Source organism: Acomys russatus, chromosome 28 (genome assembly GCF_903995435.1).
Source record: "Acomys russatus chromosome 28, mAcoRus1.1, whole genome shotgun sequence".
Lineage (NCBI taxonomy): Eukaryota > Metazoa > Chordata > Mammalia > Rodentia > Muridae > Acomys > Acomys russatus.
The window spans coordinates 40,629,671-40,701,759 of NC_067164.1; the positions used below are offsets into that span (position 1 = coordinate 40,629,671).

General features: G+C 47.4%; 1 pseudogene; it reads right to left on the minus strand.

Moving 5' to 3' along the window:
* Positions 1 to 23,654: 23,654 nt before the first annotated feature.
* LOC127210817 (ribosome production factor 1-like) lies at positions 23,655 to 43,702 on the minus strand (annotated as a pseudogene).
* Positions 43,703 to 72,089: the final 28,387 nt, after the last annotated feature.

A 72,089-nucleotide genomic window follows, 5' to 3' on the forward strand; every position in this document is an offset into this window, starting at 1 on the left:
CAAAAGCGCAAACCAAGGTAGTAGGTTAGAGCCGCCAAGGTCTCCAGCCATGGAACTTACTGCTTCTGTTGTGGCCGGCGTGTTATAGTGCTGGTTGGTTTTTGTCAACCTGACACAAACTAGAGTCGCTGGGAAGGAGGAACATCAACCGAGGAGTGCCTCCATGGGCGTGTCTGTGGGGGGCACTTTCTCAATTCCTAGTTGATTTTGGAAGGCCCAGTCCACTGTGGGCAGCGTCATCCCCAGGCAGGTAGGCCTGGGCTGCATGGGAAAGGTAGCTGAGGGCACCAGGGGAAGCAAAACAGTAAAGCCGTATTCCTCCATGCTTCTGCCTCTGCGTCTGCTGGAGTTCCTGACTTCCCTTAGTGATGCTTGGTGATGTGGAAATGTAAGACAAATTCGCCCCCCCCCCGCACCCATCCAGCCCCAAGATGCCTTGTTTATCACAGCAACAAAGAAGCAAGCTATGACAGTCACATTGCACCATGTGCAGGTTCGGTGTGTGCAGATGCACTGATGACAAGGTCGTACAGGAATTCAGGATCACTCAGTCCAGCAAGTGGAGCATTCACAGGAGAAAGCAGAGGAGGTGCAGAGGCAGAGGGTGGAGTCATGCGGCTACAGGCGCAACCATGGCAACCCCTAGAAGCTAGGAAGAGGCACAGACAGACTCTGAGAGAAGCTGCAGAAGAAGTCACCGGGCTGTCTTTAAGGCAAGGTGATCTTTCGGGGTGGAAGACACAAGTGAAGATGTAGTGAGGGATGCAATAGGTAGACCACCATCCAAAATCAAAATTCAAACAGGAAAACGGGTTTTAAAAGGAGTATTTTCATTGCTTTGGTTCTTACACGTAGGCTTTTGGTTCACTTGAGGTGATTTTTGCAATGTTATTTTTATGATACTGCAGAGTGTTGTGCCATAAGTGCTCTCAAGTGTTTAAGAGCAGTGGTTGCTCTTCCAGAGGGCCTGGGTTTGATTCCCAGCATGTGCACGGAGGCTCACAACCCTCTGTAGCTCCAGTTCCAGGGGGTCCGATGTCTTCAGGTACTGAACACAATGGTAGATAGACATACATGCAGGAAAAGCACACACACATAAACTCAGACAATGAAATAAAACACTTAAATAAAACTTGAAGAAATTCTCTCTCTCTCTCTCTCTCTCTCTCTCTCTCTCTCTCTCTCTCTCTCTCTGTGTGTGTGTGTGTGTGTGTGTGTGTGTGTGTGTGTGTGTGTGTGTGTGTATCTGGGCGCAATGCGGCAATTGTTAAAAAATTAAAGGTGGAAGGAATTATCATAGGACTCAGAAATTCCAATTCTGGCTGTCAGTCCCAAAGAATTAAATGTAGGGTCTTGAAGTATTTGCAAGCACATTATGGTAACATAAGAAAGGCAAGTTTTGTGTGGATAGACAAAAGCTAACATGGTATATGCAAATACTGGAATTCAGCCTTAGAGGAAGGGAATTCTGGGACATGCTACGTCAATGGAGCTTGAGGTCAGCACACATGAAGGGACAGATGTCCTGTTACAGAGATAGAAGGCAGAATGCTGGTCCCCGGAGCAAGGGCGGGGGCTATCATTTAATGGATATAAAACTGCGCTGTAGAAATGGACATTGATGACGGCTGCACAGCATGGTGTATTTAGTACTATTGAACTTATAGTATGCTTCATGTTCTTGTATAGTTTGCTACAATAAAAATTGAGAAGAAATGAATTTTAAAAAGATGACAGGGACATCTGACATGGATTTGATGGGTGCTTACGGAGAGCAGGCTGGGCGATGGCCTGGTGGGTAAGGACACTTGCTGTGAAAGCATGAGGACCCGAGGTTAGTTTCTTGGCATCCACATAAAAGCTGAGCTGGCTGCATGTGCCTGTAACCTTGGCACTGGGCAGGGCACAGGCACGCACATCCCGGGAGTTCACTGGCCAGTCAGCCTATCTGAAACAGTCACTTCAGTGAGTGGCCCTGTCTCAACAGATGGAGAGTGACTGAGAAAGACTTTATATGTCCTCTTCTAGCCTGGGCATGTGTGTGCGTGGGCACATGCACCTCTCACATGCTCTCATATGTACAAGCTGTGGGGAGGGGGGAGAGGGAGGGAGGGAGGGAGAGAGGGGGATGAAGAAAGAGAGACAGAGAGATAGAGAGACAGAGAGATAGAGAGGGAGAAAGAGAGAGGGAGGGAGGGAGAGAGGGAGACAGAGAGACAGAGAGACAGAGGATAGAATAGGACCAATGAAACCATAACAGACTGTCAGATAATAGAAGAGATAGACCTGACTAGGGACGTCCAAAGAGCCCACCATCTTCCAGGAAGAAGTCTGTGATGGTTAGGCAGTGGGCACACAGGTGGGAAAAATTAAACAGCAGTAAGAGTTCCCACCCCCAGGAACAAGGTGTGGGCAAGCTCAGCTGCCTGACTTGGGAGCTTCTCCTCACTTAGGATGCTTTGAGGGCTGAATGTAGATTTTTATGACCCTGTTCATGGCCTGTGGAAGATAAGAAGGAGCAAAGGCAGAGAGAAGGGAAGGAACTAGGGCAGTCCTCTGCCTGAGGAGAAAAGGGAGGAAAAGAAACTGCTATGTATTTTTTTTTCAACAAAGGAATTTCTTTTTGTGGAAGAACTGATGGTAAAATTTGAAACTCTTTTTACTCTTTTTCTTTTCTTCTCCTGGGGGCTAGTCAAAACGATACTTCCCCAAGACTGACAAATCTTCGTGATTTGTTTGTCATGCCTTACTGACACTCTCGTGTGTCAATATTTACAGAGCTGGGTCGATGCTAACACATAAGCAGACTAAGGCTTTCCCAGCTTCTCATCGGCATCAAATACCTCAGCACATTCAGAGTCAATGTTGATTTTGATTGTGATTAATGTTGACTTTGCTAATCTGTAAGCAACAGACAACGATCATTGGGTTTAATAAGAAAACAAATCTTCCTTCCTAAGTTTTTGTTTCACATTTGAGATTTCTTCTTATTTCCTCTTTACTCTGGACCATTTTTGAATACAGAATTACCTTACACTCAGTGCCTTAGAAAGCATTTCTTTCAGCAAAGGGCACAATGCCTGGCTACCTTTTTGGACATCTCTTATTGAAGTGTTTCCCATCTCTCCTAGAAGCTGTACCTTCGTGGAACCCCATTTATTAGTAAGAGAGAGGCTGTCTATAGGCTTGCTGTACATAGCCTTTATTATGTTTAGGTATGTGGCTTGTATCCCTGCTCTTTCCAGGACTTTATGGGTGTTGGATTTTGTCAAATGCTTTTTCAGCATCTAAGGAGATGATCGTGTGGTTTTTTTTTCTTTAAGTTTGTTGATATGATGAATTACATTGATGGATTTCCATATATTGAACCATCCCTGCATGTCTGGAATGAAGCCTACTTGTTCATGGTGAATGATAGTTTTGATGTGTTCTTGAATTCGGTTTGTGAGTATTTTATTGAATATTTTTGCATCAATGTTCATAAGATAAATTGGTCTGAAATTCTTTCTTTGTTGAGTCTTTCTGTGGTTTAGCTATCAAGGTGACTGTGGCCTCATAGAATGAGTTTGGTAATGTTTCTTCTGATTCTATTTTGTGGAGTAGTTTGAGGAGTATTGGTATTAGCTCTTCTCTGAAGTTCTGGTAGAATTCTGCGCTCAATCCATCAGGCCCTGGGCTTTTTTCTTTGTGAGGGAGAGATTTTGATGACTGCCTTTATTTCCTTAGGTGTGATAGGACTATTCACTTAAAGCTAGCCTCATCCAATCAATGCAGGGACACCTCAGGCACCTTCCAGATTCCAGGGTGCTGGGATTACCTCCCATTAGGACATTTTCTGCCTGTTGCTAGGCTAAGTCCGCCCTGTGTGCCTCATTAGCTATTTCTGGTGGGAGGAGAAAGGGGGAGCGGTTGAATTTTTCTGAGAATCGGGTGAGCAGGAAGCAGACCTCTTCTTGAAATATGCTCCGGAAGCCGGGCGTGGTGGCACACTCCTGTAATCCCAGCACTCGGGAGGCAGAGACAGGAGGATCGCTATGAGTTCGAGGCCAGCCTGGTCTACAAAGTAAGTCCAGGACAGCCAAGGCTACACAGAGAAACCCTGTCTCACAAACAAACAAACAAACAAACAAACAAACGAGATATGCTCTGAGGTGAGGCGCAGGAGTGGACCCTCGGCCACTTTCTGCAGGTACCTGAGGCTCCTCCCCCTGTCAGGTACGCGTGCAGCAGATGCGTTTTATCCTAGTGTCTACCTTTGTAAATTTGATTTAAACTCCCCCACCCACCCCCACCCCTTTTTAATATGACTCTGGCAGGGCGCACCTGAGAGCGATGCAGACAATGAGCCTGCGGCTTAGTTGTGGTTGTTAGTGTGGAATTTGACACTAGCATCTCAGCTGGTACGATTAGCATTTCGCCATCTTTTATCATGGCGCCTCATGCCCACTGCTGCTCAGCTTTGATGATGATGCCAGCAGTTGCTGCTTGACACTTAGGAAGTTTATGAGTCGGAGAGTTTAGCTTTAGCATTTTAAACTTTTGAGGCCATGGATGCATAGAGAAAACAATTTGCTTTTCTGCAGACCGTGGATGATTTCTGTCTTACGTTATCCTTTGGTCCTTGAGCTGATTTGTTTGGGTCAAGAGTGAGACCTGTGAGACTGCCCGAGCTTTCAGCACAGGTCTATTAGCTGCGTAACCTTGCGTGAATCATTAACCCAACTGTCCCTTAGCTTCTCCATTTGTAATTGGGGATAACAATACCTGCCCACTCGGAAGCCTCTGAGGAGATGTGTGTGAGCGGTGGTGACGAGTCACTATGGTTGCCGGCGTCTTCAGTCGCTAACTTAGCTCAGCGTGGGAGGGCAGATGGATGAGGGTAGCTATGGGCTGGGCTTGTCCTAGTTTCCCACCATGATAGATCTTTAAGAGGCATAGATCCCCAGGACTTTTATATCCGGACTTCTGTTGATAATGAACCCCTGGGCTTCCTGGAAATCTCTGTGTGAGGACCACAGGCGCACAATGCCATATCCAGTGTAATTTTGATCCTTTTGAGAGACATAGCATGGGGTGAAATTAAGTCTCTTGGATGCAGGAGAAAGTGTAGGTCTAAAGAAGCTAACTGAAAGGCTGGAAGTGTCCTAACAGCCCAGGGTCTTGGTGGTCATGACCCAGGGCTTTACGTATTTTAACTAACTTCACTATAGGCCCATGGGTTAGATACCATTTCCACCACTGCGCAGACCAAAACACTAAAGCGTATAGACATAGGCAAAGCTTGGGCGGGCACATGAATAAAGAGCATCTGGCCAGAAATGCTATGCTTTTAATTAGTAATCATGCATATGCAAATTTCTTGTATATTCTTGAGTTTTGGTATTTACCAGCATTGTTGTAGTAGGTTCTATTTGTAAAATAATATGAAGTGATTTATGGGGAAGGTGATGGATCTTTAATGTTAGGTTGACCTTATAAGTTAACACGGGAATTTATCCTGACATAGCCAGGGATACTGGGTCATGCCTGTCTTCCTAGCACCTGGGAGGCAAAGGCAGAAAAATGGGGAATTCAAAAGCATCCTCAATGAGACAGTGACTTTGAGGCCAGCCTGGGATACATGAAACTGTGTCTCATTAAAAAAGTCAAACAAACAAAAAACAACAGAAAATTAACTCCTAAAATGACACTGTCCTGAAATTCTTACAGCATGTGGGTGCTAGGATTTGAACCTGGGTCCTTGAAAGAATGGTTAAGAGTGCCCTCAACCACTGAGCCATCTCTCCAGCCCCAGGGCTGCTGTTTTTAGCTGTGCTTTTAAGTGACACAAAATGGCGGCTGTGCATATTTGTGGAAATACTGTGTGACACTTCAAAAACACCACACAGGAAGTTGTATGTCATGATCGTATTTCTAGCATTTCTGTGCAATGAGAATCAAAGTATTTTCTTCCAACTGTTTTTAATGCAAGTCCAGCTATTCAGTGCAATATCGATAACTGTAGTTACGCATGTGCAAAAGAATATCAGCCGGGCAGTGGTGGTGCACGCCTTTAATCCCAGCTCTTGAGAGGCAGAGGCAGGCGGATCGCTGTGAGTTCGAGGCCAGCCTGGTCTACAAAGAGAGTCTAGGGCAGCCAAGGCTACACAGAGAAACTCTGTCTGGAAAAACCAAAAACAGAAAAAATGTTAAAAAAAAGAAAGAAGAAGACCAACATCACAGTGTACGCCTCCATCTGTCTACAGCTCTGCAGCCCTGATTCCCTAGCCCTCCCCAGCCTTGGCCGTCGTACCTCCTCTCAGCACTGTGTGATCTTATGAATCAGTTTAGCTAAGTCCACACCGAGTTCGGGATCAGTGGTGTTTGTCTTTCTATGCCTGGCTTATCTCACCTTAATATGGTGCTCTTGGCTCTGTCCCTGTGGCCACAATAACAAAATTTTATTGTTTTTGTTAAATGGTGTTCCTTCAAGTGTGTGTGTGTGTGTGTGTGTGTTGTGTGTGTATGTGTGATGTGTGTGTGTATGTGGTGTGTGTGTGTGTGGTGTGTGTATGTGTATATGTGTGTGTATGTGTGTGTGTGTATGTGGTATGTGTGTGGTGTGTGTGTGTGTGTGTATGTGGTGTGTGTATGTGTATATGTGTGTGTATATGTGTATGTGTGTGTATATGTGTATGTGTGTGTGTGTGTGTGTGTGTGCATAGCTCTCATTCTCTTTATTCATTCATCTACTTACAGATGTTTTTAGGATTCTTGGTTGCCAGTTAGAGAAACAATTGGGATGAGTTTAAACAGTCAGAGTCACTCCCCCTCCCCCACCCCAAACAGTCAAGATGAAAAACATCCGAGGTCTGGAGAGATAGCTCAGTGGTCATACAGGCGTAAGTATTGGGGTTTGACCAATACTCATGCAGGAAGCTGGGAGCTACACACTTTTCCAGCTTTTGGAAGGTTGGGGTGTAATTGGGTCCCTCATCCTTCTCAATGGCTTTTAATCCATTTGAAGTGTTTTCAGGTAAACCAACTGTCACACGTTCCGTTGCATTCTCCAGGTAGACTCTGCTGAGGCCCGACAGCTCTACAGAGGCGATGACAGGCTGGGGAGGCATAGGGAGAGCTCTCCAGGAGAGGTCCCTCATCTGTAAATGGCACCACGCGTTATGTCAGAGGTTGCCATGGATGGGTCTCAGCAGTGGTCCTTGTGTGCTGGTAAACAGGCCCTAAGTGCCTCTCTCTGCTCTAAAGCTGGGAGATGGAACACCGACTCCTTGCGCCTCTATCTCCATTTTCCACAACGTTCCATTGGCTGGATGAGAGAGGAATGTAGCCCTTGCTCACTGCAATTTTTTTCTTTCTCTTCCTCTTCTTTTTCTACTCTTCTTCCTTTTAGCCTCCAACTACCAAACTGATGCTTTTCTATCTGATAGAACTTTTAAAGTCCTTCTTCTCATCAGTATTTCTCTCTGCTTTTCTAAACTCACGCCAAAATCGTCTCAACCACTGGGTGTTCCTCACTGGCAGTCTACCTTTGCTGTCCCTTACCGTCCCTGTTGGGTCCCCAGCAATGCAACATGGTGTGATTCCTGCCTGGTCACAGGGTCACAGCATCTCCGTGTCTAGCCTTGGGGCTAGACCTCTGCCCCCTGTCTCTTTTGCTCAGTGGTCTTCAGTCCCACTGGCTCCTGCCTGTCTCACTTTGCAACTTCTGTTTAGTGGTTGACATAGCCTTGTCTATGGTCTGCGTGTTAGTGCTTGCGATGTGCTCAAGATTACGCCATCAGGGCGTGGTGGCGCATGCCTGTAATCCCAGTACTCAGGAGGCAGAGGCACCTGGATCGCTGTGAGTTCGAGGACAGCCTGGTCTATGAAGTGAGTCCAGGACAGTAGCCAAGGCTACACAGAGAATATCTGTCTCAAAAAACCAAAGAATAAGATAATAGTAGTAATAATAATAATAATGATGATGATGATGATGATAAGAAGAAGAGGAGGTGGAGACAGAGGCGGCGGAGGAGGAGCAGGAAGAAGAGGAAGAGAAAGAGAAAGAAAGGAAGAGGAGGAGGAGGAGGAGGAGGAGGAGGAGGAGGAGGAGGAGGAAGAAGAAGAAGAAGAAGAAGAAGAAGAAGAAGAAGAAGAAGAAGAAGAAGAAGAAGAAGAAGAAGAAGAAGAAGAAGAAATGGTCCAAGTACTGAAATGAAGCCTGGCAGTGGAGCTGCTGCAGAAGGACCTTGGCCTGCTGACTGGATTGCTTATTGCTTAAGGTGCAATGGTCAGTCCTTCTGCTTTGCCAAGAATTGTGCCAAACAAGCTTAAGCTGGGGGGAACTGCCTTGCTCAGTGTTGGAAGTAGCCACGCTTGCATGCAGTGCTGGTCATCTACCATCTGTCCTCTCCTCCCACCCCTTATCCTGGGCATTGAACCTAGGGTTTAACATGTGTTAGGCGTGAGTTATATCCGACTGAGCTGTATGCCCACTCTCCCTCCTCCCCTCCCTGTGCCTCCCTCTCTCTTCCCCTTCTATTTCCTTCTATCTCCTTCCTCCTGTCCTTTCTTTTCCCCTTTACCCGGTATCCCTGTTCTATTTTCAGAGACGCTCAGGCCTACGAGGCTTGCAAATGGATGCATTCTCCAAGTGTTCACCCAGCACCATCCTCTATCAACAGGAAGGGCCCTCGCTCTCCAATTAAACATCACAGCGGACCAGCTGTGAATTAATAAACAATTGGGAATGACTAAGGCTGACACTCAGGGTCCTAATAGAATATTAAGGGACCTTCTCCATGCACAGAACCCAAGGCTGCCGGTCTGCGAGGCAGGCCAGTCTGTTCCACACAAGGTTTCGGTCACAGAACAGAGAATGTCCCCTGCAGTGGTGATGGCCTTGGTTTGTCCAGGCAGCGTCAATTATTCATGCAAGGGAGATAAATTAGGTAGAACCAGGTGCTCTGTTTCCCTCATGAGGCCCTGCCAGCGAAGACGAGGAAGGAACAGTCCCAGGAAGCCAGGTCCCAGGAAGCCAGGCTCTGTGTTGAAAGGCGGGTGCCCTCACTGGGCTTAGAAAGAAATTCGCGCAGGAAGAGTCCCCAGGAGGGAGAACCATTTCCCCTACAGCTTTACAAGTAGAAGGAAAGGTTCAAAGAGAATTGCTTTAATGGCATTTGTCTTGGAAAATGTGTTGGGTAATTCGGGATAAGCTGCCCTTACTCTCAGGGTCTAACTACCACTATTCCTGACACCTTCCCACATCAGAACATAGCTTGCTGGGAACTCACTGTCTTCAGCCTCTTTAATGACTGTGCGATTTGGCCAGTCTGATTTTCCTGTCTTCCATGGTTGCTCTGTCTCGGATGTGTTGAACATATATAATTGTCCTTAGGTGGCTTAAGAACAGGTGTGGTGCCAGGAGACAGCCTCTTCCAGAGTTCCTTCCTCAATGAGGAAATTGTGAGGGGCTATGATGAAGTTGTACAAGTCATATCCGTCCTGTTACCAGGGCAATGTGACTGTCTTTTTGCCTTATAAGGTTTTCTTTGTTATCTGGATGTGTCTTAAGGACAAGAACAAATGCCACTAAATAGCTTTCTTCTGAGTATTAAAATATTTTAAAACTTCTCATATCATGGATAAATAATCAGCTAGTGAAACATTTATGAAGCTCTTGCTATGAACGAGGCACAGCTAAGAGCGAGGCTGAGTTCTCAGAATTATAAAATCTGCCCCGGAGGGAAGATAAGAATAAAGTCAAGTGACGATCCAAGACTAGATACTGTACCTTTAAGAAATGGGACCTTCTTGTTGTGTGCTGGGGCATCTTCTGGGTGTATTCCAAGGAGTGGGATAGCTGGGTCTTGAGGAAGCCCTATTCCCATTTTTCTGAGATAGCACCAGATAGATTTCCAAAGTGGCTGTACTAGTTTGCATTCCCACCAGCAATGAAGGAGTGTTCCTCTCTCTCCACATCCTCGCCAGCATGTGGTGTTGCTTGAATTTTTGATCTTAGCCATTCTGATGGGTGTAAGATGGAATCTCAGAGTTGTTTTGATTTGCATTTCCCTGATGACTAAGGAGGTTGAGCATTTCTTTAAGTGTTTTCTCAGTCATTTGATATTCCTCTGTTGAGAAAATTTGCTCAATCATGTTCATAGCAGCCTTATTCATAATAGCCAGAACATGGAAACAGCCTAAGTGTCCATCAGTAGAAGAATGGATAAAGAAACTGTGGTACATATACACTATGGAATACTACTCAGCTATTAAAAACAAGGAATTCCCGAAATTTGTGGATAAGTGGATTGAGCTGGAAATGATCATAATGAGTGAGTTAACCCAGATGCAGAAAGAATCAAATGGTATATACTCACTTATATCTGCCTACTAGCCCAAGGGGCATGTCCCACGAAAGCCTTCACTTACCAGGAAACTGGGACAGAGGGGAGGACATCCTACTGGGACTCTAGATGAGAGAAGCATGGGAGAATAGCAAAGTAGAAGGATCCAGAGGGTCCTAGAAACCTACAAGTAGAACATTATGATAGGCAGATTTGGGCCCAGGGGTCCCACTCAAACTAAGGCACCAGCCAAGGACAATACAGGCGGTAAACTTTAAACCCCTACCCAGATCTAGCCAATGGTCAGAACATTCTCCACAATTGAGTGGAGAGTGGGATATGACTTTCTCATGTACTCTGGTGCCTCACATTTGACCATGTCCCCTGGAGGGGGAGACCTGGTGGCACTCAGAGGAAGGACAGCAGGTTACCAAGAAGAGACTTGATACCCTATGAGCATATACAGGGGGAGGTAATCCCCCTTAGGAACAGTCATAGGAGAGGGGAATAAGGGGAAAATGGGAGGGAGGGAAGAATGGGAGGATACAAGGGATGGGATAACCATTGAGATGTAATAAGAATAAATTAATAAAAAAAATTAAAAAAAAAAAAAGAAAAAAAAATGGGACCTTCACCGGGATGCACTTCCCTGGCCATGGGGTGGGCAGGAGGTGAAATTAGAGTTAGCTCTGGTGTGAGTGGGCTGAGTGGAGTGTGAAGAGAGTGTGTGGTCTCCTCCATGTGAGCTTAGGAGATCCCACACCAACTTCAGGCCTGCAGTGTTCTGAAGAGCATGTGGGTCTGCATCCCTCTCTCTGGAAGTTTCACTGGGTATGCGGATTGCAGGGCTATTACATCTGAGCTACAGAGCAAGTGTTTCTTTAAACCAAGACTGTGGGGGAAAGCCCTGCGGTTAGGGACAAAGACACTTGTCTTTATGACCTGTTCCCAACATCCTCTCTGTGTGTACATGCATGTATATGTGTGTACATGTGTATGTGTTTGTGTGTATTAGTGTGCATATGTGTGTGTGTGTGTGGAGGTCATACAACAAGCTAAGAAGTCATTCCTCAGAAATTATCCACCTAGGGATCTCTCTCTCACCAGTCTGGAGCCCACCAAGTAGGCTCCTTTGTTTTTGTGACATCTATTCTCCCTCTTTCTTTTCCTTCCCCTCCCTCCCTCCCTTTCTCCCTTCCTCCCTGCCTTCTTCCCTCCATCTCTCTCCTCTTCTTCTTCTCTCTTTTGTTTTATTTACTTATTTATTTTTGACAGGGTCTCTCTGTGGCTGCCCTGGAACTCGCTCTGTAGACCAGGCTGGCTATGAACTCACTGAGATCTGCTGCTTCTGTCTCTTAAGTGATGGGATTAAAGGTGTGCTGACTATGCTGGGCACATCTCTCTTTTTTCCCCCCAAAAAGCTTTCACGAATTCTGCTATCCACTCATCTGCTTCTGTGCTTGAGACAAATAGTAAAAGTACAGCAATCTGCTACCCACAAACTAGCCTGGGAAATGGACCCCTGCTACCAATAGCTACCACTCAGCATCCCTGGGGTTGCAGGACACTGCTTATGGATAATGTGAGGTGCTCCATTATCAAGATTAGCAGAGTCTGAGAGGTTTTGAAGCCCTGTTCATCAAGCCCTCAGGGAGCCCCGCCCCCCCCCCAGGAGAGTGTCTACGTGTTTAGCCTCAGCTAGGCCAGGTATGTGTGGGGTAAGGCATTGCACTCTAACTAATACCCGTCTTCCCTCATCCTCTCTCTTTCTAAGCAGCTGTAGTTAGGGTTGAGTTTTGTTAACTTTCTGCAGCATTGTTTTGTTACAGTCTTTATTCTTTCTGGGTTCATGGAAAAAAAGGGGGGAATGGTGCAGTGACTTTTCTGGACTCTCCCAGACCCTCACAGAACAGAGGACGGCACCAGGGGTCTTGAGTGAAGTTGTAGCTCTCATTCCTTCCTCAGGTGGGATGTCTCACTGTACCCTGCATTAGCTTTCTCCCACAGACAGCTTTCCCTTCATGAGACTGGAACCAACGCTGTTTCCCAGGCCTGCGCGGAACTCTGGCCATTTGCTCATGGTGCCATTTCAAGTTTCTGACAGAAATGTGTGAACCTCCTCCTCTAAGCTTTTACATGGGTCCCAGTGTCCCCCAGACGTAGTCATCCTTCTGTGGGGAATTTTTAGAAATAGGTCACTCTGCTTTTCCCATGGGGCCTTTCACGGTTAAGGGTAAGGGACGGATTTGACCTATATGGTGTTCTGGAGAAGGCGATGGGCTTGGAGAAACTATTCACAGACTGTATTTCAAAAAATGAGAATTTTGAAAATCCCGAGAAATGGTCACTGTTTGAGGAGGTAACTGTGTTTAATTGTATTTGAATGTTATGGGTGGGATTGTAAGAGGGGCGTGTCCCTTTTCTAAGGAGAAGGGAAGGGGGGAATCAGGGAAGGAGGTGGGAGGGGAGGATGGGGAGGAGAGGAGGGAGGGGGCTGTGATCAGGATGCATAAATGAATAAATGTAATAAAACATTACACAGGGTAGACTGTATTGAGACATCGCCTCCTCTCAGAACATCCACAATGCTTGTTTTCCTGTGTCAGTTAGAATGGATGTATTTGGATTTAAAGTGAGAATGATAGCTTCTTAGAGTTTGAGGGTGCTCATTGCCTGCCTGCTGGTACTTTTAGGGGGCGGTTTGTCTTGACTAGTTTGTCTCCTCAATTACTCCTAGTACAGTTCACGTTAACCCTTTAACTTCAGCTTTAGGATCTCAGATCTTGTCATAGTGACTAATTTCACCTGTGCCTTGAGATGCGTTGACATAAAGGTGATCATAAAGTGTCCTCACATATTTTAGAATTCCTGCTGCATTTGTAGCTGTATTTCTATCATGACTGACACATGCCTGGGCCATTTTTAACATTTCTGGATTGATCTTTCCAACAAGTTTGCACCCTTGTCCTCTTGAAGAGGGAGATTTTAATCCCCACTGCTTCCCAGTGTCTGTCTGTCCACTGCATCCCAGTGTCTGTCCAGTGCTTCCCAGTGCCCACTGCTTCCCAGTGTCCAGTCCTGTTCCATCTGTTCTTGGCCTCGGCATCTGCTATCTAACATCATGGTAGAAGTTCAGCTCCAGACCCAAGATGTCTCCATTCCTGTTCCAGCTCTGCTTGCCGTGGTTTCTGTGACTTTGGAAGATCAGCAATATACATGAGCTAAGGATGTGTGTGTGTGTCTGTGTGTATGTCTGTGTGCATGTGTGCGTGTGTGTGTGTGCGCGCGCGCGTGTGTGCCTGTGTGTGTATCTGCGAGTCTGTGTGTATGTCTGTGTGTTTCTGTGTGCGTGTGTGTGTCTGTATGTGTGTGTCTGTGTGTGCCTGTGTGTGGATCTGACTGTGAGAGCCACAGCTGTTGAGTGGGTTCTCTACTGGTTGCTATGGCCGACTGATGTCCGGACTCTCAATGTTTACAACTGTGTTGGGGTCAACGAGACAGGCGTATTGAAAAGTGGATGCCCATCACAGCAGAACTTCAAGGCTTCAAGCAAATTAGGGCCCAGAACACTCCCTTTTCTTTTGTCCCAGTTTAACGGTCCTTTTATTTTTAATTGAAATAGCAAAGTCAAGTGGGCCAGCTGAAACAGAACAGAACAGAAAATGGAGTCTATCAGTTAAAGAAACCAGCTGGCCATCTCTGCCAGACAAAACAGGGGGCCCATCAGACAGAGGGAGCTCACGGTCAGGGCGGGTGAGGCCAGGGGACCTTCAGCAAAGGTCAGTTTTCAGAATTATAGGGGAAAAGGGGGATAGCGTTCAGAGTTACACATGATCTCCCGCTGACAAAGTCCTGGCCAACTAGGGTGCATGAAAATGTTTGTTTCTCCCCTTGTGGGGACCCAGTGATGTGGAAAGGCCATTTCTGTCTCTTTTGCTCTTTGGTGGCAGACTGGGGACAGTGAGGTCCTTCCTCCTCACAGTGTCCCCAGGAGACCTCAGTGGACCCCACCGCTTACACCTGCTCCTGCGGCTCCACTGGTTCTCAGCTTTTCTGATGAGAGTCCCAGGAGCTCTGATGGACTCCTGGGTAAGTCTGTCAGCCCCAGCATCCCCCTCCTTCCTACAAGGGTGCCTGGAGCTCACAAAGCTGCTTCCTAAGATGCCTCTCAGTGCGGAGGGTGAAGGGGGGGGGGATCTGCCTCCTTTTCTGTGTACTCCGACGTTAATCAGCGTAAAGGCAACCGTGATCAAGCCATTTCCTTGCAACCCCCTGAAAAGCTCTCCGCCCTGTACACCTGGAGGTGTAGGGGTTTTCATCACTCTTGCTGAACTCAACTCCCGCATCTTCCTGTTCGCCAGCCACACTGCCATCACTCCCTGTGGGCATCGTGCGTAGCTCATTGTTTAAAAGACCTTCCCATATTTCACCTGACTTATTTCCTTATAAAAAAAAAAGTCTACGTATTTATTTTCTCATGTGTGTGTATATGCACCGAATGCCTGCGGTATCTGCCAGGGGCATGAGAAAAAGATGGATCCTCTGGCACTGCGTGCACAGGTGGCTGTGAAGCACCTGATGTGGGTGCTGGGAATCCAACTCGGGTCCTCCAGAAGATCAGCGGGGAGCGGGGGATAACTGCTAAGCCGGCCCGCCAGCCCCCACCTGGCACCTTCTTCCCATCCTGTCTCCAAGGCTCTGTGCACCTCCAGCAGGAAGACCGCCCTGTCTTCTCATTCTTGCAGCTTTGTCACCTTGCCTGCACATTAGTAGGCTGCTTCTTTAACGTCTTCTCCAGGACTTCCTGCTTTAAAATCGCCCACTAGTTGGCAACAGTTGATTTCCAGTGAGCTTGAGCTTCCTGAAGGCAAGAATATATCTTCTCCATTTATGTTACCACAGCCCGGCTCACACTCCACATACTGCCCACAGCCCGGCTCACACTCCACATACTGCCCACAGCCCAGCTCACACTACACATACTGCCCACAGCCCGGCTCACACTCCACATACTGCCCACAGCCCGGCTCACACTCCACATACTGCCCACAGCCCGGCTCACACTCCACATACTGCCCACAGCCCGGCTCACACTCCACATACTGCCCACAGCCCGGCTCACACTCCACATACTGCCCTCAGCCCGGCTCACACTCCGCATACTGCCCACAGTCCGGCTCACACTCCACATACTGCCCACAGCCCGGCTCACACTCCACATACTGCCCACAGCCGGCTCACACTGCACATACTGCCCACAGCCCGGCTCACACTCCACATACTGCCCACAGCCCGGCTCACACTCCACATACTGCCCACAGCCCAGCTCACACTGCACATACTGCCCACAGCCCGGCTCACACTCCACATACTGCCCACAGCCCGGCTCACACTCCACATACTGCCCTCAGCCCGGCTCACACTCCGCATACTGCCCACAGTCCGGCTCACACTCCACATACTGCCCACAGCCCGGCTCACACTCCACATACTGCCCACAGCCCGGCTCACACTGCACATACTGCCCACAGCCCGGCTCACACTCCACATACTGCCCACAGCCCGGCTCACACTCCACATACTGCCCACAGCCCGGCTCACACTCCGCATACTGCCCACAGCCCGGCTCACACTCCGCATACTGCCCACAGTCCGGCTCACACTCCACATACTGCCCACAGCCCGGCTCACACTCCGCATACTGCCCACAGCCCGGCTCACACTCCGCATACTGCCCACAGCCCGGCTCACACTCCACATACTGCCCACAGCCCGGCTCACACTCCACATACTGCCCACAGCCCGGCTCACACTGCACATACTGCCCACAGCCCGGCTCACACTCCGCATACTGCCCACGGCCCGGCTCACACTCCGCATACTGCCCACAGCCCGGCTCACACTGCACATACTGCCCACAGCCCGGCTCACACTCCACATACTGCCCACAGCCCGGCTCACACTCCGCATACTGCCCACAGCCCGGCTCACACTCCGCATACTGCCCACAGTCCGGCTCACACTCCACATACTGCCCAGAGCCCGGCTCACACTCCGCATACTGCCCACAGCCCGGCTCACACTCCGCATACTGCCCACAGCCCGGCTCACACTCCACATACTGCCCACAGCCCGGCTCACACTCCACATACTGCCCACAGCCCGGCTCACACTCCGCATACTGCCCACAGCCCGGCTCACACTCCACATACTGCCCACGGCCCGGCTCACACTCCGCATCACTCCACATACTGCCCACAGCCCGGCTCACACTCCGCATACTGCCCACAGCCCGGCTCACACTACACATACTGCCCACAGCCCGGCTCACACTCCGCATACTGCCCACAGCCCGGCTCACACTCCGCATACTGCCCACAGCCCGGCTCACACTCCGCATACTGCCCACGGCCCGGCTCACACTCCGCATACTGCCCACGCCCGGCTCACACTCCGCATCACTCCACATACTGCCCACAGCCCGGCTCACACTCCGCATACTGCCCACAGCCCGGCTCACACTCCGCATACTGCCCACGGCCCGGCTCACACTCCGCATCACTCCACATACTGCCACAGCCCGGCTCACACTCCGCATACTGCCCACAGCCCGGCTCACACTCCACATACTGCCCACAGCCCGGCTCACACTCCACATACTGCCCACAGCCCGGCTCACACTGCACATACTGCCCACAGCCCGGCTCACACTCCACATACTGCCCACAGCCCGGCTCACACTCCACATACTGCCCACAGCCCAGCTCACACTGCACATACTGCCCACAGCCCGGCTCACACTCCACATACTGCCCACAGCCCGGCTTGGACTCCACATACTGCCCACAGCCCGGCTCACACTCCACATACTGCCCACAGCCCGGCTCACACTCCACATACTGCCCACAGCCCGGCTCACACTCCACATACTGCCCTCAGCCCGGCTCACACTCCGCATACTGCCCACAGTCCGGCTCACACTCCACATACTGCCCACAGCCCGGCTCACACTCCACATACTGCCCACAGCCCGGCTCACACTCCACATACTGCCCACAGCCCGGCTCACACTCCGCATACTGCCCACAGCCCGGCTCACACTCCACATACTGCCCACAGCCCGGCTCACACTCCGCATACTGCCCACAGCCCGGCTCACACTCCGCATACTGCCCACAGTCCGGCTCACACTCCACATACTGCCCACAGCCCGGCTCACACTCCGCATACTGCCCACAGCCCGGCTCACACTCCGCATACTGCCCACAGCCCGGCTCACACTCCCATACTGCCCACAGCCCGGCTCACACTCCACATACTGCCCACAGCCCGGCTCACACTCCGCATACTGCCCACAGCCCGGCTCACACTCCACATACTGCCCACAGCCGGCTCACACTCCACATACTGCCCACAGCCCGGCTCACACTGCACATACTGCCCACAGCCCGGCTCACACTCCGCATACTGCCCACAGCCCGGCTCACACTCCACATACTGCCCACAGCCCGGCTCACACTCCGCATACTGCCCACAGCCCGGCTCACACTCCGCATACTGCCCACGGCCCGGCTCACACTCCGCATACTGCCCACGGCCCGGCTCACACTCCGCATCACTCCACATACTGCCCACAGCCCGGCTCACACTCCGCATACTGCCCACAGCCCGGCTCACACTCCGCATACTGCCCACGGCCCGGCTCACACTCCGCATCACTCCACATACTGCCCACAGCCCGGCTCACACTCCGCATACTGCCCACAGCCCGGCTCACACTACACATACTGCCCACAGCCCGGCTCACACTACACATACTGCCCACAGCCCGGCTCACACTCCGCATACTGCCCACAGCCCGGCTCACACTCCGCATACTGCCCACGGCCCGGCTCACACTCCGCATACTGCCCACGGCCCGGCTCACACTCCGCATCACTCCACATACTGCCCACAGCCCGGCTCACACTCCGCATACTGCCCACAGCCCGGCTCACACTCCGCATACTGCCCAGAGCCCGGCTCACACTCCGCATACTGCCCAGAGCCCGGCTCACACTCCGCATACTGCCCAGAGCCCGGCTCACACTCCGCATACTGCCCAGAGCCCGGCTCACACTCCGCATACTGCCCACAGCCCGGCTCACACTCCACATACTGCCCACAGCCTGGCTCAGACTATACATACTGCCGCAATACACAAATACTGAATGATGGCACTTAGATGAATTACGGGGCCTTTGAGTGAATGAGGATTCTTTGGAGGGAGAAGTCTTGTGTTCTAGCAGAGGAAGTGTGTGTGTAGGGGGGAGTGGTACAAGTAACAGAGACATCTCCAACTAATGAGCAGAGATGTCAGTGGGTTTGAGAGACCTTCGGGATGATGCTTTGGAGGAAGATGAGCACCAGGTGGGCTGGGACCAGATTTTTCTGTTACAAACCGTTACTTAACTGTTATCCAAAAGAACTTGTTTCCCAAACAAAATCAGTATATAGAAACTCACCCCCCCCTTTCTCTCTCTCTCTCTCAATGTGAACTGCCCCAATGCTAATTTGACTATATTGAAAATTTCTCTAAAAGGAAGGACAGGCTTTAAAAAAAAATTATTAAATACTTCTTGGTAATTAATTTCCTTTCTTTTAAATACATTCCAACCACTACCTGTTGAAAGTTTGCTGTGTTTGGAGCTACCATCGAGACAGACAAGAGTAATGAGGTGCCCTTGCTTTGGGAAGGGTGACATGACACCGCCACAGAGGCGCACTCAGCTGGAGCACATCCATGAGGGTCCCTGGGGATCATGGATAAGGAAGGGTTGGCCCTGTGTGGAAACAGGGGCAGTTCTCAGAGGAAATGAGGTCCTGTGTCCCCCAATCTACTGTCCCAGCTGAGCACGTTCCTGTAGGTGTCCCTGGAAAGGCTTCCCCCTTCATCCAGCGTGTAACTGTGTGGAGGCTTCTTTCCACCTTGAACTACTGCCTTAGATGGAAAAGTCATTTATTGCACAGTTGCCCAGCATTTCTCTTCCAGGAGTGTGGATCTGTTGACGCTAGCTCTGGGACTACAGAGACAAAGACATTCAGAAGCAGCTTGTCACCACCCAGGGATGTCTTCATTTCTTTTAACCAGTGAGCCAGTATCCAGATATTTCTTAGACCTTTTATTCTGGGCTTTCTCCTTCATGATGGGGGACAGCTGGCATGCTTAAAGTTGTTGGGCAGCTTTACAAATGCTTTTACTAGTACTCACTAGGACATTTTCCACACGTGCATTTCATGTTTTTCAGTTCCATTCCCCTAACCCCTCCTGCTTGCTTCCCGAATTTTCTTATGCTTCAACACCTTTCCCTCACCATGGCTTAGTTTTTTTTTTTTTTTTTTTTTTTCAGGCTCCCTACAGGAGCAGAGTGAAGGCTTGTACCTTATCAGTGGCTACACCAGTGAGGAAAAATGTCGAATGTCTTGGCATTTGCATTTTGGGAGATTCAGCATTAAGGAGCAGGGGCTGTTACCTCTTCAAATGTTGTGCTGTTCTGAAGTGGAAGGCAGGAGCTGGGCAGAGTGATAAAACCAGCCATTGTTGCTCAGCGCTGTGACTGAGCACGGGCCTTGGAGACATCCCTGTCCAAACTCATCTCTGCTGGGGATGGTGGTTCCAGGATCTGGAAAGCCACAGTCTCTTTTAAAATCTCCACAGTTAGTTTATCCCCCTGATCTTTGTGCGCTTCTTGTTGGAATTGGAGAAAGGGACGTGGGAGAATTTGGGAGTTCATCTGAAGATGAAAGCGAGGCAATTACTTCTCCCAATTAAAGGAGAATTTAAAACACTTCCTTAAAGCCTTTTCCAAGCACCGGTTTGTATAATTAACGCCATTGCTTTCTCTCCCTTCCCTCCAAACCGAGAGGATTTGCTGCTCTGACCCACGGCTCCGTGTGCTGAGGACACGCTCTGTGTCTGTGGCTTATTGGGTAATGATTTGTATTTGCAAGGGAGTGCTTGGCGGCGCATGTGGGCTGGGTTAGTTCAGCCAGAGAAACTTGATAATGAAGCCAAGGTTGAGGGGTTTGGTCCCTGGGAGCACCTTGGCTTTGCCATGATCCTCAGCTGCAGCGCAGGCCTAATCCCCTTTAGTTGGCTCACAGGTGTGGGTTTTGAAAGCTGTAGGTGCTGAGAGAGAGAGAGAGCTGAGAGAGAGCTGAGAGAGAGGGAGGCAGGATCATCGCACCAGATGCTCACCTGTGGCAGAGAGCTGCCCACGTAAGAAACAGGACTGGTACCGACGATTGTTACAGCCACAAAGCCCTGCCTCCTAATACCATCGCCTCTAGAGGATTTCAGCATGTAAATTTAGTGGGAAGTGAGCACTCAGTCCTTCACACTGACTACTGTGCTGTACACCCAGAGCCTGCCTAGAACTTGAACTTGGGTTTGACTCTTCAACACCCATGATGGAGACACCCTGAATGCTTGGTTAGGGACTGGCTGCCTCTGAGCAATGTTAATTTGCTCCCTCTTATCTAATTGTTAGTAGACAGGTCAGCAATGGTGACCTATTGCTTGTGGGTATGAACTCCAAGAGAGTGCTACGTATGTACTGCCTCTATGACCTGGAGCAAACGAGCAGATGTTCATGCCTTTTCCTTCACGTCTGTCAAATGGAACACCAGTTTCCTTGGGGATGATCAAGTTACCAGCCATAGAAGGTTCCGAGGAACACTTTGTTGAACATTCCTGCTGGACGAGCTAAAAAAGGAAGCCAATAGTCACGTGTTAGCCTCTGAGTTGTCCTTGTCGTCATCATCGTAGTCCTTACAGGATGCGTTGTTCCCAAACTGCCAATCTGCATGTTCATAAAGACAGGGGAGAGAGCTGGCGGGCGCCAATTGCCCTGGACAGTGGGTGCACGGAAAGCACATATTACATGTGGCCTCTGAGGAAGCCTAAAGTCCTCTCCTCATGCCTTTCCCTTATTGTGCCAGGGAGTCATGTATCACAGAGGCCACTGTGCTATGTCCTGTCCCCAGGGTGAGGTGGGTGAGTGTGCTGTACCCCCTCCTGTGCCAGCCTGTTCCCTCGCGTGTCTCTAGGCCCCTGCCCGCAGTAATGGAACCGCCAGGGAAGAGCGTTCCCTTTATGCGAGGGAGCGATGCCCTTGTTAACCACAGGTTGATGAAGAGCTGACTTCATATTTATTTTTCATTAGGTGGATGGTCCTTTTGATAATTGGATACAAGCCACGCCAAGGGCTTTACTTTTTTCTCTGGGAGGATGGGAACCGTCTGGAGTATTCTCCCATCTAGAAGGAAAACGTGCTGCTTATGAGAAAAGGATGCCAAGGAGGCGTTTACACGCCCCACTCGCTGGGATAGCTCAAGCTGCGTGAGTGCAGCGGGTGACTTTATTTTCTTACATTTCTTCTCGTAAGAAATATGAGCTTCAGACTAGATCCCAGGCTTCACCATAAGCTGTGTTCCATCACGACCCCACAGATCCCCAACCCTCTTCCAGACGGGCCGGGTGGTGGAGGCTGCGTCCAGCTGCACGTGGCCTCGGCTAGCTACCCAGTGTGACCACACTGAGGGGAGAGAACTGAGAGTCTGGAGGCACCAGGGTTGTCACTGGAGGTTGAGGGTCCATAGTGGCTCTTCCCCCCACCTTCAGATCAGTGTCTGTGACAGCAGCGGACTCCTCCCTTGTCTGGGGAACTGGTCCTTCAACCGCACATATTTTGTTTGTTAGGACTAGGCAGATAAGGGGAGCTTAGGGGCAGTCACACCCTAGTGACCTAGTCTCCTTTGTCAAAGTTCATAGAGCCTCCTGAAAATGGGGAGCTACACAGCAAATGTCCCCTGCATTTCTCCCAGAGATTTTTTTGGGGTAGAGGAGACTTCCTTAGATTGCTCCCCAAACTACACAAATTGAGAGCTAATGTGGCCACACTGGCGTGTTGATTTAGACCCACGGCCTGTATCGACAAGCACAGTCCTCCTCTGAGATACATTATTGAAGGCAAGTGGTTTGTATGCAATTAGCATAGCACACATACTTAGAAACTGTGATGGTGTTTGTGTTTTGTTTTGGTTGAGTGCTTATAGGCTCATAATAAGTTGCTCACTTACAAGACCATACATTTTATTTAGTGTTTTTCTCACCTGCCTCTAATTTAAGGAAGAATAAGTTTTGGGTAGGGACCAATTTTGGGAAGAAAGAAAATAATTATTGAATGCCAGTTACATGTTGGATGTGGTACTAAGTATTTTGTAAAAGGATTTGTTTTTGCTTTTGTTTTTGTATAACTGTGTAAGTAAAAATTTAAATCTGCTTTTTATTTTTATTATTTTTTTTAACAATGGAGAAACTGTTCCCCTCAGGCACAGTCATAGGGGAGGGGAGTAAGGGGAAAACGGGAGAGAGGGAAGAATGGGAGGATAAAAGGGATGGGATAACCATTGAGATGTAACAAGAATAAATTAATTAAAAAAAAAATTAAAAAAAAAATGGAGAAACCAAGACCTAGGGTCTCAGGGTTAATACATTTCGCTGAGTGGGGAAGCCAGCTGGATCCTTTCAAGCTTGCTGTGGAGTGTGATACTCACGGCACAAGAGTTAAACTGAGGACAGAATTTTAGGGAGTTACACACTGGCCAGGGCACTACTGTGCTGGAGGGCGGTGGGGGGGGGAGGGGGGAGGGGGGAGGGGGGGGGGGGGCAGGCCGGGCCAGGACACAGCGCCTTCTTACTCAGGCTTTCAAACTGTGCCTTTTCTATGAATTGCCTCAGGCACTGGGCAGCTAGGGATCTTATTTTAGCAGAATTAAACTCTTTAATGGATTTTCCTCCCCATGCCCTGAGAATATTTTTTGTTTGAAAGATAGCTTCCTTTTCAAGAAGTTCTGTTTGTCTCAACAAAAGACCAGGAGCAAATGTTATTTGTAGTCATAAGAGGGGGAAAAAAGGGGGAGGCGGTCAGAGAAAAGGGGGAGGGGGCCAGAGAAAGGGGGGAGGGGGCCAGAGAAAGGGGGGAGGGGTCAGAGCGAGAATTCGGCCTTCTGCTTCTTTCCCTTCCCCCTCCCCTTTCCTTCTCCCCGCCCATCTTTCTCCTCTTCCTTTCCTTCTATTTTCTTTTCTTTGTTTTTTTGACAGCAACCAAAATTATGCTGATTTGTATTTACTATATGGGGTAGAAATCCACAGCACTTGGCCATTTGTTTAAACACAAGATTTATGAAGTCAAGAAATTCCATCTTGAAAAGGGTATTTTGTTAAATTACCAAGTTCTCAAATGAGGGCTTGTCCAGTAAAATTCAGTACTACTCCCTAGTACTTTATAAATGGAATTTTCTTCCACTCATATCCATTTCCAGGGCCTTGTGGACCCATACATGCTCTCCGTATTTAGAATCAAGGGTTTCCTTCTGAAGAGATCGTGATCTTAAGGTAAAACCTGGTGCAAGTTCCTGAATTCCCACTTTCTTTTCACTCTTGAATATGTACCTGTGAAACCTGAAGCAGATGTAATCTCACTGATGGCGGGACGGATGTGGCAACTTGCCTTCCAATGAACTGAGGGTCGTGAGGAAAGAGAGAAGCGAGCATACGTCCAACAGAATGACCCAGCCGCGTTGTAAAGTTATTCAGAATTCTCTCGGGCACATGTTCTGAGGGGCCTTAGCCTGGTCTCGTAACTTCTTTACGTCGACGAACACTACTCATTTTAAAGGGAGCGCAGCCCACTTGGCAAGTGACTCAAAATAAGTCCATTTGGTGTTTCACGATCTTCGTTAATAACAACCAGGTCTGCAAAATCTCTTGCAATGAACTGTAGGTTAGTTTTTTTTCAGAGCCTGTCCTCGTCTGTAATAAACATGTGGATCTGGTATGACTGGTGAGAGCTGCTCACAGAGTCGTCCTGCCGTCCCATGAGGTCCGTCCGATGTTGCGGTGACAATCTTAGGGGACGTCTGTTGAAGTAAGAAGCATACTCATCTGTAGCTTTATCCCTGGGGTCTACCGTGGTTTCATCGTAGACGCGTTGTCAGTGGGCTTGGGTACAGGCTTTGGCGGAGGCTTAACACCAAGAGCCTCTCTTTCTTTTTTAAGTTTCTTCTTAGCTGCCAACTTTTCCTTTCGCTGCTGCTGTTTCCACCGTGTGAACATCAAGTGTCGCCTCTGTTTGTTCTTAATCTCTGAGATACTGATGCCCCAGGGAAGGCAGGTGCTTTCGAGGGGCTGCACCCCGCTCTCCGCTGCCCCATCGCTGTTAAGACTGTTAAGACTGTTCCTTTTATGGCTGGGTGTGGTGGTGCACGCCTTTAATCCCAGCACTCAGAAGGCAGAGGCAGGCAGATCGCTATGAGTTCAAGGCTAGCCTGGTCTACAGAGTGAGTCCAGGACAGTCAAGGCTACATAGAGAAACCCTGTCTCAAAAAACAAACAAACAAAAAAGCCAAGCCAAACCAGAACAAAAGACTGTCCCTTTTATAAGACCTGGGTTTGATTTCCAGCACCCACATGGCAGCTCACAACCTTCTGTGACTCTAGTTCCAGGAGATCTGTCACCCTCTCCTGGCCAGTGTAGGCCCTGGGTGGTCGTGTGGCGTGCGCACGCACACACACACATATACACACACAGAGTCAGAACAACCATACATGTTAAGAAAAACTTTTAAAATGTTCTTCACTCAAAAAAGATAAAAATGGTCTTCACTCTGTCTTGACACAGACTTAGGATTTTGCATAAAATGACCATCCTATAGGACTAGGCAGCAGGGATGGCGTGGGTGGGTGTTACCGACGCGTGGCTATGTAAGTGGACACAGGACTCTGCTGTTAGCTTGTTCTCGTTCTGAAGAGCTGAGGAAAGTGGGGGCCCGAGAACATTCCTCTTTCACTCCATGGGGCATGAATACTAACATCGCAGGCGAAATACATATTTCAGACTTGCAAATGTTTTTGGCCATGAAATCAAAGAGAATAGAGCATTCATTGTAAGAGCAGAGGCGGCTGTGGGGGAGATGAGAGGCGCTCTTAGTGTCAGTGGGGTGGAGGGGCAGAGGATAACAAGGCCGGCTAGAGTAAATAATTTCCATCTTATCCCCGCTAAGAACGTCCCCTCCCTCACCTTTCAAATTCCCTGCTCACCTTCTCTGCATCCCAGACAAATGATTATCGACTCCCCACTCCTGAAGTGACCCTGAAGTGGGGTGTAGTTATGGAATTCTGAAACGCCTCTCTCGGGGGGCCTCTTCCCTAAGCTGGCAGACTGCAGGCATTAACGGGGATCTGGTTTTAGACATGTTTTGCAAAGCCCTATTTGTTTGTATCATTTGAATTTGTGAGCGCAGCAAACACCTCCCCAAGTATATTAGGTATTCTTATCTTGGGGATTCATAGCAAACTCTGGAATTTCTGCAGGAAAAAAAAAAAAACCAAAAACCCAACAACAAGCGAGCTTGTATAATGTTTCCAGTGAAAGCTAGCAGAAATGCAAAAGGAAGTGGCCACTGCCAGATACTCCCTCAGCTCAGAGTGACACTGATTTCTCCCCAACTCCCTTCATCACTACACAGACTGACACATTCTCTGGCCCAAAAGACAGAGACAGTCTTGCAAACAAACAAACAAAAAAAGTATTTGTGTGCGCGCGTGCGTGTGCGTGTGCTTGTTTAAGACAGCACTGTGTTCCGGGCATGGTTTAGCCTTTCAGTATGTGGGAAAGCTTAAACAAAAGCACCAAATGAGACAAACCATGAAGAGACAAAGACGCTCACCTACTTGCCCTGATCACCACATCATCAGGGGGCGGGGCCTCTCAGGACTGACAGGGCAATCATCCTTCAGTTGCCTTGGTGTGAAAACCAGTGACTTAACCTCTTACGCACACTTGTTTTTCTTTTATGTGTGTAGCGAGCACTCCACGTTAAGATAATACCAGCCCAAAGAACCAGCGCTTTCTGGGCTGGGCGTCAACGTGAGGCTGTAGCCCTCACGCTCGGTAAGGTGTGGTGCTCAGTGAAGAATGATGATGTGACACCTCTCCTCCTGCCTCTGCACTCCCCTCTGCAGGGTTTAGAGCCTGCATTGGTGTGCGTTGAATTGCACAGAGGGAAAGGGAAGTTCACCAACAGGCAGTTTCTTGCCTTCACCACCTTTAGTGTCTGAACTGAGTTCTGAGAACTGGGTTGGCTCTTGAGGGAGGAGACAAGAGGCTAGAGGTTGATTCTGTTCTTTGCTTGAACAGTGACAACTAGAACAGTTGCAGCTTGTAACCTGAGGCATCTCTCAGGCCCAGAACATAAATTTTAAACTTGGAGAAGGCCAGTTTGAATTAGTCAGTCTGAACGGTAGAGACACACGTGAGAAGTGACAGGATTGACTCCTCTGCTCGGGAGGGCTAAGGAAGCTCATTTAATGGTGAGACATGGGCCGTACTCCCATCGTAAGACACTCAGCACAATACGCCAAGTCTGGAATTTCCATGACATAAATACTTCAAGTACCAGCAGAGTTTAAAATTCCTTAATCTCCCAGATAGCTATAACCCCAATCTAACTCTTTCTTTTTAAAATATATTTTATTAATTTATTCATATTATATCTAAATTGTTATCCCATCCCTTGTATCCTCCCATTCCTCCCTCCCTCCCATTTTCCCCTTACTCCCCTCCCTATGACTGTGACTGAGGGAGACTTCCTCCTCCTGTATATGCTCATAGGGTATCAAGTCTCTCAGAGGAAGGATAGCAGGCTACCAAGAAGAGACTTGATACCCTAACTCTTTCCTATATTGCCCTTGAGAGGTTTTTCTTAGAGCAAGTTAGGGTAAAGCCTGCCTGTCGGAGTCTATGTGACTCACCGGTGACCCAGGAGAAAATCCATTCTTATAAAATGCTAAGCCTTGTTCCCTCAGCCTTTTGGGATGATTTGTGTTTGAAACCAAGGTTGTCTTTTTGGCAATGTCTTAGGTAGAGTGAATTTCATGTTCAAGTGTGTATGTGAAGATACAGCAGGCATGGCTGAGCCAAGCTGAACACTGACAGTCTTAGAGGAAAAAGGACGTCAGATGTGTCTATGGGCCCATTGGCAGGTCGTATGCTCTGTTCTTTTTTCTTTCTTTCTTTCTTTCTTTCTTTCAGATTTATTTACTTATTATAAAAGTGCTCCATTTGCAGAAGAAGACATCAGATCTCATACAGATGGTTGTGAGCCACCACATGGTTGTTGGGAGGGACTTGAACTCAGGACCTCTGGAAGAGCAGCTAGTACTCTTAACCGCTGAGCCATCTCTCCAGCCCCTGTTGTATTCTTAATATATAGATTTATAAGCATAAATTTTCCCTCAGGGGCTGTAATTGCACATAGCCGCTCCCATCTTCTCCTATCTTCAAAAGGCAAGCTTTGTACAAGCAATGGACTCCTGCGATTAAGACCTTCTAAGACTCTCCAAGTCAAGCCCCTGGGGGTAGGGGTGGCTTTTGCTTGGAGCCTGCCTCTTTCCCTTTAGACATAGGAGAACGGATATCAGCACTCTCCTACAGAAGCATTACCACATTTGAATATATAAATGACAGACTTCTCTGTCCTTTTTACGTATTTCTGTGACAGGTGGATTAAAAAAACATCTCTCCTTAAAACCGCAATGTTGATATAAATATCTGAAGGGGAATTCTAATCACAGTATACATTGAACGGGCCCACTGATCCTGTATACCTGGAAAAGATTTTTCAAACAGACTTTGTCAGCTCAGCGCTGGCATTCCTTGTCAAACAAAAGCACGCCTAAAGACACATTTCAAAAGCAGACGATGCAGCGCTCGCTGCACTGCAGAAAATCGAAAAGGAACTCAGAGGCCAAGAACAAACAGAATAGAGAAACCAGCGAATAACAGGGCATAGTTCTGAGAAACACTTTCAGAGAACCAAATGTGTTTTCAAAAGACTGCATCAATAATTAAACATTAGCAAGTCAAATTCCATTTTTCATTTGCTGCGATTGTCTAAAATGTGTAATGAAGAAATGAAATGATTGATTTGGCCTCAGAGAAAAGGAGCTGACTAACACCCTTAATCTGGAGGGCAAGACGAACCAGGGCTAGAAGGAAGGCATAGTGGCTTTTCAAGGAACGCTGTGCAAATCGACTTCTCCTCAGTTATGTCTTAATGCAAGCCTTTCAGTCAATGGCGGCTGATTGCAAGTTCAGCTCTCTTTTCAAAAGGAAGATCCCATTTCTTCACTCAAGTTTATGCTAGCCTCACAGCGTAACTTTGGTTGACTTGTCTGTGCAGTTCAGCCAGACACAAGCCTCTCCTTACTGCTTTCCAAATAAAATCACATGGTTTCTTATGGTAATACGTCTTCCCTGGATAGAAAGTAATTGTGATGTAGACTAGAATTGAGCCTAGACAGCACCAACAGATTCATTTTAATTATGTACCAGAAGAATGAATTTGATCTTTCATGGGCATTTTCTTAACTTTGCACACTCAGGATGGTGAGGCCGGGACATGGATGGTGGGGCTGGGACATGGATGGTGGGGCCGAGACATGGATGGTGGGGCTGGGACATAGATGGTGAGGCCGGGACATGGATGGTGAGGCCGGGACTCGGATGGTGGGGCTGGGACATGGATGGTGAGGCCGGGACACGGATGGTGGGGCTGGGACAGGGATGGTGAGGCCAGGACAGGGAGTGTGCTTGAAGATGGACAGGAAGCTGCTGCTTGTCAGTGGCTGCAGATGTGAGAGTGAGACTGGGCCTTCTGAGAGCGAGGTAGAGAGCTTTAGCTTGGCCGACTGTGGCACGTCGACAACGATTACTCTCTTCAGTGTTCAAACGGTGAAAATCCAGAAACTGGAACAGAGTAAAGGTGATCAGGCACTCTTTTGATGGCGTTTCATGTGCCAACCAATTCCTGCCTTTCCTTGGTGTTAACTGAAACGCCACTTTAGTATAGCCAAAGCAATGAAGAAGAACTTGTATTTGATTTGTTAAGGTCTTATTCCTTGTTACAGAAAGGGGAAAGAACAAATCACTAAAGCCGGTTCTTCTTCTTTTTTTTTTTTTTTGTGGAAGGAGACATTTCTTTGGCTTACCAGCCACAGTGCTTTGACAGCTCCTGTCCTTCAGGCATCTGCAGACCCACCATTTTTGATATACATGACACTGGACAAATTACTTGACTTCTTGGTATCAAAGTTGCAGGGTAATAAGAGCACTTACCTAATAAAATAATTGAGAGGATTGCACACACACACACATACACACACACACACACACACACGCACATCAAGCACATGCAAACGCTTTGAACCCTGACTGGTGTGTGGAACAGTTACCAGTGTATGCTGTCATTCGCTCCATCAGTGCAGAAACAAGCTATCTTTTAATGTGGCCTTTTATTTATTTTTTCCCCATGGTATTTTTTAAACACCAAAACCTCTTAACATTTATAAAGACTAATTCATGAATGCCTTATTTAATGGATTCTTCTGTTGTCACACTTATAGACACTTGTCCCAACCTCATGGGCATCAAGATTTTTTTGCTCTCTGAAGATGTTTGCAGTACAGTTGAGCTCTGTGCTTAGTGTGTGTTTACACTGCAGCCATTTATTGCCCCCATCAAGGAAGTGTGCAGATAAGATGGCATTGTCCCTCCTAAAGAAGATGACAATCTGGGGCACACACAAAACTGACCACAGCACGGGCTCCTGAGGCAGAGTGGGAGCCCTTCCTGGACTTCCGAAGCGCGGCTATCTGAGCTTGTGCACGCGAGGACCCAAGAGGAGAGAGCTCAGTGGGAAAGGGAGAGGAAGCTGCTATGAGGGGTGTTGAACCTGAGGGGTCCCCAGGAGAGCCAGTGAGGACCTGCAGACCAATTGCTTTATTTCTGTGGCGCTCTAGTTAGGGAAGCGGCTTGGGCTGAGGGTTGGTGACTGAGGTGTCAGCGTGGAGCCCTTGTGAGCGTGGCCTGAGTGTGCGGGAGCACGGTGAAGTTGTTTCTTCTGGTTGGTGGAGCACGCCCGAATTCCTCATTAAGTGTACCGAGCAGCTCTCTGGAAGCCAATTAGCCTTCAGCTTGATAGCTCATCATGTACCAATGCATGAGAGTTCAATTGCTTCGCATCTCAAACAACTCTCCTCGGCGGTAATTTTATTCTTTCGGAGGTAGGTAAGTGGCTGGTTTGTTGTAACAAGCCTCAGATTTCTTAGCGGCTAGCTGCAGTCAAAGGCTCACTCTCATCTACGTAGCAGTCCCGCCCAGGGCCTCCTGACTTCCACGTGGTGACTCACACTCTTGGTGGCATCATCCACCGTTTGCTCTAGCATCTTCTAATGCCTCAGGAGGTCCTCACCGGCATGGCTAAGCAGGGAGGAGGAAGACAGATGCAGCAGTTACCCTGTGGTGGTGTGTGTGTGTGGGGCGGGGCTTGGTTTACATGTAGTCCCTGTATTTAGAGTGGGAAAGCTGCTGCTCCAAGACAGCTCCCAAATCAGAAGGGATCTGGGGGTGTGGCCTGCCTCCTCTGTCACAGGAGGCACACTGATAGAGCTCCAACAAGGGGTCTGGAGGGCTTTAAAAACCGCCTCACAAACACTACAATTATTGACAAATTTGATTGCTTTGAGCCACTATGTATCCTCAGCGCCATTATAAACACAATAGGAATAGAATTGAAATGTGGGTTGAAAGGATCAAAAAGTATTTATTAGGAACTTACTATAACACTTGGCGAAATGCAGGGTTTTATTTTGTTCTATTTTATTTGTTTGTTTGAGACAGGATCTCATGTAGCCCAGGCTGGTCTGAAGTTGCTGTCTATGTAGCCAATGATGACGCTGACTTTCTGATCCTTCTGTCTGTATCTTCTGGGGTGCTGGGATTATCCAGTTTTGTGTGGTGCTGGAGGTGTCAAGCCCAGTGCTTCATTGCAGGCACTCTACCAACTGCGTCACATCTCAGCCTCATTCAAACGATGAGACCCCCCCTCCCTCTCCCCATCACCCTTCCTCTCCCCCTCCCTCCCTTTCCCCCTCCCCTTCCCCCCTCAGGATCTGAAGTGACTAGCTAGAGAGCACTGATTGCACTAATGAGAAGGACTGCACATAATCCTGAAGGCTGAGAATACTTAGGGCAGGCAGTCCTGAAGCAGGTCTGGGCTCAGAACGGAATTTTGATCGATGGCGTGGTGAGAAAGGAATGACCCTAAAGAGGAGCAATGGAGAGATGGCAAAGCCGAGGCAGCGCGAGTGTCTGTGGACAGTATGGAACGTGTGTGGGGCCATCTCGGCGCGACTATTTTTTACTTGTTCCTGCAGCATAGAAACAGTTCCACAGGCTTGCCCCGGGCTTGGATTTATGGGGAGGGGCCTTTTTGTGGAACAGGGATGGGTGGACCGTAGACCAAGAAAACAGTAATGTTTTTAAACTCAAGGTCTAAATTGTTATTCACCAAGGCAGGTGCTTTAGATCACAGGCTTTACTTCTGTTTTATTGTTTCTTACATAGGCACTCGGTGTAACTTGCTCACTCTCTGTAGTGGGCTCCAGGGTGAGCAGTGGCACGGATTTATTAACTCAGCGGTGGCTAATGATTCTCCCGAGCCAAACAGGGTAAGATAGCTCGTGGAAAAGAAGACTTTCTTGGCTGAATGGGGTCATCTTGTAAAGGGTTTTGACAGTCAGATGGCTGAGCTCAGGCTTGATGTGGCAGGGACCAGGGAGCCATTGAAAGTTTCCACATAGCTTGGGAACTTTTCGAGTGTGTTACTTAATGAAGATTCATCTTCCATCAATATGCAGGATGTCTAAAGGCGAGGGAGGCTGGTGGGATAGAGTTCTGGATGACTTTTTTTTTTTTTTTTAAATCGTAGGGGTAGAGACAGAGAGATGGTTCATTCAGTAAAGTGCCTGTGATGTTAGTGTGAAGACCTGAGTTTGGAGCTTCAGAACTCATAAAAGCCAGGTGCAGCCCAGGTGCAGCCCAGGTGCAGCCCAGGTGCAGCCCAGGTGTAGTGTAGGTGGAGCCCAGGTGGAGCCCAGGTACAGCCCAGGTGCAGCCCAGGTATAGTGTAGGTGGAGCCCAGGTGCAGCCCAGGTACAGCCCAGGTGCAGCCCAGGTGTAGTGTAGGTGCAGCCCAGGTGCAGCCCAGGTTCAGCGCAGGCATCTGTGATCTCACTGCTGCAGGGTGGGAAGTGCAGAGACAGGTAGATCCTTGGAGCACACTGGCCATTCAGCTTGGCCTAACTGATGAGTTCCAGATTCAGCAAGTGACTCAAGAAATTAGGTGGAGGGTGATCCAGGAAGACATCTTGCCTAGCTCCCTGGCCTCCATGTGTGCTTACATGTGTACATGCACACAGCATACACTCATACATGCACACACACACACATATACACACATACAGCTACACACATCAGAAGTATAGGACTAGGGAAGGTAGAGAGGAAATTATAAGGTTTGCAGGCATGGAAATGGTTGATGTCTAAATATGGAGGTAAAGCCTGGGACTGGACATTTAGCTGCAGTGCCTTGCAATCCCTGCCAAGAGAGGACTTTGGTGGATGGTAGGGCATGGGGCGGGCGGGCGATGCCAATGACTGCAGAACACCACAGGCTGTCAGCATGGCCTGTGAAGAGTACGCCTTTCTCCTCAGCCAAGGGAACACATTTACAGCTCAGTCGAGCCCTTGAGCCTCCCGGTGTGCAGGCTCTGCTCGGTCTCCTCAGGTACACTCTGCAGCATTGTCGTCGTCTGAGGACGAAGGACCACAAGCCAAGACTGAAGGCTTTTGAACCATCTCTAATTTTTATTGACAGCCTTGCAAAGTTCTAGATGCACTTATCACCTCCGAGGAAGTGCTAAATGATTTAACATTTTGGGGACAAATTTGTTCTATTAGTCTCCTGTGCCAAATTCACCAAAAAATGCCTCATTAGCTGTGCGTTGTGATTTCACTGGGGTGCCCCCACTCTTGGCTGGATTCCAAAGAACACATTTGTATAAAAATGTTCCCATTATGGGGTGTGATAGCTATTAATGGAACGCCATATGCAACAGAGCCTCTCCTTTGCCTCCGCCTGCCTCGCAACCTGAAGCTTGTATTTTCTGTCCAGTTTTGCCAAGTGACCCACTTTGTAAGAGGCTGAGCTTTACCTAATAGGTGAAAGCGTGGGATGTTGCAGGAATTCATCTTTCATCTGGATTTAGGCATCTTAGTCTTCCGTTTCCATGTTTCCATTGATGGGACATTTCCGTTGTTACACACACACACACACACACACACACACACAATGGAAATGACTGAGGACTGGCTGGTGTGACAGGCTTTCAGCTTTTGTTGTATTAAAACTCATCAGTTCTGGTCCTTCCCCCCCCCCCCCCCCCGCGGCCTTATCATGTATAGAAAATCAAGAATGCTGCTTCCACACATGTCTTTCACTAAAGCTCTTGGCTTTTAAAATATCTTTCATTCTTTCTTCACCTTTACTTATTTTTTAAAATAGTATCTTTTATCTCGTAGGTGACCCGAGTAGCTTTAAACTGCCATTAAAAATGACACCAACTAAAAATAAATGGAAGCTGTTTGCTTATCACCAGGAGAGAGCTGCAGAGAGATTTGATAAAGGCAAGTCAAGGAATCACGTTCAAGCCAGGGAAACCCACCTTGTAGATAAATCACTCACCTGAAAAAGAGCAGTTTTCAAAAACACTGGGCTGTGCATCCTTGGCATCATTAGTGTTAAGATGGCGCTGTTGGACTGGGATCTAGGGTTTTGCTTGTTTTGTTTTTTAAAATTTTGTTTGGACACAGAGTAGAAGAGTTAAGAATGCACCACAGGCTGGTGTGAAGGAAGGAGAGATACATGTTAGCTCATTTGGAGAAAATATGATTTTTAAACTAATGTTCAGCACAGTGAATGCCTGCACTATGGGTAATGCTCCAAAAGGGAACAAGACGCCCCAAACTCAAAATGTCACCGTGCAGCATAAGAACAAATATATGTTAAAAAAACCCAAAAAGGTAAAATTTAAAATTAATAACCAAGCAAAATAAAAACAGGAATTGTGAACCAGACACTTGGCTAACTAGAAGGCAGGGTCACTTCCTGCTGGTTTTGTGGCTGTTCCTATGTCTAGTATTGGCCATTCTCCGTGGAGCCCAAGCTGAGTATGGAAAGCTGTAGAGGTCAATTTTAGATTGGTTACTTAATTTTCAGAAATGCCACAGATCTAGCCTTTTACCACAAACTCATTTCCATTCTTTCCGTGAAAAGCCTCAGTTTGAAATAAACCCACGGAGTTATGTGAAAGTTAATTTGTTTCCCTCGGGTACATACCTCCAACTAATAAATTATCTTGAGTACAACACGGGGAAATAGTTTAAAAACATAACACAGAGTGATGTTAAACTTTATTGATAGATCAAAGAGCTTGAGATAAAAAATTTCTATGTAGAACTTCCTAACCATATGTCCGTAATTTTAAATTAATGACTCTCAACGGAGACACTGTGGGGCAGGTTGAGGTATTCTGTATTGAATCCCAGTCCTGATCCGGCTACTGACATGTAGGCTGAGAAGGAAGAATGCCCTTCCTACTGCGCAGGACGTGCATGGTCGCTCACTTAGACGTCATGCTTATCACTGGTTTTCCTTTTTTTTTTTTTTTTTTTTTCTCTTTCACCTACTTAGATAGAATTTTTATTTTTTATTTTTTTTCTTTTAATTCTTTTTTTTAATTTTTTTTTTATTAATTTATTTTTTATAAATTTATTAATTTTCTTTCAAATATTATTAATTGAAAAAAAATATCTCCTCAATGGGATTGTGCAACTGAGGGAACGATGTGGCAGGACTTGGAGACACGAATTGGCAGTTACGAACACTGACTACGAATTGGCAGTTACGAACACTGACTACGAATTGGCAGTTACGAACACTGACTACGAATTGGCAGTTACGAACACTGACTGCTTTTCCAAGGACCCAGGCTGTAGTCCCAGCACCCACATGGCAGCTCACAACTATGTCTGAAACTCCAGTTCTCTTTTGGCTTTCGTCAGCACCAGGCTTGCAAGTGGGTACACAGACACGCATGCACACTAAACACTCTTGCTCGCTTGACATGACATCCTTTCTGCTACTGGCTTCTCTGTTTCCCCTGCTGGGTCACTATGTCTTCGCCCTTGAGGGCCACACCACTGCACCCCTTACCTTCTAATGTCCCTCAGACTGTTCACCCAGAGAAGCCCATAACATTTTATAGTTCATTAAAAAGTGTAAATTTACTTATTTTATGTGTATATGTGCATGCTAGGGTGCATGTACATATGACACATATATACACGAGCTCGTGAGTGTCAGAGTAGGGAGCCAGATCCTCTGGAACTGGAGCTGCAGGCAGCTGTGAACTGCCACACGGGTGCTGTGAGCCCATCCGGAGCCCTCTGCAAGAGCAGTGAGCATGCTTAGCTGCTGAGCTGTCTTTCCAGCCCCTAAGATTTGTCTCCTTAAAGACCAATCAGAGGAGCTTGAAATTACCAGCTGCCTGGGCAGGAGCGCCAGGAAGGAAGGGACAGGATGAAGCCGGGGTGTTCTTAAGGGGAGTATGCACCAAGGTGTAAGCAGGAAGGGATGTAGGTTTGTGCTGACCGCAGGGCTCATCTGTGAACCTCGGAGGAGCCGCTCTATAGTCCCCGTTCACAAGAGGACAATTTGAAAATGGACATTGCAAGCCAAGCGATGAAGAACATGCAATCGCATCTCACGATGACGCCAACGGCGGATCAGAGTGAGAATAAATACAGCAACTACAAGCCACACACAGGCCACTGTCCTCATCTGTCCTGTGTTTCCGGCAGCCACGGTGGCCTTCGTGCGTTGCTGGGAAGGTAGAGGTGTGCACGCGACAGCTTGGCATAGGAAAGTCCCTGTGTGCTGTCAGAGCTTTTCTTCCGCCCTGGCAGGTTCCCAGGGGACAAGCGTTGAGTTTGCTTTTTGTGGCCTGCTGCTCTCTTGGATGTGGGAACTCTGACAGAGATAGGGCTTGGCGTATAGACACCTGGATTCTTAGTCTTAGTATGAGACCGTCAGCCGAAAGTCTTGAACTGAATCCCCAAAGCACAGCCGATGCTAGGCGCTATGTGGACTTCCTATGCCTAGCTTCAGTATCCATTTTGAACGTATGCAAAATGATTCCAAGCAGCAGCGTAGATGAGGGCTGGGTGGTGTCCCCGACGGTCACATGTGTGTGACTGCTCTGCCCACAGGTGCAGATGCTGCCTTGGAAAAGCTCTGTCACCTCTAAGAGGGGATAGCCCTGTTAGAGGAAAGGCGTCACAGGGGCAAGCCTTGGGGTTTGATAGCTCAGCCCCACTTCCTGTCTCCCCTCCGCTTCCTGCCTACAGATGCCTTGTGACCAGTCACGGACCTGCTGCCACATCTTCCTCCTTTGAGTTGCTTCTTTCCAGGTGTTTAGTCACAGTGACTAATACTTTACACACATAGCTTAGACAAGTAACCACTAGAGCATAAGACTTCCACTTCTCCTGAGCGTAAGCAAAACTCCTCCAGGCTCGGAGCAATGGCTAGCCTCCCTAACTGGGTAAGGAAAGTGGGCAGAGAGACCGAGGCAGACACCGTACACGCTGGGAAGTGAGCTGTGGGCTTTTCAAAGGGCAGCATTCGTTTAGAGCGCATCACTGGCGGCCAATGACCACACTCAGCAGCGGCTCAGGATGGGCACCTGAGGCTCTCCGTCTTTCACAGGGACATAGATTAGGATCTGTGGAGACTCTTTTACTTTCTCAGGTCCTGCAGTTGAGAAAGGAAAGGAACATGATTAGCTCCTAGGTGACCTGATGCCAGAGTTTGGGAAGTGTCACCTCTGGTAGAAGGGACAAGAGAGATTCCATGGAGGGTGCATCACTTAGGAAAGGTTTTGGCAGAGAAATGAGATGCCGGATGCTTGAGGGCGCAGATAGAAAGGAGCCAAAGCTCTGGTTGAAGTGTGTTATCTGCAGCCAGGTTCTCAGTCCTCACCATATTTCATTGGCAGTTACTTCCTGTTCATGGCCTTCTGCCACTGTGGAATATAGGCAAGGGCTCAACCCCCAAGTGACCACAGGTCTTTGGAAAACCAAAGGGCAAGCTGAGAGTATAACAGAAGAGTGGCAACCAGAGCTGGCCACAGCCTCTGAGCATCGTGGGTTGTGAAATCCAAACTGCCACGGTTTGAGGTTTTAGGGCGAGTGCTTGAATTCCTCAGTGGCCAGGCATCTCTGCCAGCTCAGGCTAAGTTGAGGTTCTCTTTCTGTATCAATGATTTATCTCCAAAACTGTAAAGTTGCTGAATAAAAGTGAAACAGGGCCTTTCAAGTGCCTCTGGCCTTTTCTGAGTCCTGCCTCCTGTTGGCATCCCACTGTGCGGCTGTTTCTTGTTCTTGGCGTGAGCTTTACCTTAAAGCAGGCACTTCTGAAGCAGGCCTTCTCGGGTGGCCGGAACCTTTAAGGAGAGCCATGGGGGCCCCCTCTGGACACAGGTGAGGTGGAGACTTGATCAATTAATCAGCCACCAGGTTTAGTTGATCACTTACTCTACAGGTACAGGCCTGTTCCCAAGCCCGATACTAAGCAGGTAGATTTTTTTTTTTTGAAAAGCGTAAAGGTGGCCATGTCTGGTGTTAGAATTTGTTTCCTCATGCCAGGTTATCTCGGCGTGCCTACGTTCCACGTGCCCTGGGATATGTAGGGTTTGTGTGTGTGTGTGTGTGTGTGTGTGTGTGTGTGTGTGTGTGTGTGTTTTGTTTTCATGGAACATAGACAATGGCACCACTGTGCTTCTGGGAAGCGTCTGGAGTGAGGAGTGACAGGCCTGTTTAGTGAGCGTCACTGCAGGAATAGTGAGAGAGGAAAGAGGTGTGCTGCAAAAGCAGACACAACTCCCTGCAGCCTGGATGCTCAGGGTTAGTGCTGCATAGAACGGGCAGAGAGGGGGTGTGCTCCCTCTTCTCTCTGTACCCAGTCCCACTCCGGAGTTAGCTTTTCTCTTAAGATTTTGTTTCTTTTGGTTGTGTATACATGTGTGGGTATGGACACGTGAGTGCAGACTGTATACATGTGTGGGTATGGACACGTGAGTGCAGACTGTATACATGTGTGGGTATGGACATGTGAGTGCAGACTGTATACGTGTGTGGGTATGGACACGTGAGTGCAGACTGTATACGTGTGTGGGTATGGACACGTGAGTGCAGACTGTATATGTGTGTCTTTCCTCAGACACACAAGTCCACCAACACTTCCAACTGGACATAAGTCAAAGACGCCTTGACTTCATGGCAAATGGTTATATCTTGCCTGGGGAGTCCAACATTCCTGCCCCATGCCCACCTTAGCGTAGTTTGATGGTTCTGCAAAACACCGGATTCTTCTATGATCTTTGGATTGTGTTGTAAACCCTGCCTCTGAAGGACAGTTAACTTCTCTGTAGTCTTAGAGAGAGCTGAAGAGGGCCATGTCTTGGACAATTCACTGATATCCCTGAGATGTGTCCACTTCTGCTGTTACTGGCAAAAGCTGAGCATGTGGGCACCGGGATGGCACGGAGGAATGGCTGTGAAGTGGAAGGAGAAGGACAGGTGGCCAGATGGAGTCAGGAGGCCCCACGCCAGCTCTGAGAGAGAAGGTAATGCATTTGATGGCTCTAATGGTACTCTGACTGCGGAGCCAGATGGAGCCCCTGGTCCTGCGTATTTCACCTGCCCCACCCAGGCCACCTCTACTGCTAAAACCATGGCATCATTTAGGTCATGCAATTGACACTGGTTCTCCCCAGCACTCTACTTGGTTGGGGGGCGGGAGTTAAGAGTACAGGGGAATTTTCCCATCTGATGCTGGCATATCTCTCACTATTAAGAACTGGTCACGCGCCAGGCATGGTGGCTGCACGCCTTTAATCCCATCACTCGGGAGGCGGAGGCAGGCGGATTGCTGTGAGTTCGAGGCCAGCCTGGTCTAAAAAGGGAGTTTAGGTCAGCCAAGGCTACACAGAGAAACCTTATCTCAAAAACAAAACAAAACAAAACAAAAAACAAAACTGGTCACATTTCAACTTTGTAGGGCCTGCTAGAAGTAGATTGTTTCAAATATCTGCATTTTAGAGATGGTCCAGGTTGACCCCTTTACACCGTAGGATAAGAACTGATGGAGAAAGGGCCACACTGGGTCTATAGAGCTTGACACCAGCCACACTCTCCACACGACTGTGCCTTCCCTGATTTCCACAGTCAATTATTAAACTGAGGCTCAAAGGCATTTGGGTTTCAACATCACCTAGGCACTGGCAGCTTTAAGCAGTTTAATGGTGGAAATAGTTCTTTCTCTGTTTGTTTGCATAAGTACATGTGTGTGCATGTGCACATGTATGCATGACTGTGGAGGCCAGAGGTCAGCCTTGGTCGCTGTTCCTTGGGGCCGTCTACCTTGTCTTATTTTCTGAGATGGTCTTCTGCTGCAAAACGGAGCTTACCCGATAAGCTGGGCTGTGAGCTGTAGTGGTCCGACTCCATCTCCTTAGCACTGGGATTACAGATCTCTCCCATCATGCCCTACTTCTTACACGGGTGCTTGGGGTCGAACTCAGACCCTCACGCGTCTCTAGTACATGTTACTCACAGAGCCATCTCTTTGTCTCGCGGAAATATTTCTGAAAGACAACAGTACTTCTTCGCTGTGGGAAGCCATATGCGGTGAGCACAATTTCCTTAGTTTGTACTCCCTTTTACCTGCACAGGACTGGCGCCAGGCGGCGCGCAGGCAAAGCAGAGGGAATGGTACCTCTAGGTAGTCCCTTTGCAGAGTCACCTCCTTCCCCTGTGACTCATCCATGTTCCTCCATATCCCGGGAGCCACTGTGCGCTCACTGCCCTCCACAAAGCCGCCCGACAACTGACTTCTCTCACATCCTTCCTCCAGTGAGGGGAGGGCATAGAAGATGAAGATGATGAGGAAGAGGCGAAGAGAAGGAAAAGAAGGGTGGTAGGGAGGTGCACACTGCTGTGTAGGGAGGGCTCTCTGAAATCATAGTTTACACTGGTACTGTCAGATATTCCTGCAGTCTTTGACTATGGGTAAGTGATGGGCACAGCTGTGGTGCGGTGACGGCAGCGCCAATAGGTTTTGAGGAGCAAGACTGAAACGCATCTCGACACAAAGTCAACTGCATCATTTTTAAGCGAGCATGGCTCCAAGCAACAGCAGATATTTAACAATTAATAATGGAAGGATGAAAATGCCTCACTGCTCTGCCCGCAGATGACCTGGATACTTATAAGCAGAGATGCAAACCATCCAGGGAGCTTAGAAAGTCTGCTCTTCGACCTTCAGGTCTGTAATGCATCAGCCAAACTTTTACGCGGTGATGCATTTGTTTGTATAATACAGAGGGGGGTCAGGCAGGACTATGCCTTCCAGCTGCTTAAGACGTCAAAGGCCAAGTTCTGAACTATGATGAGCAGTTATCAGATCCCTGACCCACCCTGTCAATACATTCTAACCTCCTTCTATTTTTTTTTTTAAAGGCTCTGTACAATTTATTTACTGGCTCAGTTTTATTATACGATTCCAACCTTTTTGTCTGTACATCTGTAGACGTGGTCTTTTACTGACATAGCTTTTGGTCTCTCTGTGAAAAGCCATTTAATTTTTTTTTTTCAGTGTTTCCTCAGACAGGTAGTGATTAGAATATATTGTCAGTTCTTTTAGATTGTCCTTCCTTCCCTCCTTCCCTCCTTTCTTTCTTTCTCTTTCTTTTGTCACATAGCTCACCTGCCAATGTGTTCTTGTTAATTCAGCCCTTCTGCCTGGTGCTTGTCTCTACACTTTGGCTCTGGGAAGATGAGGTGGCTGAGGAGGGACAGGAGATAGCAGCAGTAGCTGAAGCAAGATGAAAATGAACGATACTTTCAAATCTTGAGCAGGGCATCTGAGGCTAATAATTACATTAAAAAGGCCCTCTGTAGGTAGGTGCAAATAGGCTAGTCTAAACAAGCGCGGCTGCTTTAATATGGGCTGTTGGAGAGATGTCATTACCTGACGAGAGTGCCACCTTTCACCTCCAGCCATAGTGATCCGTTAGGTCTCACTAACGGGGAGAGCGAGGAACTTGTTTGCAGGGCTTTGTTGTCTCACGCTCAGAGGCAGCTGAGAGACAAGACGGTGGCACTTACATTTCGCAAGGTGTGACTGCCTAAGTGTTTGTCTGAGTCTAATTAGTTTGCCTTTGCTGGTTGGTAGCTCCACAGCCAGGAGGCAGATTGACTCTGCAGGCTGTAAGCAAGGAAGGTTGATTGGTGGTGTTATCATTTGTTTATTTAACGCTCCCTCCGACCAGCCAGGCTTCTCCAAATGGAGAGCTTTTTCTCTTGCCTTCGACAAATGCATTAAACAAGAAAAAGAAAGGAAAGGAAAGGGGGGAAGAGAAAGAAAGAAAAGAAAAGCAAGGAAGAAGGAGGGCTGATGGGCTGCTTTGGCTGTCCTTGCCTTTATCCTGTGGCAGGTGACACACAGATGCTCTTTGTTCAAGGGAACACACGGGACACTGTCCTCAGTGATGACGACGCACAACCAAGCCCTTCAGACTAAAGATGGACTCAAGGCAAATATTGGTTTCTTTTCTCTCTTCCGTTTAATAAGCGACTGTTGAAGCAATCGCCGTGGCCTGGGCCCATACACCCTGGAGAACGCTGTGTTGAGAAGTTAATTTAAAGGGGGGTTGGGTTGGTGCCATGTTGGCCTTCCAGATGCCCACCATAGTGACTACTGCGGGCAGGCAGTCTCTGGCATTGGATCTTAACGTTTGAAGGTCCCTTTGAGACCAGGACCCAGAGACACAGTGCCCCCTCCCTGACCTGCCCTGTCCTCAGAACTGCATCGAACCTGAGTTAGCATTCGGTGGCCGTGACCACAGGGAGAGTCTTACATTATTATTATTATTATTATTATTATTATTATTATTATTATTATTATTATTATTATTATTATTATTATTATTATTATTATTATTATTTGCCCCTTTCCAAGCACCCGGGTTTCCTAAGGGCACATCAGAGCATCAACACGCACCCTCTGCCCTTTGTTCCGCTAGTAAGACGAGAGGAAAAGTGACTTTTTTGTGTCTGCCTCTCACCACACTGCTTCATCCCTTGTCATCCCCAGCACCAGCTGGGCCCTGGGTCCTGGATGAGTGACCAGACTTGGTACAGCCAGCATGGTCTTCATTTATACTCTATTTTTAAAGCTTGATTCTGCTCGTAGCCCACCAGAGGATATGGCCTGGCTTCTGTCCACAAAGCCAGGTTGGTTGTAATGGCTGCTAGCTTTTATTTAGTGTCTGCTGTGGTTAATTTAGAAGGATGGCCTAATAAATGTTTATTATTAAGCTGATTATTATCATGGCGGTATTTTCTAACCTGCTATCAATCAACGGAAACACAGACGCCTGTTGTATTTTAGAATAAGCCTTTACCCGATGCAAGGTAGATGTTACCCTCTTAGCGATCCTCCAATAACTCCCAGTGTCCATCTCATTCCATATGCTTCCAGTAGTTTCTATTTGGGCTACCTCCCACCCATAATCCCAAATGCTTGCTCATGTTCTCCATCTCTTCTTGTGAGGAACTTCAGCATCCCTCCTCGGGGCCCATGTGGCTCTATTCCTATCCCATGGCGATTCTCCAACTTCTTGTCCTCCATCCTGTCTCTTCTGTCTCCCAAGATCCTCTCTGTCTTCAAAAGCTGTGACCCTCAGTCACTCCGATCCCATTCGCCTGCCTAGGTGTATCGGCTTTTTATTGGTCGGACAGGAATAAATGTTAGGCAAGGTTACACAGCAATATTTGGGGTACATTAAAAGACATCAAGCAGTAATTAGCATCAAAATACATTAGACCAACCCCCAACAAGTGTCTACTGTGTCCTAGGTGCCCTTACTATCCACCGTCTTGTCTCGTCCTTACACTAACCCACTAGGTCAGGTGCGGCCCTTACTTCTGTTCTGCAGCTGAGCAAACTAGGCTGCCATGTGGCTCTAGGTACTATGATTAAGGGGATATACTTGCTCAGTGAGATCCAAGACTCAAGCCTATTTCTGCTTGACTTGAAGTCTGTGCTTTAACTACGGAGGCTCCTTTCATATGTGCTGAGAGCTGGGCGGCCATCCTAACCCCTGGTCAACGAAGCAGCAAAGAGCAAAGCTCAGAGCGAATATATTACAGTCCACAGCGAAGGCGCAAGCCACAGTTGGCACAGGCAAATGAAGGCTGTGGTGGAGCAATTGGCAGGCAGCTTCGTAGGAGGCGGTCATCCTCCATGGTTCATCAGCAATATCGTATGACACGGTTGAGGAATGCAGTTCAATCGGTAGAATGCTTGCCCAGCATGTAAGAAACCCTGGGATTGATCCACACACTGTAAAACTAGGTGTGGTGACATGTGCCTGCGACCCCAGCACTTTAGAGGGGAGGTAGAGATAGGAGGTTGAGGAGCTCAAGGTCATCCTTGTGTACATAGTGAGTTCAAGGACAGAATGGAATATATGATGCCATACCATACATTTATATCTCTCTATCTGGACCCCCAGGGGAGGGCACGGGACACTCAGGAAGAGGGTCTTCCTTCAGCCAATCCTTCCTAAAAACGCCGTCAGGGACCATCCCAGAGTCGTGTCCCCGAAATGGCTCCAGATTACATCAAGTCCGGTCAACATTACTGACCTCGCTCACCGCTGCAGGTTGTGCATCCTGAGAGGGATAGTTCAGGGTCCGAAGTCTCCGTTCTGGTCACTCTGCCACAGCCACACCGAATGGCTTCTTATGTCTTGCCCTCATGTCCTCCCAGCACAGAAGACCTCAGAGGCCGTCGGGAAGCGTGTCCTTCCCTGACAGTGGATTCTGTCCTCTGCGTTGGAGGAGATGCTTCCAGCACAGATGCAGAGCCTCACCCCTTACTCTTTCTTTCCTGATGAGCCAGGATGTAAATACCAACTGCCCATCCTGCGGGCCTCAAGGGGTGGCAAGCAAATGCGGAGCACTGTGCATCTCCGTGCGCTGCCAAGACTGTGATGATGATGCAGTGTCACAGCACCGCAGATGCCACTGACTGAAGAAAGGAAGGCGGAACCAGCCGAGCTCATCACAGGGACAGCGAAGGCCTCATGTCCCTGCAGTCTTTCTCCATGGTGCATCTGAGGGAAGCTTTTCCGGGTAGAGAACGCACGAAACAGCATGCAGAAGTAACTGCCATTTAATGGGAGACAGAAGGGTGCGTCTTGTTCAGTCTGCAGGTCTTGCTAGAGGAGGCATATCTAGGGGACGATGCGTCTCTGGCCCTGTTGAGGAAAGGAACGAGGTAAGTGCAGAATCTCAAAGGCTGGCCCCTGATGTCTTTTCCTTAACCTGGCTCCTAGTTCATGATGTTTACAAAGTGTCGCTATGCCCCCATTGCTGGTCTCAGTCTCAGGAATTTAGAGTCAGGGTTATATAGTCCTGTTCTTGAAGTCTTCCTAGTTAAGTACAGTAAACAGAGAGAAAGGTAGAACAGGATGGAGAGCGGTGGGAGAGAGATGGGGGAGGGGAGGGAGAGGGGCTGGAGGGGAGGGGGAGGGAGAGGGGAAGAGGGGGAGAGAGGGAGGAGATGAAAGGGAAGAAGGAGGGGGAGCGGGAGAAGGAGAGGGAGGGAAGGAGGGAGGGGGAGAGGGAGAGGCGAGCCAGCCCTGTGGCCTGAGAGCTACTACCAAGACATGGTTATATAGGACTAATGCTTTCTGCCCCGGAAAGCTTTGGGCCAAGCACAGGAATTCTGAGGTTGGCATTTTCCTTCCTATAGCCTAACCTGGAACTGGGTTAGTCTGTGGAGCCTGGTGAGTTCCTAATGTGACGCTGGCATATAGAGATGCAGCATTTCCTAACTATGTGGATTTGCATAGCCAACTGAAGTACCAGCACGTGCTCTGAGCTCTGGCCATGCTCTCCAACGTGGACTGGATATTTAAAGTATGTTTACTGTTGACAAGGCCTCTCAAAAATGTGTGAGGTCCCACTGAGGGCTCAGAAGGCCTGGAGAATGCAAAATAAGAAGAGGATTGAGTGGGTATAAGAAAGAAAAAACCTGGAGAGGCAGAAATGGGGAATGGGATTTGGGAACAGAGGCAACCGCAGGCCCATCACTCAATGCTTGCGGCCCCCTAGTGAGCAGAGTAGTTCGCGCTAAGGAGGGTGGTGGTCTCTGAAGGGTGGAGAGAGGCCTCCTTCCTCCCCGCTCTGCATGCACACAGTGTTGGGTGCTGGGTGCTGGGTGTTGGGTGCTGCCCAGGTGGTGCCATTAACCTTCTAATGTGCACCAGTGTGTGGCAGGCTGTGGGACTGTGATGCCCATTCTGCCCCTGTTAACAGACGCACTGGATACTTGACATAAATACAGGCCACTAGGCCACTCCAGATCCACAGGTGAAGTAGGCTGGGGGTCATGACCTTCGAATCTGCATTTTAATGGGGATAGATGCCTCCAACACTCACTGGAGAAGCCAACTTCTTCTGAGCTGTTCTGTGTGGCTCCTCGGCACAGTTTGTGCCCTTCTATTGCTTGTTATGCATCAGATGGTATAACATGTAAGAAACATTTTCATATGCGAAATGCAAGACAAATGTCAGATGGCTGCCATTAGTTATTTCATATAAATTTATAAAAGGAAGAGGAAACCATCTCTTATATAATCATCTACTTGATGCAGTTTCATGGCATGCTGGCCGTCCAAGGCAAAGGATCTTTATAAATGCCAGAGCATGATTCAGCTTCTGGAGATACAGTCAGTTCAGACTTGTAGGCCCCCGGGCTGGGGAGGTAGAGACATAAGGATCTCTAGGGCACACAGGTCAGCAAAGGTGGCTGGATTGATGAGTTCCATGTTCTGTGAGGGATCCTGACTAAAAAATAAAACAGAGAGCAACTGAGGAAAATACCTGACATGGACCTCTGGCCTCCTGCTCTCACCACCCATGCACACACGTGTGAACACACACACGTGCACACATAGGCACACACACAGACGCACACATGCACACACACAGACACACACACATGCATACGCATTCGAATGTGCACTCATGTGCATGCACACACACGCCCACAAACACACATGCATACACACATATGTACTCATGTGCATGCACACACACATGAACACACACACACACAAACAACACACACAGGTATACATACTTGCAGTGCACTCATGTGCACACACACACATGCACACACACATGAACACACACAACACATGCACAGTCTGATCTCAGTGACTAGTTATGAAATGCTGTCCATCTGTGTAAAAGCACTCCTGTGGATTCCTTCTCTGCCTTCTTACAGGTACCTGCTCTGTAAGAAGAGCTCAGACTCTGGGGTCAGGCCAACCTGGCTGCTGTCCAGAGTCTGCTGTTTTGTCCTAGGATTGCAGGGCTGAACTTGGACCCATGTGTATGGAGTAAGGCCACTGAGAATAGTTTTGCTAACAGTGTCTGGCACATCCACACTCAACAACTGGCCATCATTAGCAGTTCTCTAAATTATTTGTTTGCCTTAAACGTGATCACTTAGTGGCTGACTACGTTTCCACAGCCTTGTCACAGCTGCACTGTATGGAGCTCCCTAATCTTAGCCTCACTAATTTGCCACATGAAATGGCGGATGAAACAAATTGTAATTATGGCAGCGGAAGCTCAGAGCTGTGCTGTTGCTGTTTTACTAGCATACTAATTTGAGACACCTCCTAGGTGACAAGTCAAATGCCGGGGACCTGGGGCTCAAATAAGCAATGGGCAGGGAGTCAGGGTGATTACCTGGCGGCTGCAGTTTTCTTTCATTCTGCAGGTGGCTATTGGTTCAGAGGGAATTGTATACAGTAGGCTGTCTTTCTCTTTCTCTCCTCCCTTCCCTCCTCACTCTCTTTCTCCTTCCTTCCCTCTCTCCCCCACTATGTCCCTGTGACCAAAAACAGACACTTTGTATTTTGCATTCTTTATGGTGGGAGTTTGTTGTAGTTAATTTACCAGTGTGGCCTAATAGTGTTCATTTACTAGGCCTATAATTATTATTACGGCAGCATTTTCTAACCCACCAACAATCAATCAAGACAGACATCTGTTACATTTTAAAATAGCCTTAGTTAACCTGGGGTAGGGCAGATATTAATCCCCTAAACTACTTCTCATAGTGGAGCAGGTATGGGATACCTGCCCCAATCCCATGCCATCTGCTTCTAATAATTTCTATGACGCTACCTCCCATCCATAATCCCAAATACTTGTTAATTATCACCATCTGGGCCAAGTACCATCCACGACGGCCATGTGCTTCTCCTCCACCTAAGCCATGATGGTGAGCCTCTTTCTTCTCCTCTCTTCCTCCCAAGATTCCCTCTGTCTCCCCCCAGCCTGGGGACCATAGCCACGCCTGTCCCATTTGCCCTGCCCAGGTGTGATGACCTTTTATTGGTCAAAAAGGCTAGACTCTTAGGCAAGGTACAGGTAGGTCACAGAGATAGCAAGCAGTAATTATCATCAAAATACACCAGGCCAATTTCCAACAGGAGTTTGTAAAATTTCATCAGTTTATGAAAATTGTTATAATATCTGGGAAATTAGCAGGAAAAACAGAGGAGAGTTCTTTTACTGAATATTGGCAAAACACCAGTTAAAGTGTTCTTCTGGGTAAAATGAGTAATAAAAGTTCTCAAATGGAAAATGAGCTGACTGAAATTTATTCTCCGTTTTACAATAGATCTCAATCAAAAAGTTATAGCTTCAAGGGCTTTCATGACAAAATATGTATATGTTTAAGTTGTGTTGGTTGCAGAATTACATCAGATTTCACCAATGTAAATGTAAATTTATTCCGTGGAAAAACCCCGCTACCGTAATGCCCTCATTTGCATGTACAACACCAGTCCAACCTTTCTCAGTTTTTTTCTAAACTTCTTTAACTCACCCATTCCAAATTCATTCCAGATAAATACCAACATGGCTACAATCAATCTAACTGGGTTTTTTAATCTACATAAGAGAGAGAGTGTTTTGGTAGCTTTATAAAACAGTGGCTTCTACATTATGGAACTGGCAGCTGTACATTCTGATCACAGGAATGCTTGAGATTCCTTTTAGGTTTTCTGTAGCTAGTGGGCAGCTGGGTTTGTCCATGTTACATGTCCGGTTTTGTTCTAGTGATGTGGTCACTTTGACATTTACCTCTTGTCCTCTTTATTCCTGTCCATTTAGGGGAATAGTTCTGGGAATTATTTCTCAGAAACAAGTAGGGAAAAAAGACTGTGTCCACTCAGAATTTAAAAGTACAGTGAACCAGCAGCTGGTGCCCACAGTTGTCCAGTGGTCCCAGCTATCCAGTGGCCTCAGTTGTCCAGTGCCCCAGCTGTCTGGTGGTCCCAGCTGTCCAGTGGTCCCAGCTGTTCAGTGGCCTCAGTTGTCCAGTGGTCCCAGCTGTCCGGTGGTCCCAGGTGTCCAGTGGTCCCAGCTGTCCGGTGGTCCCAGCTGTCCGGTGGTCCCAGGTGTCCAGTGGTCCCAGGTGTCCAGTGGTCCCAGCTGTCCGGTGGTCCCAGCTGTCCAGTGGTCCCAGCTGTCCGGTGGTCCCAGCTGTCTGGTGGTCCCAGCTGTCCAGTGGTCCCAGCTGTTTGATAGTCCCAGCTGTCCAGTGGCCTCAGCTGCCCGGTGGCCCCAGCTGTCTGGTGGTTGTGATTCAGAGCACTCTTCGAATCACACCACTGTATGAGGGCCTGGGCAGTATTGCTGGACCACAAGAGTTTTTGGTACTTGGAATGTCTGCACATGACGCTGTGTGATCCAGGCTGTAGCATTCCTGTGGAATTTGGAGGCTATTATCACATTTGTCAGACAGATGGTGAGCGTGGCAGATCAGGGGTATGGATGGAGTCAGGATGGGGATTTTGGCAGTGTCCTAGATGTAAGTCTACACCCCACAGATGCCCACGCCTGATAGTGTTCTTCTTCATCTGTCCTTGTTGCAAAGCCAGCTGTGGGGAGCGATGAACAGTATGGTGTGTTGGGGGTGGGCAGAGCCTGCTGTTGGGTACCAGGTGAGCTACAGCAATGCATTCAGCTAACAAAGAGCTCAGCCCTCAGACCAGCCGCTCCTTGCTCCACTAACCGCGCTTTCTCAGCATTACCGCTAGCATTCCACCCTAGGTATGAACACTCCGAGACCTCGGTAGATGTGGTTAGCTCGACTCTGTCTTTCCATTGGTTGAGCTTCCTGGAGGACTATTAGGAGCCAAAATCTTAATGAGGTTTACAAAGAAAGGAGCCGAACTGTGACCATGACAGATGTCCTGAGTGCAGTGCAGCATATTAAAGTAGAACTTCCTTTCTCCCCAGGAAAAAAGTGTTTCTCAATTCTGGGAAGACCTGCAGAAGCCCTGCCTCCCAGGTGTAAGCACTCTTTGTCTCATGTCTGCAGTGATTTTCTGCTGATCTTGGCTTCTGTTCTCTCTTTAAGGATATTCAAGAACCCCACTCAGTAGAGCTCAGCTTCCACAGCCTCAGAGCCAAGGTTAGCGCCCCCTTCCCATTCCGCGCCGTCACACAGCCCACGTTTGTTTACACCACCACATTTCCTTACACTGTATGGCTGCTTCTCTTCTGGTAAGCCCTGCTCTCCTCGAAGTGAAAGCGTAGCCGCCTTTCCTGGGTGTGTTTCTGGCCTTTGTTAGTATCTGCAGTTGGGGAGGCATATCGGTACTGATGAAGGGATGAACCTGTGGCTGAATAAGTGAAGATGAGGTATGGGGCCTCGGTGCTTGGTCCTTCTGGGGTTGCTCAGAAAGAAGTAAATGGAATTCGGTGGTTTTATTGGGAATATGGGAGACTTCTTGCTGCGGCTCTAACACTTACCTTCCAGATGTAAGGCACCCATGGAAAGTGGGGACAGGCTTTCCAATAAAGGTTCCCATGTATCCTAGGAAACCCTAGGCCCATGGGGCCAGTCTGGCACAGCTTCTACAGGAACAGGAAGCAAGGGATAGGCCATTGGGTATCATCAGCAGGAGTGGGTACCGTCAGCAGGAGTGGGTACAATCAGCAAGAGTGGGTCCGGTCAGCAGGAGTGGGTACGGTCAGCAGGAGTGGGTACCGTCAGCGGGAGTGGGTATGGTCAGCGGGAGTGGGTATCGTCAGCGGGAGTGGGTACCGTCAGCAGGAGTGGGTACTGTCAGCGGGAGTGGGTACCGTCAGCGGGAGTGGGTGTCGTCAGCAGGAGTGGGTACCGTCAGCGGGAGTGGGTACCGTCAGCGGGAGTGGGTACCGTCAGCGGGAGTGGGTGTCGTCAGCGGGAGTGGGTACGGTCAGCAGGAGTGGGTACCGTCAGCGGGAGTGGGTACCGTCAGCGGGAGTGGGTACCGTCAGCAGGAGTGGTAGTCTGTGGAAAAGTGAAGGAGTTTGGCTTTGGCTTGGAAACTGTTCAAGAAGATGATGTGCTTGCCTTTCTGCTTGGAAATAACTGTGTGTATGTGTGTGTGTGTGTGTGTGTGCGCGCGCGCATGCACACATACATGCACATATGCATATTCATGCTTATTACATGTACATGAAAGTGTGAAGGTCAGAGGACAAACTGAGGTCTTCTCTCTCCTTGGGGACACCCTTGTTTCTTCTGGGCACATAATCTCTCACAGGGACCTGGAGATTGACAGATTAGACTGTCCAGTAGGTCCTAAGAATATTTATCTGGTACGTCTTATGCTCGTGTGTGTGTGAGGGCCCATGTGAACACATGCATGTGTGATGCCCACGTGTGTGAGAGCAGAATCCAGCCCTGGATGCTATTCCTGAGGAGCTACCCACCCTCCTCATTGAGACAGGATCTGACCTGGACGCTGGAGGTTGCTGATGAGGCCATGCCTCCTAGCTGCTAAGCCAAGGGATCTGCTGTGTCAGCATCTCCAGCCCTGATGGTTCAAGCATCTGCCAACACCCCCTGCTTTTCACGTAGGTATGGAGACTGAACTCAGGCCCTGATGCTTGGGTGGCAAGCACATCACCAACTAAACCATCTCCCCAGCCTGGGAGTCAGTCACCTTTCCGTCACAACACGGGACATGAGTGAAACTCAACCCCTCGAAGGTCAGATTGCTTGGCTGGTAGTATGGAAAGCTGGAAAGACAATGTCTGTTTTCATTGGCTGACAGAAACCTAGAAGATACAGGCAGGACTTTCCCTTCCTTTCGGTCCATCTGAAAAGGGCATTTTGGGGACTCCTGTGGTCTCCAGAGGAGACTCCAGTACACACACTCACGAGGTGATTGCTCTTACAAGGAATACCTTATTTCTTTGTTCCTAAAACAGCTTAAATCATAAAGCAATTTAACAGTATAGTCTAAGAAAACAAATTGCTTCCGAGGGAAATGTTGGCGATAGTGCTTGCTCGTAGCCTGATGAGCACGCTGCCCCACTTCGCTTTTCCCGCGGGGCAGGGCAAATTTGGCAAAGTAAGCTGTGTCCAGGGAAATCTGGTAATGAACTAGGAAGACAAATGCACGGGGGAATCTGTGCAGAGAGGCAAGGCAGTTCTGTGTTATGCGGGAGAAAAACTGACAAGGTGCTCAGGCTCAGAGAAGGGGTGCATTGCAGCTCTTGTCCTTCAGTGTCTCCTCTCTCCTTACTTACATATTTCCCACAAAAGGTACATCTTCAAGTTCAGCTGCTAAAAGCGCACATGCTAATTTTTCTACAGATCTATTATGTATGAATGAGAAAAGTCTATTTTCTTCTCGGTGTGCAGAGGATTTGTGCATGTAACCCCCCATTAGTGTTAATGGCAGATCTATGCATAATTTCCCTAACTGCCAGAATCCAGGGCGGCTAACTAAGCCACTCTCAATTACTTACACACACAGTGACAGGGAGCAGGTACAGCTGGCCTGGGGACTACATTTCAAGCTTTCATGTACTAGTGGTCCATGTTCAAAGAAGTGGTACAAAGGACGTGAGGAGGAAAGATTTGCTCATCTTAGCACCTGTAAGGCACTTCACGGCTTCTGTTGGTTGAGGAGTCTGTGTCCCAAAAGGCTGCAGGCTGGTGGAGCTTGGTGACCGAGCTGCTCTGGAGGTGGAAGGTCAGAGAAGGAGCCTCACATGGGCCATGTGGTTCCTGTGGCCTCACATAAACCATGCAGTTTCTGTGGCTTCAAAGACTTCATGAAGAAATTAATGGTCCAGGTCAGACCTGACCATTGTTGGTGGTTCTCTGGATTTCAGCCTTAGGTTTGACTTTGCAGTTCACAAACACACACACACACACACACACACACACACACACACACACACACACACACACACTAGTGATAATGGAGCTGGGTTCTGAAGCTGCATTTAAAGTGTACACATATGTGTATGTGTGGGTGTGTGGGTGTATGTGCGTGTGGGTGTGTGGGTGTGCACGCGCAGGTGAATGTGCTAATGTGTGTGCACTAGGAAGCTGAAGACTGATATCAATTTTCCCCCCTCTGCTCACCTTCTTCCTTTTTGAGACAGTCCCTCACTGAACCTGGCCTTGCTGTTTGCTTCCCAGCCAGCTTCTGGGATCCACCTGTCTCTATGCCCCAGGACCAAGCTTACAGCTGTGCACCTGCATCTTATGTGGGAGCTGGGATCTGAACTCTGGCCTCTGCACTCATGAAGAGCATTTATCCACTGAGCCATCTGCTCAGTACCCCAGTATGTTTGGTGTGAGAGTCCATAGCTTCTATTTGTCACTCATATTTCTTAGACACCAAGAGCCTTGCCTGTATTCCTCCATCAACCTCATTGTCTTAGTTTATAGCAAGTGACCTCAGGTTGGAGAGTATAGTTTACTGTTTAAGTTCTCACACCCAGTATGGCAAAAATTGAACTTACCTATATTTAAGATGTATTATTATCTTAATTGTGTGTGTGTGTGTGTGTGTGTGTGTGTGTGTGTGTGTGTGTTCATGAAATGTGTGCAGGTTAGAGATGTCTGGTTCCTTGGAGCTGGAGCTACAGATGTCTAGGAATCAAACTCAGGTCCCCTGGAAGTACAGTAAGAACTCTTACTAAGCCAGCTGTCCAGCCCCCTGAACTTAAAACTATACACTTCATATTCTGCCTACCCCTAGTGGGGGCTCCCTACTTCTTGAAATTACAACCCTGAAACAATTAGTAATCCTCCCCAAACCCCCTCTTTCGTACTCATAGCTACCGAGGTTGAAATAGGAAAGCCTGCCTTCCCGATGAGGCAGGATGCCTTTGATCAACACTCTCAAATTATTTTGCTGAAATAACAAATTCTACCAAGCCTGCTGGAGGCCACATAGCAGGTGGTCCAGAGCTTCGAGTCCTTCAAACCCTAGAGGTCTGCGTCCCTCAATGCGTTCCCCCAGATTCCACAGTGACAGAACAGGGTCACAGCGAGCTGGATGCGGGGCCCACACGTCCATACACACCAGTTTTCACTACCTCTGGCATACCAAAATAACTTCATTTCACTGGCTGGGATAAATCAAATCCGCACTTGACCAAAGTCGATGTCTCCCATATGATTCCAAGAGCAAAAGGCTTTCGGTGCAATCTGAAAATAAATCCATGCTGTAGCTTGCCCGAAAGGCTGTCATTTCCATAGTTATAGGCTCTGGTTCTAGACTAATCATGAATGCCAGTCGGCATAATTAAAAGATGTTAAAATTTGTCTTGTCCCCTCCACACAGTGCAATCCAGAACTCTCATCCCTTCTGAGGGCCGGATCAGTGTCATGGGAAAAATGAACTCAAGACAAGTTCGGCTCTTGCACCTGGGCTAGTCTGTTATCTCCATGGCTTCGTGACTGAGCGATGAATAGAGGCGTGGTTCACAAAGCCATCAAAGCAGCAGGGCTGCTGGGTAGGATTAAGGTTCTGGTTGCTAGCATAGATGGTGGCATAGGGAGCACGCCTCTCTCTGAAGGACTGAGTAGCTAAATTCTGCCGCTTGTCTGCTTTCCTAATTAACGTTTGTGTTCTGGAACGTCGGAGCTTTCTCATAGGTCCTGACTGTAAAGAAAGCTGCCTAGAGCTGTGACTTTTTGAGCCAGTGGGAAGAGCTGTGTGCCGACATTTGGCGGATGCACTTTGCTTCGAAATGGCTCATCCTATCAAAGTTGGTTTGGACTTTGACCATGATGACAGGGCACCATCAGCAGGTCTCTGTTTATGTGAAGGATTGAGGCCACCGTGTGGACAATGCTTCCTTCTTTAGTGAGCAGAAAGGGGCCCCTTCACAGTCACTCCGCACTCTTGTGGTCTCACTCATGCTTGGGGCTTCTCCGCTGAATCTGTAGAGCAGAGTTGACTCTGGCTGCAGTGTAAAGGGTGTTGGCTGCATTGGGAAAAGCCATGAGTGGCAAATGGAGTAGAGTCCATCAAAGTAGAATAAAGAAAAGTGAGGATTTACTCTCACTCCGCGAAAACCTTTGACCCGAGTGGGTTTCTGTTTATTTCTTTGGTCATGGAGATGAATAATGGGATTCTCCTGCTCTCGCTACAGATCTGTCTTTGTCTTCGTTTCTCCCCACTTTGTTTTATATACTTGGAAGGTCTTTTATTCGGTATATATATGCCTATATTTTTTTTTCTCTTGGTGAATTGACCCCTGATCAATTCTTGTGACCTTAGATAAATGACATGATTATGGCTAAATTTTAAAATTACCTTTACAATTTTAACTATACTACCCACAACAAAATTGCTATGAAGAGCTCAGAACCTTCAAGGTTGAATGGGATAATGTCTGTAAAGATGCTAGTGTGTCTGCTTAGAACTTTTAATTTCTTTCAATGGGTCAGTCAGTGTCCTGCACATGATAGGATCAGGGATTTTACTCAGATGGTGAAAAATGTCTAAATGGCCTGCAGACATTTTTCTAAAAAGTGCCTTTATAGTGCTCTTAAGAGACCAGGTGAATTTCTGAAAAACAAATTAGTCCCTAAAGGTGAGTTGTTTTTTTCTTCCAAAGCCATTCTGTATGACGTAATTGCTCTTATTTAGTTAGACAATTACAAACCAAGATATTGTCTTATTCTGCATTTTTAAAAAAAAAAAACCAACTTTTTAATTAAGCTTTAAAAAAGCCAATTTCATAAATATACATAAGGCATTGCTCTTATTCTTCACCGTCTTCCATCTCTCCTTCCCTTGTCAACCCACTGTCTTCCACACGAGCCCCTTCCCAGGAATTCGTGTTTTTTGTTTTGGGACCTGAGTTTTACCAGGGCAGACTGTGGGACCGTGGTGAGGGCCTCACAGCATCCTCCCTCTCCCCGTTGGCTACTGATGTATTTGGAGGAAGCTCGTTGTTTCCCAATGAGCTCACCAGGTTCCAGTGGGTAGCTCTAAACCTGTGGCCATAAAGGCGTGTTTTCCTCTGAAAATTGTAGGCAGCAGAAAAGAATCAGGTGAAAAAAAAAGTAAGAGTTTTGGGGCCGATTTGTTTCAAAACATTGGCTGAATGTGTTGGTGCTCCCAGTCTCTTGAGATATGTAGAAAATCCCCAGAGCACATGGCTGGTCTTCAAAGTCATCCATCCGAGTTGCTATGGGATGCTTGGACAGAAAACCAGACATCGAGGCTTTTCTCTCAGAGGGCAGTTGATTGTGCAGCATCTAGACTTCTCTGGGCAGATGTGGTATACAGTGAAGGCTAGTTTTTGGCTTCTTTGTCGGCCACATATATAACTTGTTTGGGTACTTTAGCCTTCTAGGGGATAAGAAGAAAGGGAGGTTGAGGAGGAGGGGTGGTAGAGTTGCACACTCAAGGCCCTGGGCTAGCCCATGAGGCTGATTTTTCTTTCTTTCTTCCCCGGCTCTGGGGCCTCCCATAAGGCAAACTCTTGGAGGCGATTGGAGTCTCAGAGAAACAGTCTTCAGTTTTGCCTGCACCTTGCCTGGGAAACATTTTGAAAAACTGGGAAAGGGAGATGGGAATTTAACAGCCTTCTGTCAGAATCTCCAGAACCTATGTTTTCCAGCCTGTTGACATTATGAACTAGGAGGCCGTACAGGTGCCTTATAGGGAGAGTGCGTGTGAGTCACCCACGGAGCAAATATTCACTTAAAGCCTTGTGTGCGCATTGCACTAACTAGAGTCAGGTTTTATTTGTCTGTTTTAAGATTTATTTTTATTCTCTATATGTGCATATGTGTATGTCTCTTTATGTATGCCGCATATGTCAGGTACCCACAGAGGTACAAAGAGGCCATCGATACTCTGGACCAGGATGGTTGTGAGTCATTTGGGTTCTGGGAACAGAACCTGGGTGCTTCTATCAGCATGCTCCCCTAACTGTGGAGCCCTCAAGCCAGGTTTCTTTATATCACAATATAAGGCTTCTTTTGTGAATTAAAATAATATAAAAGAGACTGCCAGACTTTATAATTTTTTTTTAAATTTGTCTTTGAGAAAGCAGTTTCCCGGAGCCTATGGTTGAGGTCTATTCAGAGGAATTCACCAGCTCCATGACAGAGAAACATCCCATCCAGATTCCCGAGTGAGTGGTTGTCTGCCAGGCCACCGGCGCATCTCCTCTGAGATGGAGATTTCCATGCCAAAGTGGAAGCAGAGGTCAGGAACCAGACACAAGGTCAAATGCGAATTAAAAACAATTAAGTGAGCCTGGGCACAAATTAATTGAGTTCCTGCCTAACAAATAGGGAGGTTGGATCAACACTTGAATTCAACATTGTAGCGGCAGAGCGGCAGAAAAGAGAGGGCTATGCCTTGGCTTCATTGTTATTCAGGGAAGGAGAGAGGCTGGTGCTGCCCAGTGCAAACTCTTGTTCTGTCTTTATCTGCTCAGATCCCCAGTTACTGTTCTAAATTCAGCTTTTGCTAGGTTGGATTATGCAAGTATGTCTGCTTTGGCTTCTCAGCTCTTAGCAGAGGAGACATCGGAAGGACAGGAACCCTGTCCTATAGAAATAGGCACCATCTGTTTGCATTTGGGGGTGCAGGAACAACACATGGATGTGGGACTCAAAGGATGCGACCAGAAAATTGGCCTCTCGTCTGCCTGTTACCTGTGAGGCTTGGTCTCTTCTTTCACTTAAATTTCAGAGAAATGGTAATCCAGGAGGACAGTAGTTTGAGGTGCACTGTAAAGGTTGCCACCGGCACCCCGATACAAAAAGAGGCCAGCTTCCGTGAGTTTAGGTTCTGCTCGGCTGGGTCCTAACTCGTCTCTTTTGTAAATGTACAGGGTGAAACCAAGGCAAATTAGGACAAGGTGCTTTACCCAGAGTGGACAAATGAGGCAGCACTTCTTTCAGATTGTGGTCTATCCTGGGGCTTGGGTCTTTGGGGCCCAAGGTGTCAGTTGGGTCACAGTTTTGACCCGATGGCTTCGTTTCAAATCTCAATGACTTCGAACTTCTGAACTGGTCAAAATAAGGTGTCTTGGGTCTCTTCCAAGTCCTGGAGTTTGGTGCCAAGACAGGAGTCACCAGGAACTAACTAAGGCATAGGTCAGGGGTCTTTTCAAGAGAGACAACCCATGGGCAGTGATGGACCAATGGAACGTCAAAAAGGAAGGGACCGGGCAGAAAAGCAGGACTTGAAAGGACTCAGCTCAGTAAGTAGGGAAGGCAGTTTTATGAAGGAAGAGGCAGGGTGACCCCAGGAGACTTGCAGCCAGGTGGGGCTTTATGCTGATCTAGATTAGATAGGGTCAACAGTGAGGCTTGGTGGGGCTCTCTGGGGAGGGAGGCAGTCCCTGTAGTGACCAGATCCTAGCTCTAGAGGCACACGGGAGCAAGAGGTATTGGTTGTGTAAGTCACACGACGTGTAGACAACCAAGCACACGCCCCACATAGTTTTCTGGTGAATTTGTAGTAATGTGTCACCTAAGAAATTGCTACCTAAATTTAAGAATTTTTTCATGTTTTCCCCGGAAGCCTTGGAGCTTTAATTTTTGTGGTTGTGTCTAGAACACGTCTTAAACTGGCTTTGTACATGGTATATGGTAGGAGTTGATATTTACAAAATGTGATCACGTCTGTGTTCTTGAATCATTTATTAAAATGATAAATTTCTGAGTATATTCATGTAAGTATGTGTGTGTGTGTGTGTGTGTGTGTGTGTGTGTGTGTGTGTGTATACTCTATTAGGTTAATTTATTATCTTGGAAGAAACATTTTAAGACAAGTTTCTATCAGATCCTTGCTTGATTTTTTATTATAATAATAATGTATTTATAGATAAATGAACTTGCAGAGAATTAAAGTTCGTATTAGCTGATGGTGCTTTGATACCAGAACCCACCAGAAGAAATTCACGCCCTGTTCCTGAGCCTGGGGGTACAAGATGGAGGTGTTAGCAGGCTGGCTGTCTTGGAGGCCTCTCTGCTTCTGTCTGGTCGTACCTCATGGGTTCCTCAGATACTCACTTCCTGTCCCGCAGGATGTCCTTATAAAGGCACTGGCCACGTTAGGTCACGTTCTACCCTTATGACCTCATTTTACCCCATTTCCCTTCCGAAGGTCCCTCTTCCAGACACAGTGCAGTTTGGAGGCCCTGGAGGCTAAAACCTCATCACACTAGTTTTATCACACAAACCTCAGCCTGTGGCATCTTAGCAACATTAAAGTGCGCCTTTCTATGCACCTTTAATTTCTCTCAGTGTTTTGTAGTTCTCTGTGTGCAGATCTTTTTTACCTCGTTAACTTAGATGTAATACTTGGATGCAATTCTTCATAGTGCTTTTTAAATCAACTTTTAACTACCATATAGAAATTCAATCAGTATTTGAATGTTGTCCTTGAAAACCGATAATGCTTAAACTTATTCACAGGGCTTTTTGGTCTGGATGTGGTGTCTATGACTCTGTGCACATGCTATTATTACCTTCGTATAAATGCTACCTTATATCTTGGCTCACACCTGCCGCTCTCTGCTTTGACATCTTTGTTTTCTGTTCCTACCTGTGCCATGTGGGATAGCTTTTGTGGGAGCAGACAGTCATGGAAAGAAAATACTCATCTTTTCCCCTTTAAATTGCTGTGTATTTTTCATGGATGCCCCCTATTAAACTGAAGAACCCTTTTCTGTTACCCTTTTCCTGAGTTTTGATCATGAATGAGGTTGAATTATGTCAAATTATTTCTTTGTATCTTCTGGTGATCACCTGGCTTTTCTTCTGTACTCTCTTAATGGGGTGAATTAAGTTGATGGTTTTTGAATGCTAAGCCAACTTTCATGCCCATCCTCTTTATTATGTGCTATTTTCAAAGATTGCTGTCTTCCATTTACTAATATTTTCTTAGAATTATGTTCATTAATGTTCTTTTCTGGTAATAGCAGTCATTTAAAAAAAAATCATGGTTAATATAAGTTTATAAAGCAAGCCAGAAAGTATTCTTTCATTTTCCATTTCTGAAGGATTTTTATTTTTAAACTATTTTCAGCCATGCCTAAGGGGAGCTGCCTAGAAATGCTTTGTTTTGGGGCTCTAAGCCATGCTGTGGGTGTGGTCACGTTGATGTAGCTCATTGGTGCTGGCTTTATCCTCACTCGGTTGCTTGTATCTTTCAAGCATGTCCTCCTTGTCCCTATAACATCAGATTTAGTGACATGAAGCTTACCCAATATCCCTTTACTATCATTTAAAGATTTATTTTATAAAATATATTTTATTTCTAAGTTTTTGCATGTATGTATGTATGTACTCCACCTTTGTGTCTGGCACACACGGCAGCTAGAAGAAAGCACACGGTGTCCTGAAGGTGGAACTGCAGATGGTTGTGAACTGCCACGTGGGTCACCAGGTCACCAAACCAGGTCCTGTGCAAGGACACTAAGGGCTTCGAATCACTGACCATCTCTCCTCTGACCCCTTTAATATCTTTTAAATATCTGCAAGACCACAGTGATTTGTAGTCCTTATTCTGAACAGGGTGTAGAGTTCTCCTGTCGTCCCTTACTGCCTTCCACAGCCGTTTTCCCTGAAAGCAATGCCAGGCACAGGCCTTGTGCACATCGTAGCGAATGAGCCTGCAGGTGCAGTGTGACCCACAGATGGAAACAGCAAAGACAAATGTTGGGTGCCTGGGATGGAGCCCAAGTAGTGGACAAATGCTCATGAAAGAGGAGTTAAAAGCTCATTCTTTTCATAACTTTAACTCTGCCATTGGCTTCTTGTGCGTGTGAGTGTGTGCACATGCATATGCACATGTGTGTGGTAGATAAATGCACAAAAATATAATTGGTAGTGAAAGTTGAAAAATCAAGTGATGGCCCAGAGCTTCTAACTCTACAGAAGTCCCTAGAGATGTACAGCCTTTGGGTCTGTCTGGATAATCTCACTGTTAATTTTTCCTTTGCAAGTGCTTTGCAATAAAAATTTAATGATTGAAAATAAAGAATAAAATAGTTTACCATATGTTCTCACAGTTTAATAATGCCCTGTGTGTGGGAAAGATTAAGCTTTGTCACAGGTGAAAGCAGTCTTGGTGGGCTTTACCCTTGGGGCACTCCAAGAATACCTTGTGACAGACTGAGTGGAGCCATCCTGGGCCTAGAATTCAGGAAGCAGACCTGGGAATCCCTCCTGGGCTATTCGTGACTCAGGCAAGTGGAGAGGAGAGAACAACAGGTTCAGCCTGGGCTTGAGTGCGTGGGGAGCAGCGAATAGGCCGGACCAGCACGCGGGCCAGAGAAACACCTAAGGACCCGTCCCGTGGAACAGATACCGAAAGGTTCACTCTTTTGACCCTTTAACCTTTTTTCCTTCTTGTGTAAGCTAGTTGGGTTGTATAATAAAGTTTAATTGTTAAGAAACAGAGCCAACACCTGTGTTCTTCATTTTAATTTTTCGGTCTTGTAAAAGGGACTTGCCTGCTTCAGTTATTTTCTCGGAAGATTACTGCTTCCGTCAACTAACCTAGGTCTAGTCCTGGAAGCTCCTGGCCTCCATACAATCTAACCTAGGCATAGAATGCTTTCAGCCTCAGAGACTTACTGCTGAATAAGCTCACCCTTACTTGCTCTCTCTGAACTCTGGACTGGCTGGTTCAACTTAGCTGCTCTGGCTCAAACTCCTCTCCCAGCTGACTGATTCAATCTGGCTTCTCTCAGCCTCTGAATTGCTCTGTTAGGCATCAAACTAACTCTAGCAATCTTAATTTTCTGGCTTCTTCTCATTCTCTGGCGCATTTGGTCTTCATCTGAGTTCTCTTTCTCTCTGTCTGTCTGTCTCTGTCTCTCTCTCTGCATTACTCCATTAAATACTGTCCCTTTCCACTCTTTTCTTGTGAGAGTTGGGCGTATCCTGTTCTATCAAATCTTCTCTGATTTTTTACCTTTTCTGCTACTCAATTAGGCATCACTTTCAAACATGTGTGCTTCCTTCTACAAACTAGCTTTACCCTCATTGTTTAGGATTAAAGGCATGCACCACCACGGCTGGACCTAAGCTTTTCTTTACCTGACACTTGCTCTATACCAGGCTGGCCTTGAACTCAGATCTGCTTGCCTCTGTATCCTCGATTAAAAGCATGTTTGTATTTCAGCCAGATCACGGAGATCTAGAAGGTCTTTGGATATAATATCTTGTCAGAGCAGCCATGTTCTGAATTAAAATTCTTCTACAAAGCCTAGTTTTTTCACCTGCTAAATTTTCTAAAGAAGTGCATAAATGACCCGGCAACCAGTTGATAAGTGATCTTTTCTGCTGTTTGTTTATTCATTATATCCACAACTGATGCATATTTTCTGAAAAATTTTCTGATGTTTCTTACAGTTCAGATTTTCTTTTTCTTTTATATATATATGAAAGTATCTTTATTTCATCTTTGGTTTTGATATCCATCTTCGCTGGATGTAGAATGCTAAGCTGACAGTTTAAACCCTCTCAGCGATCTGAGAGCACTCTCCATCGTCAGCTGCTCGGCTTGCTTCTGACCGGGGCCCACTGGTGTGTTCTTAGTAACATGTCTTTTTTGTCCCCTCTCTCTGAGTGACGTTAGGATGTATTTTTCCCTTTTGCTCCTGATAGTTGGGAACAATGTGTGTTGTATTGTTTACTCTGTATTGTTCTGCCCAGTGTCCACTGAAGATTTTCATGTGTGAGCTCATGATTGTCATAAAAATTTCAAAAATCATAGCACTCATTTCCAAATAGCTCCTCTGCCTGAACTTCCTCTCACGGCTTCCAAAGCCTAATTTTATGAGTTTCCAGACACACTGGATCATCCCTGAGTGGAGTAGTTATTTGCCTCATCTTGCTCTTCAGCTGGAATAGACTGTGGGAGGGGCCAGGCCCTTCTCGTATTGTTTTTTAGCTCCATACATCTTACTTATAATATATACATTGGAAAAGTATTCAAAACATTTGTGCAGTTGGTGAACAAACAGTTGGTGGGAACAGTCACTTTAGTACATACCATGCTGTTTTAGGTATCCCTTTGTGACTTGCTCGTTCCTCCCTTACATGTCTGGGGCAATGGGTAACAGCTCCCGGTGTTTAAGAGGATGAAAACAAAGCTTGACGCTTCACCGGGCTACACACCTCACAAGTGGGAAAGCCAGAAGGGGGGACACGTCTGGCTCCAAGCTCTTAGTGCAGCCTCTGCTGTAAGGAGGACGGTCCAGCATCTATCTCCCTCACCATCTTGTGGTGCTTCACCGTTCGATAATGAGGACGGAATAAATTGTGGGCAGCACCAGGAACTGAGGAAGCAGATGGCAAGATGGCCTTGGGCAGAACGGGACTGGGCGTGCCCAGCAGGGGACTGCTCCAGCTGAGATGGGCAGAGAGGGCAAGGCTGGGGCAGGTGCTCCCATTTGCACCTACTCATGCAGTTTAAGACGACGCCAACAGCCAGCCTTCCCGGCGACACCCGGAAGCTTGTTAGCTGCTGCTTCTTACTATTTTGGTCTCTGCAAAATTGATCAGTTTTGGTCTCTACTGGGAGCAACTCATGAGGGCTCAGGAAGAACAGTGCGTGCAAATGTTCACGAAGGAGGCACTTTAGCTACCGCCAAGGAGCGCAGAGCCTACCTTCTGCCATGCTTCTGGTAGTGTGGTAAGGACAAGGGCCATTTCTGTCTTCAGGAATTCAGCCGTGGTTAGATAAATATTTTCTGTGCTGTTATTGATTTGTCTAAAGTTTACCTTTATTGATTGTTCCTTATCTTTGGGTATTAATTGATTTGTCTACTGAGCATCTACCTTTCTTTGCTGCTTCTAAAATGTATTCTGCTTTTGCTCAGGCCTCCAGGATCCCCGTTCCAATCTACAGCATTTCTAATGAGCTTGTTATCTCACACTTTGGGCCATGTTAACATGGTTGCAGGTATTGAGGACGAGGAAGGGGCTGGAGGTGGGGTGGGAGGGTGCTGCTGAAATCCTGAGGAGGAGCCAGAAGGACTACTAACAGTGCAAGCCCACAGAGCAGCTGCTTCAGTCACGCCGGGAGCCGTCAACAGCCCCTGCAACTTGAAACAAAAATCACCAAAGGACAGTGAATGTTCTGGCGCAGTAGTTTCCAATGTCTTAGCTAACCTGGTTTTGTTGATTCATACATATGCATGGCCCAGTAGTGTTTAGGACTACAAAAACCAAGGAAGAGGAGGGAAGATGCCCTGTCTAGGCACGCTGCTCCCTCTCCCCATCATTTGTACTCCTTGAAACGCCCTTGAAAGTTCACTTGCTCTGGAAACTAAACAAATAGTTGCATACTAAGCGGGAAATGAGACTAGCAAGCTAGATAGTTTGTAACATCAAACATGTCATCTCCACGCTTAACTTTCCCTCTGTGAGGGAACAGGAGGGGCGCACAATCCCAGGCGTCTACACGGTGATAACGAATAGCCATGCCAAGTGCATGAAGCGAGGGTACCCCTGGGTCCACTATCCCAGTCCAGAGTCCATCACAGCTGAACACATGGCGCTAATGCCTTAATAGGAACCGCACTTGCCTCATCACCCTACTCTCCCAAGAATGGAGAAAGGAGCTGATGTGATTGTAACACACCCCACTTGTCTTTGTGGCCGCTGGATAGGAATCTCTCTCCCCCTCCCCCCCACACCCTCGGTCATTGCTTTTAAAGTTTTCCCTACAACAAAGTGAATAGTTCTGTGAGGCTGATGTAATGAGCCGGACATGAGTGCTGAGACGGGAGACCAGCACGATCACGCACAGAAGGGTGGGGCTGGTGAGTGCCGCGGACAGGTGCTCCATGGAAAGCAGCATTGTCGGTGGCAGGAAATCAGGAAGGTGGCGAGGGGTTGAAGCTGAGTGTCCCTGGTTTGGCCCTCATTTGTGTTCAGTCTCACCATGTTGAGTTTGCAGTGTGGGTCGGTGAGGTGACTCGCCGCTGGGAAACATTGCTTGGGGGCGGGGACGGGGGTCAGTTCTAGCTTGGTAGGCTGACTACTTCTATTTCTAGTTAGATTTCTCCTGGACTGTTTCAACAGCTGAACTTCACAGTAGAGCTGGGGTCCTGGGTGCTGCGGAGAGCACTGAGGAGTAATCATATGTCCTTGTGTTGAGAATCAGATTGAGAATTCTCACCCTGGTCACTGAAACAGGAAGTTTTTAGAAATGGAAGAGACAGGGGGGAAAATGAGTAGAGAAAGAATTAGAGAGAGACGTGATAGTCAGGCTGTGTGCCTTCCAAAGACCTTTCTAGACCCAAGTGACTTTCCCCTTAGCTTCTTGAGACTCAGCTGCCTCCCCCACTAAGTTCACTGCACATCCCCCCCACATTACACCCCTGGTTATTCTTACACTCAGGACCAGTCCTCCCCAGCTGCCTCTTCCGTCAGTGCAGTTGGAGGTGAGCCACTTGGTCTTTAGATTTTTCCGGGCTCCAGTGTTGCTCTTGACATCACGGGACTGTGAAAGTGACAGAGGACTGTTCTAAAGGGAATTATGTAGCCAAGGGACAAAGGGGCTTATAGAAAGGAAAAGCACTGCCCCCTGGAGACATATTTAAAGATCTTTCCCCACTCCTTCCTTCCTTCAGAGGAGTGCTCCCAAGGCTCAGAGATAGCAGTGTCAGGTGGGGCCTGTGATGTGGCCACAGTGCCCAGTTTTGCACAATGGCACTGACCTCGCACAGTTCCAAAGTGACTGTGTGTAGGATCAGCTTGGTCCAAAGTTGCTGAGCCTCCAGTAATAGAAGACGCTTTTTTTTTAGGCCCATGGAGTGAGTGTGTGACTAAAAACGTGGCAAGCTGAAGAGTCCCACGAACTCCCTCTTCCCATGAGCACCCTGTACAACTAATGTGGCATCCAGCATCCGTTGGCCTTCAGAGCCCTCTCTAGGTCACTGTGTGTCTCATCTGAGTGCAGGAGCTGTTAGAATTAATGAGTAGAAATGTGGACTCTGGGGTCAGACTGCCTGTGCGGACATCCCTGCGTGCCACAAAGTAGCCACGATGGTAGATATTTCCCCATCTAAAACGAGGACTAACTGCCCTCCCTAGCTGTGGGAGTGACATACACCCGTGTGTTTCATATGCAATCGTATAGACACATGTATAAATTATGTCCGCCCGCTACATTACAGGTGAGTGTGCCTGGCATGCACTAGTGGCATGCCTGTACTTGCTATTGCTGCTGCAGTCCCTCCTCATCCGTGATATTTGCTGTCCGTACTTTTGTGATGTGCAGTTAATGGGATAGAAAGTGCATGAAGGATGGAAAGTTTGTGTTTCCTGGATGGTTTCCCTGTGGTGAGATTCATCAGGGAGCTTTAAATACTCTTCTGGAAGATGTTCACAAATAGCTTATGCAAGTTCATGACTTGGATGTTTTGTATCACACCAGCTATGAAAGTCTAGTTTCCAAACTCAGGAGAGGGGCTGGGTGTGGCTCCAGGTTCTCCCTCCTCCCCGCCCCCCGCCCCAGAGACAGGGTTTCTCTGTGTAGCCTTGGCTGTCTTGGACTCATTTTGTAGACCAGGCTCATCTCGAACTCATGGCGATCTGCCTGCCTCTGCCTCCGGAGTGCGAGGATTAAAGGCGTTCCCACTACCACCTGGTTCCCGGTTCTTACAGGGATATTTTATTACCTGCCTGTCTGCAGCCTGGGATCAAAAGGCTTCCTTTGCTACATTGTTACTGGCAGGCAGGAACAGCCTCTCGGTCCTTACCGCTTGTAGGCCTGGCTCTGCTGTGGACAGGAAGTGTGGACAGGAAGTTCCTGTCCTATGGTCTTACTGGTTCACCAGATAACCTGCTCAGCCGAGAGCCCGCCTGGGTACCCCTTTCTGTTCAGAGAAGCTGCCTGTACCAGCTCAGCTCAGATGATTTGTATTGTTTTGGTTTTCTTCTGAGACGGTGTCCTACTGTCCAGCTCGGGATGGCCTCAAACTCATGATGATCCTCCTGCCTCAGTCTCCCCAGAGCTGGAATTAGAGCCGTGAGCCCTTGTGCATGTCTTGAAAATACTTTAAGACATTTCACCCCCTGTGTTTCTGTGTGGCTTTTCTTAGAACGTTGTGGGGTATTTCTTTCTTTCTTTCTTTCTTTTTTTTTTTTTTTGTTGTTGTTTTGTTTTTTTGTTTTGAGCCTGCCAAAGTGTTTAAATGAAAAGTCCATTTCATGCTTTTTATTAGTTGCTGTATTATTAATATTTTAAATAAGTGTGATTCTCTAGTGAGAATTATTTAGCTTACAGACAGACTCTACTACTGAAAGTTTGGAGTATGAGTGACTTCATGATCTAGCCAATACAAACCAGGCCCAGAATGCCACATAAGGGGCAGGGTGTCTTTAGCAATTATAGTTGCCGAGTCAATGCAGACAAGCACATGTTGACTTACAAATGTGATCTGGACAAAGAGACTAGAATCCGGGATCACCCACATCTGTTTGGGCACTTCACCAAATAACTGAGTTGGCAAGGTGAGTCCTAAGACGTTTAGCTAGCCACCTGCATGGAGTTCCCGGGCCTACTTCATAAATGCAGTGGACTTGGGGAACACAGGCCTCCTTTCCTCGTCTGTGTGCAATATGGCCCAAAGGCTGATGCTGTCTGAGATAAACTAGGCAATTTTTTTTTTTTACTCTAGAGAATGCAATATATAAAAAAAGAGCAAATGAATTAGCTAATGTGTTTTTCTTGTTTGTATTTTTCAAGCGCTTCCCAAGCCTATAAAGAGATACAAGAATAGGGAAATTGCAACCGTGTTACTACCTACACATAATTTATTCAGCCGTTCTCTTATTACCAGACATTTAATTTGTTACCATTGCTTTTTGCTTGGACAGACATCTTTAAACATAGCTTGTGTTATTTTCTCAGGGTAGATTCCTCAGGTGGACTCAGGCTACAGGAATGGTATGATATGTAAGGTGGAGGAATGTGCTGGCCATTGCGGGGCATGCGCCTGCTCCTAAGTGTGGTTAACAGACCCAGTGAGAACCTAAGGAGAAAATGAAATTTTCCTCTGCAAGCACATGCCAGTCAGGGATGGCTTCTTGGTGAGGGGTGGGAGCTGTGTCCACTCCTCCTCTCAGTGCTAGGACCCCATCTGGCTTGGACCTGCGCAGCCGCTGTGCACGCTGCCACAGTTTCTGTGAGTCCCTATGTGTGCGAGTCCTTTTGCACCTGGGCGACAGTGTTTTCTTGCTTACCCATTCCCTCTGACTCTTGGGATGTTTCTGGCTTCTGCTGGCATCTGGTCTCAGAGAGTCTGTAAAACATTGATTTGGGTTCCGGGCTTTTGGAATCCTCACCGAGACATCATGTGTTAGTCTAATGGGTTGTGCTACTTGGTCTTTTCTCCTCCCACACTTTAATATTCTTTCTCTGATACGCACATTTAGTGTTTTGACTATGATGTGTGGTGCTTTTGCAGTCCTTGTGTGTTTGGTGTTCTGTGAGCGTCTTGTATGTTGATAGGCATCTCCTTCTTTAGGTTGCAAAAATTACCTTTTATGGTTTTGTTGAAAATGTTTTCTGCACCTTTTGCCTGGGTTTCTCCTCTGTCCTCTACAGCTGCTATTCATAGTTTTGGCCTTTTCATGGTGTTCCAGATTTCTTGGATGTTTTGTGCTTGAATTATTTTTAGATGTAACATTCTCTTTGACTGATGTCTCCATCCATAGCATCCTTTTTGTCTTCAAAGCTCGAGACCCTTCCTTCCACGTCTCGTAGCCTTGGTGAGGCTTACTGATGACGTTTTTGTTTGACTTCCTAAATTTTTCACTTGCGGTTTTATTTTCGTTAGAGTCTCCTTTAATGATCTATTTCTTTGCTAAATTCTGCTTTCGTGGCATGAATAATTTTCATTGTTTCATACAACTATTTTTGTTTTCACAGACTTCACTAAGGAATTTATTCAGCTCCCCCTTTAAAGTCTCTGACCATCATTATAACTTTCTATTTTGAAGTCCTTGTTCTGTGTTTCACTATATTGCATTTCTCAGGGCCTACTGCAGTAGGGTTGCTGGGTTCTAGCGGATAGACATTTCCTTGGCTGTCCATGTTTGTGTTTTTGCACCGGGGCAGAGGCATCTGGAGTTATGTGATTGAGGAAATTCTGGGTGTTGACATCTGGTCTCGTCTTTGTTGGGTGAGTGTTCGGTCCTTGGTTTCTGTTGCCCTGTCTGGATCTTAGGAAAGTGTGGTGCCTGTGGGTTTCCCATACAGAGCACTTCTGCAGGTCGGTGGGTGGCAGAGAGGAAGAGAGTGGGCTGGGGAGAAGCCTGAGAGGGACTGCGGGGAGAGCGAAGGGATCCTGTCCACACCGAGAGGCCGGGATCTGAGGGAGCCGAGGATGTGGTGGGAGGAGAAGGTCCTACAAGTAGGTTGCAGCAAGACAAAGAACAATCTAGAGAGACAGGGATAACAGGGCAAGGGGATCCTGGCTCTGTATCAAGAATTGGAGTCTCCAGTGAATAAAGTTGAGGGGGTTGGAAAGGTACCTGTGAGCAGATTGTCACAGGACTGGGGCTAATGCAGGGCAAGGAGGACACAAAAGTCACCCATCTGTGTTCCAGCCCTGGGCGGCCGCTGGGGGCCCAGGAGGGAAGTGTTTCTAGGTGTCAGCTGACACAAAAGGATGGGGATGGGCCAGAACGGAGAGGGCTGAGAGAGAGAGAGTCCACAGGAGAGGGAGGCGGTGGATCCACACCAGGAAATTATATTGCTTTTCTATAGAAAACTTCTCAATCCAAGACTTTATGTTCCTTATGATTTTTAAAAATGTTTTTATGATACAACTTAAATGAGCAGTTGTATGAACCATTTGGTGTTGTTTTTGGTATGACATTAGGTGAGTTGAACAATATTTTTAAAAACAAATTTATTCATGTTCATACCACTAAGTAATACCACCTTTTCCCACCCATAACCTCATCTCATATGTGTAACAATGGCTATTTAAAAAAAAGTTATTTTCTTTCATGCATTACTATTTCCCATGGTTGTGAAAGTAATAGAAAGCTTTAGTTATTATGACTTTATGATATCAGCTGTGGTCAACTTTTTCTCCTTTAAGCTTTTTAAAACTTTTATTTATTTATCCTGTGCTCCTGGATGCTTTGCCTGTGTGCTTGTCTGTGCATCACATGCATGCCGTGGTGCTGGAGGAGGCCAGAGGAGGGCTTGAATTACCACATGGTGCTAGGAACCGAAACAAAGCTCTCTGATGAACAGCCAGCGCTCCTCACTGCTGAGCCATCTCTCCAGCCACCCCTCTTTCGGCTTACTTAAAAAAACCACTTTTTGCTAGAGTTTTTGTATAATTTCTTATATGATTGTGAATCCTTGACCACATCTTCACTCTCCGCACCCTGACTACGCAAAAGTGCCGCCAGTATTTTGACTACAATTACATATAATTCTTACACAATTTGTGAATAACTTTTATTTTCACAATAGTGAATCTCCCTGTCTAATGACACTTCAATTCACTTGTTTGCTAAAAACTAAGGCTCTGTAGCTTTCTTCATGAAGTTGCACAAATTAATTTGCTATTATTATAGACAAATTCATTAAGTGACACATATAATGCCTCCTTGGATTTATGTGGATACTGGGCTGGAGAGACGGCTCAGCAGTTAGAAGCACGTGATGTTCTTCCTGAGGACCGGAGGTCAGTTTAGCACCCACATCAGGCAGCTCACAGGATCTGTATCTCCAGTTCCAGAGGATTTGGTGCCATCTTCTGGTCTCCCCAGGCACCTGCACTCATATGCACAAACCCCTACACACATGCACACACACACACACACACGCACACACACACACACACACGGGTGTGTGAGAGAGACTTAAAATCTAGCGCAACTGGATTCTTGTACTTTCTAAATAAATATTCTGATGTATCAGCAAGTTTTGCGTTTTTAATGTTCATGTTTCATGTGTCCTCCTAGGGACTTCACTTGTGTCTCAGCTGGTTTCTGGATATGTTCCCTGTGTTATGACAGCGGGTATGTGTGTGTGTGTGTGTGTGTGTGTGTGTGTGTGTGCGCGCGTGCATGTGCACGCGCACGCAATCTTCACAGCCAGTGGCTTAATTTCACTCAGTTGTGATCCTGCTCTGGGCTGCTTCTCATACAGATTTAATTTCTTTGATTTCATCTTTGGTTTCCCTACAGCTTTCCTACCCTTCCTATACCCATTTCATCAAAGTGTGTTAGGGTTGCAGTCATATCTTCCAATGATGTTGTTTACTGAATGCAGTGTTTATTTTCTTAGAAATTTATTTATTTATTTATTTTCTTAGAAATTCAAAAAAAAAAGATACGTTTCACAAGTTTCTATATCTCTTGCAACACAGTGATCGATAACGTAGACTAAGTATAGAAAGCCTGTATTATTGACACGGCTTATTTGTTACCAATTAATGCTTTCTTACATGTGGTAACCATAACGGGATTTTGTTCTTGGGCTTCGCTTATTTTTATGACTTAAATAAATAGCATCCTTATTTTATTTTCACTCTCTGTGTAGGCCAGGCCTTTTGCTTTGGTAAATTTCACTCCTCATACCGTGCCAGTGTCCCAGTAGACAACAGATGGTGCACCCTGACTGGGTAATTTGAAGAAACTCCAATGAAAGACTATTTACAAGGATGTGGGTGAGGAGCAGGGAAACCCCACAAGAGATGGTGCCACACTCCAGAGCTAGCGAACCCAAAGCCTGCATGAAGAAGAGGGAGCAACTGCTTATGTCTAGAGAGGGGAGAGGTGGGTGGAGAGAGCTCAGGACGTGGTGGGGTGCCTGGGAAGGAGGTGACGTGCTGGAGAACCCATGTTCAACTAGTCTCCTAGTCCTAAGTCGCCACTCGCTCCTCCCAGAAAGCCTAATTAGAGCTCAGGCCTCGGGAAACGGGCCAGGGAGGAAAAGACAATGTTTATTTGACAACCAAGGCTTCGGCACCAGTGGAAACATCTTTGTCTTTTTTTTTTTCTTTTTCTTTTTTTCTTTTTTTTGGCATAAATGTTTCTCTCTACTGCCTGACAAAGTTTAATTTGATGAGTATTCTGAATGGAAAGTTTCCAAGCTTAAGCGTGCATTTCCCAAGTAAGTGGGGAAAAAAAAAAAAAAAAAAAAAAAAAAAAAAAAAAAAAAAAAGAACATTTAGAAGCCTGGGTCCAAGAAGGCAGCAGAAAGGGACAAAATATCCCCGGTGTTGCAGCTAAGGCGGGTAGGCGGCTCAAATGCATGTGGAGCGCCCC